The following is a 71,765-nucleotide window of genomic DNA, read 5'->3' as shown; positions in this document are numbered from 1 at the left end:
CCCCTCTGCTGCTCCTCACTAGATTTGTGTTCAAGGCCTTTCACCAGCTTAGTTGCTCTTCTCTGGACATGCTCCAGCACCTCAATGTCTTTCCTGTAGTGAGGGGCCCAAAACTGAACACAGTGTTTGAGGTCTGGCCTCACCAGTGCTGAGCACAGGGGGACAATTGCATCCCTAGACCTGCTGGCCAAGCTGTTCCTGATACAATCCAGGATGCCACTGGCCTGCTTAGCCACCTGAGCACACTGCTGGCTCATGTTCAAGCATATTAACCCTTCCAATTTGAAAGCAAATGTTACTTTGAACTTAAAAACCCAAACCTCATTATGAAAAACTAAGATTAATTGTTTCAGAGGCTTGGAGGGAGGTTTAAATGATGTTTTCTCCAACTAAATAATTTTGCAGAATTGACAAGTATTAACAATATACCTCTTGCCTTTTCTGTCCTTTTAAGGTCTCAGCTAAAATTCTTCACCCATCCCCATGCTTTAAACTTGAAGCTGGTGGTGATAGAAGAGAAAAACAACGTGTAGGTGGGAGAATGTGCCTGTCAAGCAGCCTGAAGACCTGCTGGGAGCAGGGCTATGGGGTGATAGGTACCACTTGCACTTGCCCTTGTGAGCTTAAAATTGTACCAGCATCCAGAAAGCTTCTCTTTGTTGGCATCCACAGAGATGAAACCAAATGTCAGGGTTATGTGTGTTTTTCTGAGTCCCACCATGACACAGCAGATGTTATGAGGACCTATACAGCAGCTCTGAGATGAGAGAGCTTGTGCAAATCATACATAGACAGACCTAAGCCCCAGTTAGCAATCCTGCTGTGTTAATGCCTTCAGCTCATTCCTGCTCATCCTGCTCTGTAAAACCCCCTCAGTGATTTCCCTCTTGTCCTTGGTGTTTACACCCTTCAAATATTTGCAGACAGCTGAATTGCCAAGCCCCTGCTAAGCTGCTGTTAAGCCAAGCTAAACACATTAGCTCAGCAAGTCAGTCTCTCTGACTCCATAATGATATTTTGCTTTGTTCTTCTCTGAATTTCCTCCAGCTTACTGATATTTTCCTGGGATTGTGGCACCTGGCCCTGATGGTGATACAGGAGGTGCCATCTTTGCAGGAAACCAACCAATAGAGAGAAATTCCAGGTGCCTGTGGCATATGAAGCCGTAGGGAGTGTTGGGTTTCATGGGGTCTAAGTGCTTCCTTGCCCTGGTTGAGTTAAGGGCGGTCTGGAGGTAGCCCAATGACCCCTTGGCTGAACCCAGGGATTAGCTAATATGGGAGCACTCTCTGTGGCCTGTCTGGTGGCCCTTCCCTGGCTCATCCCTCCTGTCCTCTCCTTAGTGAAGGCAGAATCTGAGCTATGCTAGGCTCAAGCCTCTCTGCAGACCCGAAGTGCCCAAAGGGTCTTCAGACCTTCTGTCACACAGAATCACAGTCACTGGGAAAGACCTTTAAGATCATGAAGTCCAACCCACCTATGTGTGGGGGGTTCTTTCCCCAGTAGAAAAGGAAAAAAAAAAAAGAAAAAAAAACCCACCACACAAATAAGCTTTATTTGTAGGCATAAAATCAGGGCTTTTGAAGCCCACCCTGGTTCTGCTGCCATCTTCCCAGCCTTCATTATTCCATGCCCCTGCTGCTGTAATCTCTCACTTGAGCTTACTGGCTGAAGCAAGAAGATATCCTTGGCTTGGTGTAGGACTTCCTTTCTTCTGCATCCCTGGATGCTAACAGCAGTCATCAGGAGGGCCTGGGCTATACATGGAGGCCACTCTTGCTGGGAGGAAGAGCCATTCTCCAGTGTTTGCATGGGGTGGAGAACTCAGCAGGGTCCTCATTGCTCATTCTTCCTGGTGAGAGGGTGAGGAAGCCACATCTAAGTGGGGAAGGGATCCACAACAAGCTTCACTCCTATTTACTCAGCTGCAGAAACCACTTGAGTTTGTAAAGAGCACCCATAGAGTCAACACAAACTGCCTGCAGCAGTGTGGTGGGGCAGCATCAAGCTGGACTGAGAGTGCAGGGATGTATGGTTGGTTTAGGAAGCTCATGGCAAAGGCAAAGCCCAGGATCCTCTGCACATCAGGAGGTCATGTAACAAGGAGTGGCTTTCCTCAAACCATTGCAAAGCGCAGGGTTTATACATATCCTTGGAAACACCCAGCCAAGGAATCTGGGGTATTTTAACCTAGCACAGGCTCCTCGTCTTTCACAACTCAAGAGCCTACACAAGTTGGGGCCAGAAAGCCATGTATTGAATCCTCCAGCACAGCCAGACAGGTCCCATATGTCAGTACTGTTGGTTTCTAAAGATGAGCTTCCTCCAAAGGAGTTTGCAAAGGAGGTCCTGTACAGGATAGGATAACTCTCTTATCGTGATGCCTGTAGGTGCAATCTCTGATAGCAACATCTGCAGAATTATGCCCTCATTTTGGTCCTCCACTCACTGCTGTGATCAGGGATAACTGCTCTGAATCATGAAGGGTTGTAATAGTGGGCAACACATGCAAGTGGGATCAGATAAGCAGGAAAGTCTGAATCAACAAGTGCTAGGATGAAGGTATGGCATCCCAAAGTGGAGAGGAAAACATCTTTCAATTTCACTGTTCAGCTGCCTGAGCCACCAGGCCACCAAGCTCAGCCTGAACCACCAAAGGATCTGGGGACAAGGGCTCCCAGTGAGAGCTGGACCTGTTCTTCCCTGGCAGCCTGTGAAAAGCAATCCTTGCAGCCTCTGAGCAAATCACTTGCAGAAACTCTCTGCTCCCTTTGGAAAGCATCTGCGGTAGTCCGTGACCCCAGGTCGTTTGAGGGGCACCTCTGAAGGCCACACTTGGCTCCTAGAATGGGGTCCTTCATGCAGCTTGACCACGAAGAACATTTCCTTCTGGCCTGCCTGGTCCAGACACTATGTTCCCGTTCAGGATTGATCCCAGATGTGAGTTAACATTACAAATAGATCTCAAAACTCTCATTTCCCCCAGCTGCCAGCTCCTCCACCCCCATCCCAGTGCCTCTTCAAGAGGGATGATTAACACATGCTGCAACAAAACTCATCAGTTGCTGCTCTTTCCACTCCTCTTTGCTGCAGGTTCAGGTTCCCACGCACTGTTTTCTGCCTCTCAGTTTGCAGAACTGTTGCAGGCAGAAAAATTACTCCCCACCCCTTGTAGAACCGCACTTCCCACCCCCAAAGTATTTTTGCAGATACCAGCTCAGTCTTTTCGTTTTTGTAACACCCATCTGAGGCTGCATCTTGATTTGGCACCTGGAAAGCTGCAGCACAACAAGGTAAAACCCTTTTCTCCAAGGGCTTTGGACAGATTAATGAAAGCTGCAACTTCAGATTGCACAAATTCCTACCTCCCAACCTTGACTCAGCTTTCTGCTGGGCTTCCATTCTCCTGTGTCCTATTCCATGTGTTTTGTCTCATCTGCCACCCAGGATATACGAGCTTTATGAAGCTAAGAATAAGAAGGGATTACTTAATTGATTCATTTCATGTCATAGAATCATAGAACGGTTTGGGTTGGAAGGAATTGTTAAAGATCATCTAGTCCAACCCCTCTGCAGTAAGCAGGGTCAATTAGAGCAGGTTGCTCAGAGCCCTGTCCAACCTGACCTGGAATGTTTCCAGGGATGGGGCATCTACCACTTCCCTGGGCAATGTGTGCCAGTGTTTCACCACCCTCATTGTGAAAAATTTCTTCCTACTCTCTACTCTGAATCTCCTCTTTTTTAGTTTAAAACCATCACCCCTTGTCCTGTCACAGCAGGCCCTACTAAAAGAATAGTCCCCATCTTAAATTTATAAGCCCCCTTTAAGCATGGAAAGGCCACAACAAGGTCTCTCCAGAGCCTTCTCTTCTCCAGGATGAACAACCCCAACTATCTCAGCCTGTCTTCTCAGCAGAGGTGCTCCAGTCCTCTGATCTATCTCCAAGGTCTCCCTCCAAGGTCTTCTAAAGGATGAAATTTGGCACACTGTCCAGGTGTCCTCATGAACCTTTACATAGCTGTTTAGCATCAAAGTTAATTGGCAGCAAATTTGCTTCAGATAAAAAGCTTAAGGAAAAACTCCTTTACTTTGAGGGTAACAGAGCACTGAAAGAAGCTGCCTGGAGAAGCCGTGGAGTCTCTTTCTGCAAAGACTTTCAAAACCCACCTGGACACGATCCTGTGTAACCTGTCCTGGGTGACCCTTCTTTAGCAGAGGGATTGGGCTAGATGACCTCCAGAGATCTCTTCCAACCTCCACCATTCTGTGATTATGTGATCATGTGAAAATGAGCCCAGCAAAGCACTTGGGATTTAAAACACTCTCCAGCACCAACCAGCCAGTGCAAGGAGAGGGGCACAGGATAGAGCTCCTAAACCCCCTGACATTTGAAGGCACCTTGCAGCATCTTTTTGTCCTCGCTGCCCTTTCCAGGCACTTTGTGATGAAGCAAATGGAGCTTTTGTGTCCTCTCTAATAGCCTGAGAGTCCTGTAGAGTCTGAGCACTTTGCAGGCTGCCTTTGTGGGGAGAGAGTGACTTTATCTTTATGACACTAATGGAAACACAAGACCTAATGACAGCTAATCCTGCTCATTTCACTTACAGGGCTACTTTTGGTGCTGAGTGGTGTTAACGCTGCCAGTTTGGCTTATCCAGTTTTGCCCTGCAGTGCCCTGCTTCTCCAAAGCCCATCCCTGTTAAATTGAATCAGGCATTGCTGTGGAGCAGATCTACCTATTCCCCTTTCTGGAGAAACCCAGGAGCAGAGAATAGATCAGTTTTGGTGCAGGTGTGGACACCTTCATATGCAGGATGTCCAAGATACACCTTTGCTGTCTCCTGAATGTTGTGATTCTTGGCATGTCTGGATGGATTCATCCACCACCCTTTCCACAATGTGACTGAGCAGAAGAGAGATGCACATGGACCAGGCAAAGGACAGAGCAGAGCAACAAAGTCCAGGCATTGTGGGGAAGCAGCACTTTACCCCTTTCTTATAGAATCATAGAATGGTTTTGGCTGGAAAGAAACTTTAAAGATCAAATTCAAACCTTCCATCCACGGACAGGGACATCTACCACTAGACCAGATTGCTCAAAGCCCCATCCAGCCTGGCCTTGAATGATTCCAGGGAGGAAGCATCCACAACTTCTCTGGGCAACCTGTTCCAGTGTTCCACTACCCTCATGGTAAAGAACTTGTTCCTTGTTCTTCGTCATGTTTTCTATTTGCTCTTGTAGAGGAGCCCACACTCCTCTTTTAGAGGACTTGGGGGTTCTTCCCCCAGCCCACGGGATCATGGAGGGATGAGCACTGTGTAGGAAGGAGGACTGGGGTGCCTTGTTTCTCTGGCTGTATCCGTGTGGCGTATGGGCTGAATGTTTCCTTTGTGGTTTGGTCTGTGAAGCCTTGTGTCTAACCCTTTGCTCTCGTGCCAGGGAGTCCCAGCACTTCCATCCTGGAGCTGTCTCGCTGAGACAAAGGACGTCAGTCTGTGCACAACTTCCCTGGCTCTCCCCTTAGCCCCTCTGACAGTTTTGTGTTGGAGTGGAGCACGTTTAAGTGGGTCAACAAAGAGATCATTTTTCCCAGTGCAAAGTACCCTAATAAATTAACCAGTGAGAATTTTAATAATACATGAAAGGAGAGAGATTTGCTGCTTTTGGAAAGGCTTTTCAGCTATTGATGGGGTCAGCAGCTGGGTCTGTGGCTGCTGGGATTCCAGTGGAGGGAGAGGTGGTGGGCATCATCCTCCACTGGTAAGCATATCAGTGCCATTGGGCCAAATCGAGCTACCCCCCTTTCAATCCACTGATTGGTGTTATCAGCTTCCCAGCACACATTAACAGGCAGATGGAGAAGCTGCTGGGGGGGGTAGGATTAGCACCCACCCTCCTGGCCACTCCTCTGAAGCCTGAAGCACATGGGCTTCAAGCTGAGCTTCCAACTGGGTTTCCACAAAGATGAGGCTTGTGTGATCAGTTGGGGGGAACAGCAGACTGCTGCAGTTGTGTCTGCCTGCAACCAATTTTAATGGAATAATTTAAATTTAAGGAGAAAAGGCTAATCCACAGAGGTCACGCTCAGCAGTCCTGGTGATTCAGTAGCTCCTTGGCTGTTGTAAAGTGGTTTTCAGCACCTCAGCTGATTTATTCCTCTTCGGTTTCTTAGATTTTAAAGAACACTTTAAACAAAGCAATCTGTTAGCATGACCCCAGGTTATTTTTCTGCCCTGTTCAGCCAGATTTGTGGGCATTCTTCAGGTCGGAGTCAGAATATTTGATGTTTTCTCTTTGTTGTCAGTCAGGCACGAAACAGGAATGGCCAAAAACCCTGCAACATCCCAAATATACTATGGCAGGGACTTCTGTAGGCTCTGATTTTCAGAAGACAATAGTGAGATGAATATTTATTAGGAGTAGGTTATCTTTGAATAGCTCATCTTCTCATCTAATTGACCTTCTTATCTGTGTTAGCTGAACCACACTACTGCTTATCAAGTGACCTATTATGCACTTGAGTTCCCAAAGCCAAACAAACCATTTGTGCTCAGGAATATCTTCCCCAGGCTTTGCTTGTTGGCAGAAGGCAAAGCTTGAGGCAGAGGTGTGGTTAATAAAGTGCCTCAGCACTATCTTAATTGCTGTTCCTGATGGTCATGATGAACTCTACCAATACACAGTTGTACACTATCACAGTAGCTTTTGAGGTGCTACCTCTGGACAAGGTCTCTTTCTTCCTCCAAGGAAGCCTAAGGCTTTCCTTGCTCTCTCCCACATTCTGTGAGGATAATCTCTGGAGACTACCTCTCCTAAAGCTTTCTGCCTCAACCAGAACTCTCAAAGGCCACTTGCCCTTTTGTTTCAGAAGGGGTCACATCACTGGAGGACAATGGAGAGAAAGTCTGATTTTGAGGAAGAATTGAGCAGAAATTGAGCAGAGCAGGGTACAAAATTCCTGCAGGGAAGCTCATATTAGTCCTGGAAGCAATAGTCTTCTCACCTTTCCACCAAAGTATGGAAAAAGAAAACAACAGCTTTACAGATATGGAAAGAAAGGGACTAGGTTAATCTTGAATAAGAGAATTATTTCCAGTCCAGATGGCAGAAGAAATGTTTGGAGACTCCTTAGGCAGCAAAAGGTTGGTGCCTGGTGTCAGTAGTGGACGAAATGGTGGAGCCCACAGTTCTGTTCATGGCAGGTAGTGAGGGCAGCTCATAGAGCCTCAAGCATGTGGCAAGTGAATTCAAAACTGACAGATCCCAGAAAGATGTCACCCTCAAATGTAGCTTTTCTTCATGCCAGTTCTCAGGGATTAGTACTAGGTCTCAGCATTTCTCTAAGTAAAGCAGATCCGTTGGCTCCTGCAGGGAGAAGCTGCCAGTGGCACAAAGGGTAATGAAACAGTAAATGTTGAAGACAAATTCATCAGACAGGGCAGTCTGGATCACTTGGCAAGCAGAGCCCATTTGAAAAAAGTATGTTAGAAGACAGCCCAATTCAAAACTGTACATCAAAGGAGAAGAAATTAAGATTATTCCTACAGAAAGGGGCAATGAATGACCAAATGCCAGGGTTTCTGGGTTGAGTAGAAAGAAACCACACAAGCAGTTGAGGCTGATGTGAGTTGAGACCATGGCAGAAACAGCTCCAGTGACCTTTGATGTCTAAATGAAGGGGTGGGACATGCATTTATCCTTACATACAGCAGCAGTAAATAGTGTTGGAGTAGTTGGCTACTAACGTCAATGCTAAAGAGGAAGAAAAAGAACATGAAAGTATGGCAGGAATGAGGCTTAGCACAGAAAATCCTTAGGCTGGCAGCTGGTTAGTTTTTTTGAGGAGCAGGGGGGTTGGAGTACACAGGTGACAGGGTTGTTTTCTCCCTGCAAAGGTGCAAAGGATAGAATCTTAGGACTGTTTCTGTTGGAAAAGACCTCTAAGATCATCAAGTCCAACCTAAGGCCACCCTGGCCATTACACCATGTCCCAAAGTGCCATGTCCACGCATTTCTTGAACACCTCCAGAGATGGTGACTCCAGCACCTCCTTGGAAAACGTGTTCCAGTGCCTGACCACTCTTTCAGAGCCCTTTGCAAGATGCCAAAGCCACTAAGTGATAGATCGAACTCCATCTTCTCCTTGCTGTTATGGGTTTAAGAACTGGAATGTCTTAACCATAGAGAAGCCCTCCAAGTACCAGAAAGGTGCAGGGAGGTGGACACTGGAAAATGTAATCTTTGTTATTTCATTCCCATCAGCCTCCGTCTCCCTTCCCTATATAAACTGCCTGCAGAATCAGTTTTTGCCCTTTTTCCTCCCTTTCACTCTGCTTCCAGCCAGACCTTATCTCTTGTGGGGGAGGTTTGCTGCCTGGCTCGGCCTTGGCAGAGCTAATTTCTTCTGTGCAATTCAGGCATGAAGGGGGTAGAGAGGTGTGTGGGGGTGTCACTGAGACCTGGTGCTTTGGCCTGCTTGGGGGGATGTTTTGGAAGATGTTTGCCTACTCAGATTTTAGTAAGCCCAGAATAGAGACCTGGGATGAGGCTGAATATGAATTTTGTGTACTTTGGTATGTTTCTGTATGTAGTTGTGAGTAGTACTTCCATTTACATTTCCAATTCTTTCCAATCCTGTGTGGGGCATTTTTCTTTTATTCCTTTGGAGAGGGGTAAAAGAGTTTCTGTCTGCTCAAACCCAAGACACTTGCTTTTTGTTTATGGAGATGCTGGCTAAATATGAGGACCAATGAGGAGTTACTGGGGTCCATATGGCCACAAATGTGCATTTAATTAAGAACCTGTGGTCTAGAAGAAATCAGTTTGTGATCATAGGTTCATTGAATAATTCAGGTTGGAAAGGACCTCAGGAAACCTGGACTGCTTGAACATGTTTTTTGCACAGGTATATAGAGAACCTGGAGGAAATTTCCTTCCACGGGCACAAGGTTGTAGAGCTGAAAGTGTTGTGAGGGCTCAACATAGACTCCAACCAACAGCTCTCACTGACAGATGTTTTGGCTATTAAGGACATCTGGAGAGATGTATCTCACTACTGGCAGGGTTGAAACAAAAAATCTGCACATTTTAGCTGTCCGCCTTCAACCTAGCTGTGCAAAAAGTGAGATTCAAATCCTAGTGCTGGGCAGATCTGGGGTTGTCCCCTTGTACACCCTGAGTTATTCTCCTCTGCCCTCCAGCCCATGAGCTGAACTACCTGAGCATGGTGCCTGCCAGGAGGGCAGTGGTTGGGGCTGGGAGCTTGACATGGCTGATGGAGAGCCTCAGGGAGTGTCTGGATATGGATGTGCCTTCTGTGAGTGTCTCCTGGAAACCAGCAAATCCCTCAGCAAATTCAGAAGGGCCTGACAACAGGATGAGATAATTAGGGCTCTACGAGTTTCATCTAAAAGGGTGAGCTGGAAGAGGAAAAAAATCCTCTTTTAGATAAGGAAAGGCTTTTGCATGAGCTTACACATTATGAAGCACCAGGGAATCCACTCTTCAGGGTGCCCTTTTTAAGCTGCAGTAATGAACCCCAGATCCCAAACCAAACTCAACTAAGCCATTAGAAACCAGCCCATGGGTGAGTGCCCTTGGTGCTGGTCTCCATGGAGCTGGTCTTCTCACAGGAGCTTTCAACTCCATTTCTCACATTTGCCCACATTCGGGGTGCTTGGCATCACATTTTGGTCATGCCAAAATACCAAGCAGACCCAAAGCCAGGGCAGCATGTGAAGCTGTGATGGTTGGGCTCTGCCACAAGGGCCAGTGTGGACAATGCTACCTCCCTTACTACTTCCAAGCCTGGCACATTTGAACATCTCTAGAGGGTCAGGCCCAAGTCAGTCTAGTGTTGAATGCTGCATGGTGGTCAGTAAGCTCCCTCTTGTCAACAGCTGTCAGTGCAGACTTAGAATAAGAATCATAGAATCATAGAATCCTTTCAGCTGGAAAATACAATGCACTGCCTTCAAAATATCTCACAGGTGAAAGTGAACCTTATCCTCTTCTGAGCATCTTCCTGGATGTCGTGGAGGGCTGGTGAGAGGAGACTCGGAGTGAGAAAGCAGCTGCAGCCTCCAGGAGAAGGCAGAGGGGAGCTGGGCAGTGATGTCTTTTCTCCCATGGAGACCATCACCAGGCATTCAGTGGGGCAAAGCATCCCTGCAATGATGTTTTGGTTGCAGTAATGCTTTGATTGCAACGATTGCATCCCTGCAGTGTTGTATTGCCAGAGGAAGTCTGGGGTAGGATCCATGGTCCCTGCTAGCACAGTGTGGGGTTTTCTGGGGGCAAATCCCTGTTCTTGGAGGAGAAATTTTGCCTAGCCCAGTTAGGGACAAGGGAGGGGAAATCACAGAGAGTGCTGTGGGATTTATTTTGCTTTTGTAGAGGCCAGAAAGCTGGAAAAACTCAGTTATCAAAATGCTGTGCTGGGAGTCATTTGTTCATGCCGCATTCCCATGTCCAGCCCTGCTTGTGTAATGGCCGGGAAAGGGCTTATCAGAGCCTGATACCAAAGTCTCAGGAGGCTGAACGAATCTCTGAGCAGTTTGCTTTTTCTTCCAGAAACCCAAAGTTGAAAAAGCAAAGTAAACTCTGCTCTTTGCTGTTGGCTTGCTTGCTTGGCATGGGCTTATCCCAGCAGGTTGGTTAGGTCTTGACCACCTCTGTGGGGTTAAGTGTAGTCAGTGGTGATGGCTTCAAACAGAGCTGAGAAATGTATAGAGCTATAGGATCAGAGCCACAGAATGGTGGGGTTTAGAAAGGACCTCTGTAGATCCTCTAGTCCAACTTCCCTGCTAAAGCAAAGTCACCTAAAGCAGGTTGCACAGGATTGTGTCCAGGCATGTTTTGAACCTGTCCAGAGAAGGAGGCTCTGCAAACTCTCTGGGCAGCTTGGTCCAGTCCTCCATCACCCTCACAGGAAAGAAGTTTTTCCTCCTGTTCAGATGGAACTTCCTGTGTTGTAGTTCGTGCCTGTTGCCCCTTGCTCTTTTACTCAGCATCACTGAAAAGTGTCTGGCCCCATCCTCTTGCCCCCTGCCCCTCAGATATTGCTCAACATTGCTAAGATCCCCTCTCAGTCTTTTCTTCAGGTCCAACAGCCCCAGGTTTCTTAGCCTTTCCTTGTAAGAGACATGCTCCTGTCCCCTCATCATCTTTGTAGCCTTTGCTGGACTCGCTCCAGTAATTCCCTGCCTCTCTTGAACTGGGAAGCCCAGAAATGAACCCATTACTCCACATGTTGCCTCACTAGAGCAGAATAGAGGGAAAAGGGAACCTCCCTTGATCTGCTGATCACACTCTTCTTAGTGCACTCCAGATAATGTAATAAGATCTGTGATAAATCTAATATCAACTGCTGGAACATCCTGTTTGGTTGTCACGGCCCCTTGTCCATGTCAGCCTTCAAAGGCAGCAAGGTGCAAGCTGCATTGTCAGTAGTGACAGTGGGGGGGACAAGGATAATGTAACTTTTTGCTCAGTTCACAGAATCACAGAGCGTTAGGGGCTGGAAGGGTACTCAAAAGATCATCCAGTCCAACCCCCCTGCCAGACCAGGATCACCTAGAGCAGATCACACAGGAACTCATCCAGGCAGGTCTTGCATATCTCCAGAGAGGGAGGCTCCACAACCCCCCTGGGCAGCCTGTTCCAGTGTTCTGTTACCCTTCCAGTGTTCATCACTCATGTAGCAGAGCCACATGCTTGTACCCAGGAAGGCAATATGGCAGTGCCATCACCCAATGGCTTGCTCCAGCCTCGAGTCAGGATGCATCCACAGCAGATGCAGGGATTGGGAATCACCCTTTGGATCAGCACTGCAGAAAACAAAGCACCTCAAGGCAGAGGATGAGAAAACCATTTAGTGGCCCTGGCTTCTGGATCAGACCCAGACTAAACAGTTGGTTGGAGACTCACTGCAGTCCCCGCGGGGCTCTGGGGGTATCGCCTGCAGCATTGCTTTTGTAGGACATGATCCCTTTGGATGTGTTGTTTTTCTCAGGCTGGATGATGAGGGCTTGAGGCAGAGGTGATGGCAATGTCATCTCATCCCTTTGTGATTGTCCTGCAGGTCCCAGGCGAGTCTCTGCCTCTACCCATCCCCATCAAGGGACATCCTGGCACCTCCTTTGGGTGCTGCTCTGGTCCCCCTGCAAAGGGTGTGCCACAGTGGGATGGGGGGAGACATTTTGACTCAGAATAACAGAGTGGGATCCAGAACAGGGCTGAATAGCAGGAAATACTTCCAGATAACAAATCCATGGCACGGCAGCAGCAGGGACACAGTGGAGGCCCTGCACATGGACCATTTGCAGCCAGCCCTGGGGCAGGAGCTGGACTCCAGCTTGCCCCTTTGCATCCCATGCTTTCCCAGCACCTTCCCACTTGTAAAGCCACCTTGTAGCTTTCAGATGAAGGAGTTGTTCAGGAAATATTGTTTTCCTCAAGGAGAGTTTAAAAATGCCAGTGCTGCTCTTTCTCATGTTAAATCCTGAGGACTGGGCTGAGCCAATCCCACATTGGGCCCCAGAGTCTGAGCAGTCTCATTAGGTCTTCATATGACATGTTCAGCACTCCCCACTGGGAGATGAGTCTAATCTTGGAAAAGTAATTTAAATCCAGAGGTAACTGAGGTGAGAAGGAATTCTCCAGAACAACCTTCTGCTCAGTGAGGTCTTCTTGACATTGTTCCTAACCTTGTTCAGGCAGCTTTAGAGTATCTCCCAAGATGCACATTGTCCTATCTGGGTTTTTTTGGTCCTAGCTCTTATTGTGAAGCCTTTTGCTTACATCTGATGAGACCTTCCCATGCTGTTCCTGTTCATCTCTCAGTAGAGTTTGGCTCCATCCTCTCTACATCATCAGAATTACATAGTCACAGAATATATATATCTGGTTGGAAGAGACCACAAAGGTCATCCAGTCCAGGCCTTGGAATGGCAGGGATTGTAAGGGACCTTTGGAGATCATTTAGTCCAATCTCACAGCTAAAGCAGGGTCAAACATATCAGGTTGCACAAGACTGCATCCAGGCAGGTTCAGAATCTCTTCAGAGAAGGAGACTCCACAACCTCTCTGGGTAGCCTTCTCCGGCTCCTCCAGGCAGGAACACTCCTGGACCACTTCAGGGCTTCCCCTATGTCCTCTTTCCCAGACAGCCACAGCTTGTCTGGTATTTTGTTTTTTCCATCCCATCCTTAATCAAATACCCGAGCATCCCAGCAGAAACACAGCTGGGGAGATGTCTTTATTTTCCTAAGACTGACCATGCAGCACTGAGCCACTCAAATCTTTCCAGCCAGAGAACTCCTGTAAAATAAATAGAGAGGGAAATGTTTTCCACATTGTGTCACTGCTTTGTCACCCGACACGTTCACAGAGCACAGTGGAGGGGAGTGGATTCTGCCCAATGACAGAACAAGGGGAAGTTGAGGCATAGGAAGTACCATGTAAACATGATGAAAAGGGTGATGGAACACTGGAACAGGCTGTCCAGGGGGGTTGTGGAGTCTCCCTCTCTGGAGATATTCAAAACCTGCCTGAATATGTTCCTGTGTGACCTGCTCCGGGTGATCCTGCTCTGGCAGGGAGGTTGGACTAGATATCTTTTGAGTTCCCTTCCAGTCCCTAACATTCTGTGATTCCAGTTCACACCAGCATAGCTTTAGCTCTGAGCCATCTCAGCCAGCCACAAGTGATGCTCGGTGGGGGGAAGTCTCACACCGGCCATGCTGCCCTCGGGTGGGTTTCACGACCCAGGCTGTGCTCTGAAGCCTAATGACACCTTCAACAGCAGGGAAAACAAGGGAGCCAAGGAAGAGCTGCCTTGTGCCCAGCGAGGTTTGCTGTGCCCTGCAAGGTCTCGGTGCTGCAGTGCAGCGTCGTTAGCGCTGCCAATCAAGCCTCCCCCAGAGCGGTGCTGCTAACGAACTCGCCGTGAACTCACCGCAGCGGACGTCTGATTAGCAGGGATCCTGCTCCGGCCCTTTGAAGGCTGAGAGGAGTGGAGTTGGGACCTGTCTTTTCACAGCAGCATGTTGAAAGGGGAGCAGCCAGCGGGCAAGGAGATGGTGCTTGGAGAGCCGTGGGGGCATCTGGAAGGGCAGGAGGGGGCTCAGGAAGCCTCTATTTTACTTTTGGGCTGGGGGACATTGGGGTTTTGGGGGTCAATCAGCCAACAGAAGCATTACCTGAGCAGACAGGAGGGGCTGCCTCGCTGCTTGTTAGTCTTCTCAGCTGCATTTCCTCTGAGTTAGTGCTAACACAGGGAGGGGAGAGGCGTTCCTGCATGAATAATAAAACCAGCAGCCTTCTGTCCATCAGATGAGATAAAAAGCCCCCAGGGACTCAGAGGAAGACAACATTATTATACAGGTCATCAGCAGGTTATTCTGCAATTCTCCTGCATGGGGCTTCACTCCCAGATGCTGATATTACTGTCTGCAATTAGGGAACCATGCACCTTGTGAAGGGATGCAGTGATGGGGCAGCCAGAGCAGGGTCAACCCCAGTGCAAGGTAACACAGTCCAGTGGTTATAGCTGACAGTGTTGTTGGATAGGACAAGAACATTAAGACCACTGAGTGAGCTAAGCCACCCAAAACATGCTCACAACATGTCCCCATCATTTCTATCCCATTTTCCTAGATATGATATTGCCAGGATGACTAAACTGGTGGCAGATGAGAGAGGACAGCAAGTAGACAAGGTGTCTGGGAAGAACAGTGAGTTCTTTCCAGGTGTCACAGTCTTTCTCACATGCTCCTGGAGCATGAGCTCCTCTCTGCCACAGCAGATACACCAGGAGCCAGAGGACAAAGGTGCTTGTGGAGTGCAAAACCACTCTGCACTGCAGAGTCAAAACTAGGGACAGGTGGGGCTTGGGCAGGCTCTGGGCTTTCCATGGGCCTGGTGGCATTCCCACCATGTGCTGGTGGCTGTGGCAGCAATGATAGGAGCCATCCTGCACCCAGGGCTTCTTTGGCTCCGGGCAAATCCAGGGTGCAAGCACCTGCTTGCTCTGCTGTGGGGTTTCCTGCCTGAATCACTCAGTCCCTGGCTTCATCCTGGTGTGAGGAATTTGCCTGATGTCACAGCTAGGTCGCTCATCCTGCCTGCCAGCTCAGATTAGAGCCTGTGATTTGTGTCAGATCAGATTTTGGAAGGTTTGTTTCACACTGGCAGTGTGCTGTGCTTGCAGGGACAAAGGTGGCAGGGGAAAAAGGCACAGAGAATGGAGATTTCCCTCTTCTCTTCTCTTCTCTTCTCTTCTCTTCTCTTCTCTTCTCTTCTCTTCTCTTCTCTTCTCTTCTCTTCTCTTCTCTTCTCTTCTCTTCTCTTCTCTTCTCTTCTCTTCTCTTCTCTTCTCTTCTCTTCTCTTCTCTTCTCTTCTCTTCTCTTCTCTTTTCTCTTCTCTTCTCTTCTTCTCCTCTCTTTACTGGCTTTTCTAACATTGAAATTATTATCCTCACCTCTTTTCTCTGCAGTCATTTGGCAGAGAATGGTAAAGTAGGGGGGGGGGGGTGCTGTCTGAATGTCCCGTCACTATGATCCTAATTAATAAAGCTTCTGTCTGACCTGTCCTGACCTGCACTTGGGTTACTATGCACCTGGAATCCCCACATTCCCCAGCAAGGGACAGTCTGAGCCCCCTGCACTGACACCACCAGCTTTGTCACAGCATTGTGCCATCAGGACAGCCATAGGGCACAGGAGGGACCTCACTCGTGGTGTGGTCAGAAGATTTCTCATGATGGTTGCTCAAGGGCAACCACCTTTTTCCTGGTTCTTCACCCAGCAGAGGGGCTGAGAAAGGTCCCAACCACTGCCTGAGTCTACCTGAGCATCCCTGCTAAGCACACTGAGCCATGAACCCAGCAGCACCACCTTGTCTCTGCCAACCCAACTCTCCAACCCATAAAACAACCAAACCCAGGTAGCACCCAGCTGGAGAAGGGACAGCTTTGTGAACTTTATCTTGCCGTGGCACTGTTGGGGTGGAAACCTCAAACAGTAGTCAGGGTTCTTGAACCCAGGGAGGATTTCCATGGCCCAGGCAGCACGATGGGCATTTCTTTTGAACTAACTAGTCTTTAAAAGAGGCACTTGCCAGGTCTCAAAATATTTCTCAATGGTGTTAAGGTCCTTTAGCAGCTGTAACTTTACTATGAAGCAGCCTGATGCAGGCAAAGGACCACACAGTTGGAAATTCATGCTGCAAGGGCACTGTTTTATGGCTGTTAAGTTGTTGGCCTCTCCACGTTGTAAAGCTGTTAAACAAACACAGCCCTTGGCTCACACCACGTGTTGGTGAGGCACAGGGTTTTGGCAGGAGTGGGCTGACAGCAACAGGGGCTTCAAAGCAGCTGGGAAGAAACATAAATAAGGAGAGAAGGGAAATTCAGGTGGAGGAAGAGGAGATACAGCTTAGTTACCAGAGCCCCATGGTGGGAAAAAGGATCTTGGAAGGAAAGTGTGTTGATTTATATGGAGTTGCATCCTCCTCTGGTTTGGCATGGAATGTGATTGCCATGCACAGTGGATGACGAGGGGACTGGAGCATCTCTGTGAGGAGGAAAGGCTGAGAGACCTGAGGCTGTTTAGCCTGGAGGAAAGAAGACTGAGGGGGGATCTACTCAATGGTGAGTGAAATCTAAAGGGTGGAGGGTGAGTGGATGGGGCCAGACTTTTCAGTGGTGCCCAGTGATAGGACAAGGGGCAATGCGCACAAAGTGGACACAGAAGGTTTCATTTAGGCATAAGGAAAAACTTCTTTCCTTTGAGGATGAAGGAGCACTGGAACAGGCTGCCTGGAGAAGCTGTGGAGTCTCTTTCTCTTAAGGCTTTCAAATCCTGCCTGGACATGATCCTGTGCAGCCTGCTCTGGGCGACCCTGCTTTAGCAGGGAGTTTGAACCACATCATCCCTAGAGCGCCCTTCCAACCCTGCACCATTCTGTGATTCTGTGCATCCTACTGCTGTCTCAGCTGGTGGTTGGTAGATCCTTAAATCACCCTTTTTCAGGAAGGAGGTGTTCTAGGGGAGCCTAAACATGGAAGATCTGGATGATATTGATAGCTTTGAATGTGTGCAGAGAAGGGCAAGGAGGCTGGGGAGAGGCCTCGAACACAAACCCTATGAGGAGAGGCTGAGGGAGCTGGGATTGTTTAGCCTGGAGAAGAGGAGGCTCAGGAGTGACCTCATTGCTGTCTACAACTACCTGAAGGGAGGTTGTAGCCAGGAGGGGGTTGGTCTCTTCTCCCAGGCAATCAGCACCAGAACAATAGGACACAGTCTCAAGCTGCTCCTGGGGAGGTTTAGGCTGGAGGTGAGGAGAAAGTTCTTCACGGAGAGAGTGGTTGGCCATTGGAATGTGCTGCCCAGGGAGGTGGTGGAGTCACCATCCCTGGAGGTGTTCAAGAGGGGATTGGATGTGGCACTTGGTGACATGGTTTAGTGGTCATGAGGTCTTGGGTGACAGGTTGGCCGTGATGATCCTTGAAGTATTTCCAACCTTATTGATTGTGATTCTGTGATTCTGTGAATGGGGAAATAGATGTCTCAAGAGGATGGGCCACATGCTGCAAGCTGTGTATCCTTTGCCACGTATCACTGTCTGTTGAAGTGAGCTCCATTAGTGCCACGAGATGCTCCTGGCAAGCACAAGCTGAGCTCCTTCCTGATGGAGACCTAGCAAATCCACAAGGAAGAACTAAAACACACTCGCTGAGTTCAGTGTTCAAAAATTCAAAGAAATGGGGGAAATCACAAAAATAAGAAGGTTCCTGGCTATTTCTTTATTATTTCCTTCCATTCTCTTCTAATGGTCAGTGCTTATTGCTCTGGCTCAGAGGCTGCTGTTAGCAGGCAGGAACTGCTGGTCCTGCTGTGGGGATGTCCGGTGGGAGATGCATCCAGCTGTGCTGCCTGCAGCTGCCTGCCTAGGACAAACAATCCAGAGGCTGCTGCTGTGAGCTGCTTTTGCAGTGTCAGAAGCTGTTTTCGAAGAACACTGGTGACTCTTTATCATCAGGAAGGCACCAGACAGAGGCAGACAGGGTGGTCATCTGAGGCTGGGGGGGTCTGTTGCTCTGTCCAAAGGTTCGTGATACTCCTGAAGCTTCCCACAAAATTTGGTCCTGGCAGGAGCAGTTCTTTTGCAGCCAGCTTATGGCAGGGCTTGCCAAATACCACCAGACTGCATGTCTTATATGGTTTTCTCTGCCAGATATTGACTGTGTGGGGCTTTCCATTGCTACCAGACAGACCAAGGAGAACTAGAGAAGTTGTGGTGATAAAAAAGGAAGCTGTGGTAGCATCGTTGGCCTTGCTTGCACCATTTCCTCTTTTTTTTTCCATGAAAGCTCTGAAGTCTGGAGACTAGTTTCTAGTTTGTGGGGGGTTTTTAATGCAACTTCTCAGTCACGAAGGGATGCTGCAAGGCTTGACTCCAAACAGTTAGAAATCAAGGAGCCAAGTAGTAAGAACCAGGGTTGGACGTGTCTTCATTCAGGTGGTGGTTTGCGTGGTTGCACAGTTTGATCTTTCAGATCCTCTCACTGGTGTCTGCCCAATGTCTTAGTCCTGCCAAGTGGCTGCAAAGAAATGGCTTAGTGTTAATAGGAGGAAGCTAATGGGACATTTTCCACATAGAGCTAGAAAAAATGTTCCTGAGTTTGTTTCCTGGTGATTTGGGGTGATTTGGGTGATCCATTTTGAGGAGATGGACTAGCAAATTATTGCTGCTGCCTGGTGAAATTGGTTTCTTCCCTCCCTGATGGATCCAGCTCCACTGTGTGCTGGGGTTTTTTTTAATCTAAAAGCAGACATTTTGATGAGAAGTAGGTGAACTTCTCCTGGATGAAACCAAAATCTGCCAGCCTTGCACATCCTCTTGCTAAGCAATTTGCTGCTCCACTGCATTTGGAAGATTACACTCAAGTTGCTTTCCTGGCAGTGGGAGACAGTTTGATAATTAGTGCAAAACTAATTTGGATACAAATCTCAAAGACACCAACAAAAGCTGTTTTCAAGCCTTTGAGAAGTATGGTGTGAATCAGACCATTCCGAGAAACCATCACAGGGGTTTCTTACCCTTATTTCAGCCACCACACTCCCCAAACTGTGGGATCCTGCTGCAGCTGGCTGGATGTGAGCTAGCACATTCCTGTCACCAATATGCAAAGTCTCACAGGACTGTGGTCACTTCCTGGGGAGAATCATCTTCTTCTTTTATCTCTTCTTATCTTCTCCTTCTATTTCCATCTCTGGAGATATTCAAACCCCTCCTGGATGTGGTCCTGTGCAACCTGCTCTAGGTGAACCTGCTTTAGTACTGCGTTTGGACTAGATGACCTCCAGAGGTCCCTTCCAACCCCCCACCATTCTGTGATTCTGTGATCACAGAGATCCCAGCACAATGTTTGTGTGGCTGCCTCTCTTGGGTTACTAAAGAAGTTTGTGGCTGTTGATTCTTCCTTCTTAGGAACATCATGTGCTTCCTCATGACACAACCTCTCATAATCATATGAACCCCAAAACTGGTGATTTTAAGAAAAATCAGGCAGCCTGAACAAACTTAGGTGTTTTAAGGACTATGCTTAGACATTGACCCTGCCTTCCATACACTCTGGGAGAAGAGCCCTCTGCTAGGCATCAGTAGCTGTTCAATGGGAACACCTCAAGGTGGTCCCTCACCCCGAGCGTCTGTCCAGCAGGTGCCAGGGTGCTTGTGCAGAGCCCACCCCCACTAAAACCCTTCCAGCTCATGGGCTGGGGAGTTACACCAGCACCATTCTCTGTATGATACATCCTGTAGCATTTAGCATGATTGTTGTGACCATTTCCTCTCCCATGGGCTTCCAACTGCATTTGGTGTGAGGAGAGCAGAGGGACCACAGCTCCCAGTGCCAGGGCTGATGGCTGACGTTTATCAAGCACCCCCTGAGCCTGTTCCCTGGTGGCTTGGCCAGGGGCTGCTGTCAGCAGTCTTCAGAAGAATCAATGATAACCTTTTCCTTTGGTAAGGAGTTTCCTATGTGCTGGGGAGCAGAAGATGCTGAAAAACAAATGAAGCTTGGATTCTCCATAGGTCTTCATGGCATTATTCCTGATATTTAAAAACCCAAAACAGTTCCCCATTGGTTTTATTAGCCTTTCTATCCTGGCATTTAAATAGAGGTGGGACTGGCTTGGTCAGTATCTGCAGATACACATTGTGATGGTCTCAGGGGTTTCTCTGAAGGGCAGGATACCCAGGGCACTGTGTCCAAAGCACCTGAGCTCCTCCAAGCTGCTGGAAGGTGTTTTGGCACTGTGATTGCTGGTGATGCCACCCCACAGATGATCTTGCATCAAGGAGTGAAGTGTATTTGGAGCTTGGGAGTGCAGCTGGGCTGTAGTGTAGGAGCAAGGCCAAGCCACAAGGCTAGCACTTCTTGGAATCATCTTAACCTACAATGGTATATTGGTACTTAGTTCTCCTGGATGAACAGTGGGATTTGAGTATTGAATGGATGAAGGGATGTCCTGAGCAGCATCCCAGGGCAGAGAGATGTGGTGCCCACCTGTATCCACCTGTTGCATTCCTGTGCAGACTACCCTAGGTGACCCTGCTTTGGCCATGGGGGTTGGACTCAATGATCTCTGAAGGTCCCTTCCAACCCCTAATGTTCTGTGATTCTGTGATTCTGTCATGTTGAGCCTGGCCATGAGGTCCATGCTTTCTGTCTTCTCCTTGTCAGGCATGGAAGAAGCGCTGGTTCGTCCTGCGCAGCGGCCGGATGAGCGGCGACCCCGATGTCCTGGAGTACTACAAAAATGACCACTCCAAGAAACCCTTGCGTGTTATCAACCTCAACTTCTGTGAGCAAGTGGATGCAGGCCTCACCTTCAACAAGAAGGAGCTGCAAGACACCTACATATTTGACATCAAGACCAGTGACAGGACCTTCTACCTGGTGGCTGAGACAGAGGACGACATGAACAAGTGGGTTCGCAGCATCTGCCAGATCTGTGGTTTCAACCAGTCTGAGGAGAACACAGGTACTGTGAGGGCTGTGTCCGTGGCCAAAACCATCTCCTGTCCTGTCCTTCCACTGGGGCCTTGCTCCTCTTTCATATCAGACCTGAGAGAGGGGCGTGCAGCCCATCACAAGGCTGGGAGGGCTGGGGAAATGAATGGGCATGGCTTCTCTACCTTTGACATCTGAAGCAGAACAGGCTTTGCTCCTGTGAGCCATCTAATTAATTTCCCCTCATAACTCTAGACCTTTGACTCAGTTATAAGAAGTTAGTGTGGTCTGAAGACTTTTTCAGCTGCAGCCTTTGTCCTCATTCGTCACTGAAAGTCCCTTTGAGAGTTGTGTGAACCAACAGTGAAAATCTCCCTTATGTAGAAGTTTCAATCCTTTGGTGGAAGGTTGCTGGTACCATGTCCCTCCATGCTGCAGTTGTCCCTGCTGCTGACTACCTCTCATGTGAAGGACAGACAGATCCTCCCCACCTGCATCACTACCTCCTCCTGGGACTCACTGGGAGAGGAAAAAACTGGGTGGTTTTGGCACAGTGATTGGACGTGTTCCACCTGTCATGCTCCACCATCCAAACTGGTTGCACTTTGGCAAGCTTCTCTGGTGACCACTGGTGAGCTGCCTCCACTTTCCCCAGAGCACAGGAGCTCACACAAATCCCACATGAAAAGGGATGGGGTGCAGTGCTGTGGTTTCCTGCTAGACCCCTTAGATCTGGTGGAACCTCTGGGCATAAAATCATAGAGTGGTTTGTGCCAGAAGGAACTTTTAAAAGTCATCTAGTCCAAGCCCCTGCAGTAAGGAGGGTCATTCCCAGCTAGATCAGGTTGCTCAGAGCCCCATCAAACCTGACCTTGAATGTCTCCAGCGATGGGAACTCCATCACTTCTCTGGTCAACCTGCTCCAGTGTTCCATCACCCACATAGTAAAGAGCTTCTTCGTAACATCCAATTTGAATCTACCTTTCTCCAGACTAAATTCATTGCCCCTTGTCCTCTTGCTACATACTTTTGTAAATAGTGCCTGTCCAGCTTTCTTGTAGACCCCTTTCAGGTACTGGAAGGCCTCCATAAAGTCTCCCTGGAGCCTTCTCTTCTCCAGGCTGAACAACCCTAACTCTCTCAGCCTATTTGCTATATCTCATCTATGGTCCAGTCTTATCCAGAAGCCTCCAGTCTCCTGCCCTGTCTGCTTGAAACTCCCCATAAATAATAAGGCCCAGCTTGAATCTGTTTTGCTCCCTGGTGGAGCAGCTGCCATCCGTGGGAGCTGAAACCCTGCCAAGATCTTGTCAGGCAGGACAGCAAACAAAGCACCGCGGCGGCGCGGAGGCAATCTTCACCGACTGACGCAGGGAGCAGGACATCACCTTGGCAATGGGGACACGAGCGGCAGAAAGGATCCTGGAGAACACCACCAGTGTGATCTTCCAGGGAAAGGTCAGGCTAAAACGAGGGATGTCCTGTTCCAATGTCAGCAGCTCGGTCCTCCAGGTTCAGCCAAGTCATGCAGGTCCTGTTCTTGTTTTGGTTTGGTTTGTTTTTTCAGAGCTGTTTTGTTGCAGACTTTTCCATTTTGCCCATGTTCAGCTGGAGGGGTAGGGGACACACATTCACACACACACACACACACACTCGTATACACACACTCACACTCACATACACACACTCACACACATTCACACACACACACTCGTATACACACACTCACACTCACATACACACACTCACACACATTCACACATACACACACTCGTATACACACACTCACACTCACATACACACACACACATTCACACACACACACTCGTATACACACACTCACACTCACATACACACACTCACACACATTCACACACACACTCGTATACTCACACTCACATACACACACACATTCGTATACACACACTCACATACACACACACACATTCACACACACACACTCGTATACACACACACACTCACACACATTCACACACACACACAGATGCACACACACACGCTCATATACACACACTCACACTCACATACACACACACATTCAAAACCAGAGATGCACACTCACAAACACACACTCACACGCACACTCACACACACACTCATATACACACACTCACATACACACACTCACACACATTCACACACACACAGATGCACACACACACACTCACAGACATACACACTCACACACACACTCACACACACATTCACACACACACAGATGCACACTCACACACACACTCACACGCTCACAGACATACACACATTCACACGCATTCACACACACACACACACTCACACACACACACTCACACACACGCACACTCACACACACACATATACACACACTCACATACACACACTCACACACATTCACACACACAGATGCACACACACACACTCACAGACATACACACTCACACACACACTCACACACACATTCACACACACACAGAGATGCATACTCACACACACACTCACACACTCACACACACATTCACACTCACACACACACTCACACGCTCACAGACATACACACATTCACACGCATTCACACACACACTCACACACACTCACACACACTCACACACACACACACACACTCACACACACACTCACACACACACACACACACTCACACACACACACACTCACTCACATTCACACACACACACTCACACACTCACACACATACTCACACACACACTCACACACACTCACACACACTTACACACATGCACACACACTCACACACACACACACACACTTACACACACACTCACACACACTTACACACACGCACACACACACACACACTCACACTCACACACACTTACACACACACACTCACACACACACTCACACTCTCACACACACTCACACGCACACTCTCACACACAGAGTGGTTTTCTTCCCACTTAGTAAAATGAGCTTTCAGCCCAGCGGCAGCAGGATCGATAGTGGACTTCAGTGAAATATAAATCTGGGCAGCAAAAGGAAAAACAATCTCCTGCTTGCAAGTACATCTGTCCCAAAGGGCATGCTGGGCTCGTCAGGCTGCAGAGATCCGAGCGCTATTCCTTGCAGGATCACGGAGTGACATCAGCAGAGGAGGAAGAAAAATCCTTATTTGTAATGAAATCACGGCTCGTTAATGCTGTAGGGAAAGTACCCACTTGAAACTGCACCCAGCTGCCAAAGCATGATTTTCTGAGTCAGTCAAGGAAAAGCCTGCAATGGCAAATGCAGCAGATGTGTCCAGCTGCTGCAGAAAAGAGGGACCATGAATTATTCAGGGCTGGTGCTTCGCTTTGGCGCTCGCTGAGGCAGTGACCCCACGCTCACCTTTCCTTCACCATCCTTGCTAAGTAATGGCAAATAAATCATCGATTTCCCAAAGCAGATCATGTTTGGTTAGAGGGCCCAGAGCCTGAGGCTGGGCAGAGAGGTTGAGAGATCACTGCAATGCTATGGATGTTGGGAGTTTTGTCCCTCTTGATGTACGTAAACCCATCACCCATCCTTCATGGTGGATCAGCTGGAGAGAGAAACAAACCAGTCATAGCAATATTTGTAACTCCTGTGCTTTCTCCTCATCATCTCCTTGAAGGGTTGATGGATAGGAGAGGATGAGGAGTCTGCATGAGATTAAAACAGTTCCGGGGTAGAGTCATAGAATGGTAGGGGTTGGAAGGGACCTCCAGAGATCATCAAGTTTTACCCTCCCACCGATGCAGGATCACTTAGGATAGATCACACAGGAACATGTTCAGATGGCTTTTAATAGCCTCAAGAGAAGGAGACTCCACAACCTCTCTGGGCAGCCTGTTCCTGTGTTCTGTCACCCTCATAGAGTTCCTTCTCACACTGAGAAGTAGGTCTTGGGACCTGTGGTGTTTCTTCCTTAGACCCTCATCCCTCATCCTCAAGCCTCTCTGTGCCTTGTTGTGGCCTCTGTCTTGGAGAATGAATGAGTCAGTAACTGGATACACCAAAAAGGGAAGGAAAAAGTAATCATCATGGGCAGGAAGAGCTCCATGCTAATTGTAACAATTAATTAACTAAACCTCCCTCTCCCAGCAGACAGGCAGTGTGGTGGAACCAGAGCAGAAACTGCCAGGGAAGCCACTGTGCACATTTTTCTGGTTGTACTTGTTCCCAGGTACATGACAGCTTTATACTGACTTGAAAGCCTTGCTGGGTCCAACCCCAAAGCCAGGCTCTTCCCAGCTGGGTTACATTCACATCCTGGCTAGGGAAATGCTCCCTCACTAGCTGCCATCACATGCTGAGTTACAGAATCACAGAATGATAGGGGTTGGAAGGAACTTCTGAAGATCATCTAGTGCAAATCCCCTACCAGAGCAGTTTCACCTAGGGCAGGTTGCATAGGATGGCACCTTTTGAATAATTCCAGAGATGGAGACTCCACCACCTCTCTAGGCAGCCTGTCCAGTGCTCTACCACCCTTTAAGTAAAGAAGTTTCTCCTCATGTTCAGATGGAACTTCCTATGTTCAGGTTTGTGCCCACTCCCCCTTGTCCTGTCACTTGGCCCCATCCTCCTGACACCCACCCTTTAAATATTGATAAGTACTGATAAGATCCTCCCTCAGTCTTCCATTCTCTAGGTTAAAAAGCCCTAAGTCCCTCAGCCTTTCTTCACAAGAGATGTTCTGGTCCCTTCATCATCTTCCTAGCCCTGATTGAAGAGGGACCCCACATCAGCTTTTACTTTTAACCCTCTTGTGGTGGAGGTAAAACTCATTAGCTTTTGGGGCAGTTTAGGTAAAAGTCTACTTCACCAGCTCCACACAAGGGTAGGAAAAAAATGCTGCTTTTTTTTTGGCATGATTTAGTGAGCAAAAGTGATGCAAACCGGCTGCAGATTTTCTGCACTGGTGTGGGACCATGCTTGGGTGCTCCCAGAAGGCAAAACAACTAAAAGGCCAAATGAATTTATAGTTTTTGATGTGCCTTGCTGTTTGCAGCTCAATGGGAGAGTGTAAATCTTCTGTTGCTTGGGTTTCACATTAGTCCTTCATGTCCTGTCTAGACCAGGGGACTCTCAGGATTAGGAAATAGATGGAGTTTGGGAAGGTTTGACATCGTGCTGCAGGTAGCTGCTGGTTAAGCTGATCACCAGCTGCTTGGCACATCTGGCTCATCAAAAGGAACCTTGTTTCAGCCTGAGGGACCTAAATGTCAGAGCAGTGGGAGGGAGGTACTGCTGGTTGCCCTGGCTCCAAGGAGGAGGAGCAGCCTCTCCACAAAGCTGTCGTGGTGGCTTCCTTCCCTGCTCCAACCTGAAAATAATTGCAGTGCAGTGTGATTACATCTGCTGGGAGAAGGGAAATTAAATTGACTCTAAGGTGTTTCCCCAGACTGCAGCAAAGCTTTTTGTTTCTGTTAACACCTATTTACTTTGAGAGCTAATTACTATTTTTCAACAAGCAGAGCCTTGCAGGATCCTGGCTCCTCCACGGGGTCCAGGGAAGCCAACGGTGCTCGAGGAAAGCAGATTTGCTCCTGGCTCAGTGCTGCTTTTACACTGCCATTTGCACTGCTGCCACCTTGGCTGGCTCCTGTCAGATGCAGGGAGACCTGATGGGGACCCTGAGCCACAGGCTGTGGGAGGAACACAGGAGTGTAGGTCTTCCAAACCATCTGCATTTTCCATGCCCTAGTGGGCAGGCAGCCAGGGCTCAGCTGTCAATTGGATTTTCTCTCATGCTTTGTTTGTTGGAGTTTTAAAAAAAGATCACCAAATCTCACTAAACATACCTTGTGTGCTATTAACCCTTTCTGGGTTCAGCTAAGATCTGGCTTCAGCCAAGATCCCACTTTGTCCTGTTCCCAGTACCACAGAATCACATAACATTAGGGGTTGGAAGGGACCTCGAAAGATCATCTAGTCTAACCCTCCTGCCAGAGCAGGATCACCTAGAGCAGGTCACACAGGAACATATCCAGGCAGGTTTGGAATATCGTCAGAGAAGGAGACTCCACAACCTCTCTGGGCAGCCCATTCCAATGTTTTGTCACTCTCACAGTGAAAAAAAATTCTTTATGTTCACATGGAACCTTCTGTGCTCCCCTGGCCCCTTGTCCTGTCACTGGGCACCTTTGAGAACAGCCTGGCTCTGTCCTCCTGACACTTGCCCTTCATATATTCACAAACATGAGTGAGGTCACCTCTCAGTCTCCTCCTCTGCAAGCTAAAGAGCCCCAGCTCCCTCAGCCTTTCCTCAGCAGGGAAATGTTCCACTGCCTTCAGCATCTTTGTGGCTCTGCTCTGAACTCTTTCAAAAAGTTCCCTGAGGTCCTTCTTGAACTGAGGGGCCCAGAACTGGACACAATATTCCAGATGTGGCCTCACTAGGGCAAAGTAGAGGCGGAGGAGAACTTCTCTTCTACTAACCACACCCCTTCTAATACACCCCAGATGCCATCTGCCTTCTTGGCCACTAGGGCACATTGCTGGCTCATGGTCATCCTTCCATCCATCACAACCCCCAGGTCTCTCTCCTCTGCACTGCTCCCCAACAGGTCAGTCCCAACCAATATGACAGAGATGCAACTCCAGCAACATATAATTTAATTTCTTGTGAACCAACATGTGTCCTTGCAGTGAGTGTGTCCTTGAGGGGTCCTGTGCAAAGGTTAGTTCTTCTGGAGAGGTTGATACCTTTATTAATTCCATCCCAATTTACTTTGTCACCCCCAGCACCTTCCTGGAGCATCCCTGTACTCAGCAGTGCTGCACCTTGAGGTTGAGGCTGCACCTTGAATACTGAGTTCATTTTTGGGCTACTCTCAAGAAGGACATTGAGGTGCATGTCCAGAGAAGGGCAACAAAGGGTCCAGAGCACAAACCTTGTGAGGAGTGGCTGAGGGAACTGGGATTGTGTACTCTGGAGAAGAGGAGGCTGAGGAGAGACTTCATTGCTCTCTACAAGTCCCTGAAAAAGGAGGTTGGAGTGAGGTAGGGGTCAGTCCCTTCTTCCTAGTATCAGGTGATAGGACAAGAGGAAATGGCCTGAAATTGTGCCAGGGGAGGTTTGGGTTGGATATTAGGGAAAATGTCTTTATTGACAGAGTGGTCAGGCATTGAGACAGGCTGCCCAGGGAGGTGGTGGAGTCACCATTGCTGGGAGGAAAAACCCTGTGGACATGACACTTTGGGGCATGGTTTAATGTCTATGATGTTGTTGGGTCAAGAGTTGGACTCAGGGATCTTAGAGGTCTTTTCAACCAAAAGAATCCCATGATTCTATCTCTTCCATGGAGCAGGCGCTATATCAGGGGCTTGGATTCATTTATGAGCCTACTCATGCACCACATTAATGCCTCTGTGCTAGAAGCTTAACCCAGCTACAGAAGCAGGGCAGGGAATATTTATGGGTGAGTAAATGTCCTTGCTCTCAGTCAGAGGTTCCCATCACTCAGAAAGGATGAGTGGGGCATGGGAAAAGGATGGTGGTAGGCTGCTGCCCTGATGGGTTGTGTCTGGCAGTGGTGGCCTCTCTGACCCAGATGACAAACATGTCATCTGGTGTATTTTTACACTCAGGATTTTTATTTATTTCTCTTCGTTCTGCCAGGAGATTGTGCCAGGGTGGCCCCAGGCCCTCTCTCACTCCTTGCCCCATCTCCAAGGCTCAACTCAGATGTTTTGGATCACGGCTGGGATCAATCCCCAGCAAACTCAGGCCTTTTACTGTCTCACTGAATGCAGGTTAGGGCTGAGCACGTTTAATGGAGAACTGAGTGTCTCTCCTTTCTCCTTCAACTCAGCCATGCTCACTCCAGCAATTCACTTGAATGAGCCCCCAGATACCAGTGACTTTCTGCTCACATCAGTGAGATCTCAAGTTTTGGGCTCCCCAGTTCAAGAGGGACAAGGATCTGCTGGAGAGAATCCAAGGGAGGGATACCATGGTGATTAAGGGACTGGAGCATGTGCCCTATGGGGAGAGGCTGAGAGACCTGGGGCTGTTTAGTCTGGAGAAGAGAAGACTGAGAGGGGATTTAATAAATGTTTATAAATATCTGAGGGCTGGGTGTTAGGAGGGAGGGGACAGAATCTTCTCCATTGCACCCTGTGATAGGACAAGGAGCAATGGATATAAACTACAGCACAGGAGCTTCCACCTCAACATGAGGAGGAACTTCTGTACTGCGAGGGTCACAGAGCACTGGAACAGGCTCCCCAGAGAGGTTGTGGAGACTCCTTCTCTGGAGACTTTCAAGACCCATCTGGATGTGTTCCTGTGCAACCTGTGCTAGGTTCTTTGGTCCTGCTCCGGCAGGGGGGTTGGACTTGATCTCCAAGGTCCCTTCCAACCCCTAACATCCTGTGGTCCTATGATGATCCAATGATCTCCTACATCCTCCAAGAACAACCTCCACTCTAGGTGTCTTTGGCTTAATGCTGCCCCAGAATCTCCACTGGTTACCCCCCTCCAGCCCACAAGAGCAAATTTCGTTTTACTGACCACCTGATTTTCTTGGGCTGAGGGTCCCATATAGTTGCTGGCAGGCTGCTCCCCACCCTGCTTCCTGCTTATGTGGGCTACCTGCAAGGCAGTGCTATGAGCCCATATGGCTGCTCTTGCTCCCACCCTGCTTCTCCCCACAAAACATGATGGTTCCAGCACGTCTGCTTACAGCCAGGTTTGCACAGATGTTTGCTAAGCAAAGGGAGCTCAAGGTGGGCTGGAGAAAAAGCAGTACAAACCTACCCCTGAAGACCTGTTGGCTGAGCTGCCCAAAAGCTCAGCAAAGAGGCTGCAGGTAATGAGATTCAAATAAAACCTTATGTTTGCACCTCCCCCAGGCGCCCCCAAACCACTGGTGTTCACCATCCCTGCATGCAGGAACAGGGCACTGGGGAGCCCAGGCAAGGTGGTGACCCCAGAGCAGCCCCCACACTCCCACTGCTGCTACCTCTCCATGGCCAGGCATAACCAAAGCAGAGGGGAAACACTAATGACTGCCAAAGACCAGGTACTTCCTTGCTATTGTGTCCAGCACATGCCTCCTTCCTTCCCTGCTTGTGCTCTGGAGTAGTTACAAGCCCAGCAGCATGCTGGGGAGCATGCTGGGGCCCGAGGAATAGAGATTGATAAATGGGAGCAAAGAGGGAGATGTGGGGGTGTCCTTGTGTCCCTGAAAGCACTTGGGGCCCTGATACACTTTGGCTTGGTATCTTCAGGCAGCCCCTTGCAGAACCTTGCAGAATCTAAGGTCATCTGAGCAGGCAACCCCTTGCAGAACCTTGTGCGCTCAAGCTGGGCCAGGACTTGGCAATTCGGCTTCTGTCAACACAAGTCAGTTGGTCTTGACTTCATCCTTTAGCTCTGGCATGGTTTATACTCAGGCATCAGCTCACTTGGAGACCAACCTGTGCCCTGGCAGACAGTAAGACACTCCATGGCAGGCAATGGGCAAGGTTATGAATGAGTTGATCTTGACCCATTGGGGGTGTGGGGCAGATATGATTGGGTTTTCTCCACATATCCCACCCTCCAATATGTCATTCAGCTACCCAAAGATCTGATGTTCCCTACCCCATATGGGACTTGAAGGTGGCCTGTACTGGGACAAAAACGTGGAGTCCTTGAGTCTTGAGCCCTATTCTCTCACCCAGCTTCCTACCATCTACATAGACATAGCCTTTTCCGCAGTGTTCCCATCAGTACTTTCCACACTCAGTATCATGGACCCTTGAGCTCCTTGTTTTAAAACTTTTTTTAAAACTAGTTGTAAAACTAGACCCACTGGTTGCACATTTCATGGGCATTTGGGTCAGTCCCATCCATCCTTCTTTACCATGTTCTGAATTTTCCTAACCACAGAAACAGCCATGGCTACAGATTCATTCTGGATGGACAGATGCAGATGTCACATCTTAGCCCTAGGCTTGACCCAGTCTTACTGCAGTGGATGGGGGGGACCAAATGACCTCAGCTCACTTTGCACCAGACTCATGGCTGAACTGCTGCATGCAAAACTCTCTTTGTCTGAGTTCCAGTTTATCCTTTAGTCATCCTGCCTCTTTAAATGAGTCCCAAACTTCCCTGACCTTGGTTTTCCTGCTCCACAAACAGCAAGTTATTTTAAGATCTGACACTGTTCAGCTTTTATTTCAGTATAAACAATGCTGGGGATGGAGTGGTCTTGGCACAAAGGAGCAGCTTGAGAGCAGTTAAGTGCCTGCTAACTTCCCCCCACCTTTCGTTTCCCTCTTTCCCTTTGCAGATGATCTAGTTCAGGTATTAATGAGTCTGCTGAGGAGCAGAGAGCTGATAACACCTGGAATTTGCTTCCTAGGTGGCAGGAACAGAGAGAGATCATTGATGTTCTCTACCAACTGATTAAGGTTACTTGCTCTGATCCCTCTGGTGTTTTGGAGAGGGAGCCAACGATGATGAGGGAACCAATGCCTGCTTGGTCTGATTCCTCTGATGGTTTGGAGAGGAAACCAATACTGTTGAGAGTGAGCCACATGCTGATGGTTATAATGTGTTGGCTTTCAGGGAGAAGATGAAAAAACATGCCTAAAATGAGATGAAACATTTGCACCCTCAAAGTGCCCATTTCTTCCCTCTTGGCTCTCTAGAGAATCAGGGCTGATGAGCTACAGTGAATGCATCCATCTCAGGATTGCTGTCAAGACCTTTGAGATATCTGGATCTTCAACTGGTGTCATTTGTCATCATTTGATTTACACCAGGTGAAGATCAACCCCTAATATTCTTCCATACCTTATTCTCCTTGATGTACCCAACTCTTCATCATGCTATGTTACCATAAGCACTGCAGAACCCGAGTCAACACTGCACTGCTGTCATGGTCACTGTCAATACCAAAACCCAATTTCTAGCCAGTCTGGATGCCAAGAAAAAGAATGAAGCAGAGATTCAGTAAGCTTTAGAAACCAGAAAGCAAGAGAAAAGGTCTCAAGGTGTCTACACGATTAGAAAGCCAACCTTCTAGCTGGTTAGTTGAGCTCCCTTTAACCACACCCAGCACTGAAGGGAACAGGCAGAAGATGCAGCTGTTTGTGGGAGCCCCAGGTTTGTAGGCAAGGAATGCTCTTGTCTCATCACAAATAATAAAGCCATCAACCAGCAAAAGAAAATTTATGCTCAGCTTTCATAAAAGACCAACAGCCAAATGCTCCAGTTCTTTGTGACTGCTTCCCAGCAGGCACCCAGCACAAAGGTATCCAACAAGCCTCTTTGGAAGATAAATATGGAACTGGAGGATTAAGGCCTTTGGGGAAAACCCTGCCCTTTCCTGGCCAAAGGCACACTGGGTTTGCTGAGCTGGGGCTGGGATTTGAGCAGGGAGGGAAAGAAGAAATGTAAGGTTCAAGAGGTTTGGGACTTTTTTTTTAGAGCAAAAATCATTGCCCAGACTTTCCAGCATAGATTTCCCAGCAGAGATTGGCAAGCTGCATTCATAGCTCTCAGTGCTGCCTAAGGCTGTCTCCTGGGCCAGGTACCCAGAATCAGCAACCTATTTAGAATAACTCTTGGGTTTATAGTTGGCTTTTGTGGCTAGGAGCCCTGTGCATGTCAGGTCAGCCCCATTAGTTTAATGGGCACTGAGGAATTTTTAGGATGGCTTACTGACCGTGGAAGAATGAGCACGGCAGACACTATCAGCCTCACATCAACAAGCAGAACCATGCAAAGCCTTTGGAAACAAAAACAGCTGATGGGCTTGGAGTGAAGCAGCCACTGAAGCAAAACCCAGGGAAGGAGAGAGGAATTTTGGGTGTCAGCCAGCTGGGAGGAAACTTGCTGTCAAATTTGCCTGCGTTTGTGTTTCCCAGAGGGATCCTGGAACTGGTGTGACCTGTGTGCCCCAACTGTAGCATGCTGGGGTTTCATGGAGCTCTACCCCATGTCTGCAAAGCTGCTTGGGTGTCGGGATGGGATGTGGATCTGCAGGAGATGCCCAACAAAGCTGTTTGGGTGTTGGGATGGGATGTGGATCTGTAAGAGATGCCCATCAATGCTGTTTGGGTGTTGGGATGGGATGCAGATCTTGCAGGAGATGGCAAGCAAAGCTGTGTGGATGTTGGGATGGGATGCAGATCTGCAGGAGATGGCAGGAAAAGCTGTTTGGATGTTGGGATGGGATGCAGATATGCAGGAGATGCCTATCAAAGCTGTTTGGGTATTGGGATGGGATGTGGATCTGCAGGAGATGCCCGGTGCCAGGCTGGGAAATGGAATGGATGCAGGACCCCAAAATGTGTGTGTGAGCAAGTTGAAGGCAAGGGAGAAAATCACAGTGACCTTCACAACAAATAATTTCAGGTGTTTTTTCCCTCTCAAGCCAACATATTCCCCCCGTTTCCTTCTCTCCCTATATTTCACATTATTCCCTCCAAACCTTTGTGTGCCCTGAGCACTGTTTTGTAAAACCTGGTAAAAGCCAGGACAGGTTGAGACTCTCATTTCCCAGACTCCAATGCCTGTTTGTTTGCTGGTTTATATTGCTTTCTATTTCCAATTAAACCCAAGTAAAGGGAAAGCTTCCCAAAGCCCTTCAAGCCTGTGAGTGAAGGCAAACGGAGCAGGAAGGAGCCACGAAGCTGTCAGTTGTCGTGAACTTTCCATGACTCCTCTCAGGGTTTCTTTCCAGACTGATTTTTATTTATGAATGCAGGAGCATTTATTACTGATTTTATCTGTAAAGATAACACTCCTTCCCTACGTGGCTTCTGTGCCTCAGTTATAATTAGTGCCTGCTCCTCAAACATACTTCTGCATTATTTAGTGTGGTACAATCTCAGAGCTGTAATGTTGGTGATTTATTACTTGGGCTGTGGGGTTACACCTGAGGTGGGTGTTGGTCTCTTCTCCCAAGTAAATAGTGATAGACCAAGAAGGAATGGCCTCAGGCTGCACCAGGGGAGGGTTAGGCTGGACATGAGGAAACATTTTTTTTGCTGAAAGGATAGTCAGGCATTGGAACAGACTGCCCAGGGAGGTGGTTGAGTCACCATCCCTAGATGTGTTTAAAAGCGGTGTAGATGTGCTGCTTTTGGATTTGGCTTGGTGGTGACCTTAATAGAGCAGGGTTAATGTTTGGACTCATTGGTCTGGAAGGTCTTTTCCAATCTAAATGATTCTATGATTCTCAGCTCACAGGATCTGAGGTTGCCCATGTCCCTGTGTGTGCCCTGGCCACATCCTGGCTTCCTGCAGGAAATCTGAGAACAGCTCTCAGGCTCCATCACAGTGTGGATGTAGCCAAGAAACTGATCTCCTGCTATGCAAGGTGCTGCACAAGCATTGTGCATGAAGGCAGTCTCTACTCAGAGGGATCCATCCTTAAGACACAGAACAGACATGGTGGTGCACCTTTTCTTCTGCCTGGAGCTATGTGCTGCCAGGGGCAGCTCAGTGATAGTACCTTCTCCTTCCAAGCAAGGAATGGTCTTAAAAGGGACACTTGACCACAGTTCCTGAAAAACTTGATGAAAAATGAGACTGTCCAGGAAAATGAGATGCCATTTATCTCTCCTATTCTCCCCCACCTACTCTCAGCCTGCTTCTTCTCTCTCTGGGAGTCAAACCTAGAAGGGGGGTTATAGTTTCCACCAGGCATTCAAGTAGCAGGTTAACCATGATCACTTTAAGCTGCAGAGGGTGAAGTAAATGCTTATAGTTAAGCATGAAAAAACACCCCAGCTTGAGTCTTCATCCTGGGAGATACACAAAACCCAACTGGACACAGTTCTGAGCTGCTGTAGGTGCTTGTTTTGAGCAGGGAATTGGATTGGACCATCTCCAAAGGCTCTTTCCAACCCAAATATGCTGTGATTTTTATGAAATTACACTTCAGAGAAATACCAGGCTTCAGAATATGGTGAGGAGCTGAGACACCTCAGCAATCCCAGCAGATAAAACTGGTAGTGTTCCTTGTTAGCATCACCAAGAGAGTGAGAGGGCAGAGCACAAGATGAGACACTACCTCATCTGAGTCCATGTCACAGTGTATTGTCTGATATCCCTTGGCTCTGAGTAAGTCCAGACTCATGTTTTCTTACTCTTTTTGCTCTGTGTGAAGTCTCTCATAGTTCTCCAGTTGCTCCATGGTGAGTGGTGAAGTCCTGGCACAGAATCAGAGAATCACAGAAGTAACCAGGTTAGAAAAGACCTTTGAGATCATCAAGTCCAACCTATCACCATCTAATCAACTAAACCATAACACTAAGTGCCTCATCCAGGCTTTTTTTAAACACCTCCAGGGATGATGACTCCACCACCTCCTGGGCAGCCCATTCCAATGGCCAATCTCTCTTTCTGTGAAGAATTTCTTCCTAACATCCAGCCTAAACCTCCCCTGGCTCAGCTTGAGACTGTGTCCTCTCCTGTCACAGGTTGCCTGAGAGGAGAAACCAACCCCCACCCGGCTACAACCTCCTTTCAGATAAGCAATAAGGTTTCCCCTGAGCCTCTTCTTCTCCAGGCTAAACACCCCAGGTCCCTCAGCCTCTCCTCATAGGGCTTGTGCTCCAGACCCCTCACCAACCTTGTGCCCTTCTCTGGCACATCCCATACCTTGCCAGGATTCAGCTTCTTTTCATACTTCCTGGGTCATTGTCACATGCCCAGGACTGTGTCTGACTGGCTTGCACTTTTGATTGATTGAGTGCCACCCTTTTTATCTGTTTATTAGGATGGAAAATAACATTGCACCTCCAAAATTTCATCATGTGTTCTTTCAGCTCCACATGACCAATTCCCATCCTGGCCAACACAGATGCTCCTTGCCAGTTTTTGGTACGATTGCCTTCCATCATTTTACTGCCAAATATATAAACTGCCCCTGTTCTTGTCTGCTGTTGCTTTTGAAAGTAAGCTGGAGTTGAGTGACTCATTGCACTTGGCTATTTTTGTTTCATAACTGACAATGAAACCCCTTTTTGAAGCCTTGGGCAGACATTTGGGCTCTGGGGCACTTGCAAATACTTTTACCACATGTAAAAATGTAGTGAACAGTTACTACACTGCCAGTGGCTCCATCCTCACCTTTATCTCACAGCAGATCACCTGCCCTACCAAGTGCCACCTTGTTTGACATTGCTATCTGTGCAAACCATTCCCTCCAGCCTGCATATACTTTGCAGGGCTCAACCTTGATATAAAGCCTTTATGATGGTAATTATTTTGCTGGCTCACCATAATGGTTCACATTGCCCTCAAGTGAGTCATGATGAAGTCTTTCAAATACCCACTTGAAATCCATAAATTCTGTGATGAGTCTTTTTGCTAGGGGATGGTTGCTTTGATGATTAGTATTCGGGTCAAAACCTGGTCAACACATGATGTTCCAGGTGAATCTTCCAGGGAATCTCCTCCTGAGATCTGGCTGAAAAAAAAAAAAGATTCCTGATACTTTGTCTTTCCTGGAGAGCGCTGTGGTGTCTCTTCAGTGTGCGGTTTTGGGAGGCTTTTTAAGTATCTCAAGCCCAGTTTCTTGATTCCCATGGCTTTTTCTCATCCTGAAACTTCATTCCACACGTCTAAGACTTGTTCATCATTTTCACTTGAAGCTCATTCATGCTTTTACAGCTTTATTACAGATTGCAACAGTTGTACCAAGAGGATGGAGCCAGGCTCTGCTCAGTGATGCCCAATGACAGGGCAAGGGGCAATGGGTGAAAGTTCAGGCATAGGAAATTCCATGGAAACATGAGGGAAAATTTTTTCACTGTGAGGGTGACAGAGCACTGGAACAGGCTGCCCAGGGGGGTTTTGGAGTCTCCCTCTCTGGAGATACTCAAAATCTGCCTGGATGTGTTCCTGTGTGATCTGGTACAGGTGATTCTGCTCTGGCAGGGGGGTTGGACTGGATGATCTTTCAAGGTCCCTTCCAGCCCTTAACATTCTGTGATTCTTTGGCATCAGCATAACTCCCTCTGGGGTTCTGAGCTCCTGCTGTCTTTCCTGTGATGCTTCAGGAAACTCCTTCCACTGTTTCTGCTACCTTTAGAAGAACTCAGAGCAGACTTGTAAATGCTTTGGATTTCTTTGGCACGTAACTGGAAGAACCACCCTCTTCTCTGCCTGCCAGTAATATTTTTATGCAGATAAGTTGGTCCGTGATGTCCCAGCCTGGACAAACAGTGCTTCTTGCAGTAAAAAATACACGGACATAAATAAGGAGAAGAGCACTACTGTCTGGTGTCTCCTGGTGCAGTTTGAAGGGAAGATCAACCCTGTGTTCCTGGACCCATATGGCACAGAGTGGTTTGTCCTACAGATAAAGTGGCTTAAGAATTAATTCTGCCATGTCTGACAAAAGGAAATGGCCTCAGGTTGTGCCAGGGGAGGTTTAAGTTGGGCATGAGGAACAATTTCTTCACCAAACGAGTTGTCAAGGCCTGGCTGCCCAGGGAAGTGTGGAGTCACCATCCCTCGAGGTAAAGATGTGTAGACTTCATGCTGAGGGATGTGGTTTAGTGGTGGACTTGGCAGTGCTGGGTTAACTGTTGGACTTGATGACCCAAATATCTCTTACAACCAAAATGATTCTTTGAGCCTATGAGCGCAAGAATGCCCTTGGTTGTATGAGATAAGTTAAAATATTTACTTTAATAATGTTTATAAATGACTAAGTGAAGCACAAGTCAGTTCTCCCTGTGGGTACATTGCTGCATGACTGATCCCTGTGAAGTTCTCTGCTGTCTCTGAAGCAAGCGGAGATGGAAAGCTGAAGCAGGCTGGCTTCTGATCTGGTCTGGTCCTGGTAATTCCTGCATTCCTGTGGTCAGACCCAAAATCCATTATATCATGGTTTGTGCCTCCCAGTGTCTGCAAGAGGGCAACGGATCCAATCCACTGCGTATTTGTCACCAAACCACTTTTCACCCCACAGGTGGAAGAACTCTGTGATAGTGATAAGAGGGCCACCAAGTGTTGGATCCCATCCAGATCTGTTTCAGCAGCCAAATTCAGACATGGGTCAGCTAGGCAATTAAAAAAAAAATTCAATCTCATTCCTGTGAAGGGAGAAGAGTTCTCAGAAGTGTTACATATGGAGTTTCAGCAAGCTGATGCTGAGGGAATGCAGAGAGGAGAGCAGGTGACAAGCCCATCACTAACTCCACTTCAGAGGTGGTAAAAATTCAGCATGTTCATTTTTTGCTCTCAGTGGAATTCTTTTTTATCTGCTTTCTGCCTCGATTTTATTTCACACCTTTTCATTCTGAATTTGAATGAATTTCAGGGGAAAAAAAAAAAGATAAAAAAATCAAGAGTTTTACTCAGAATTCTGCTTTAACATCTAAAAGGCAGATGATGAGGAGGATGATCTTCAGTTGAAGGAGGGCCATCCACCTCCAAAAAAACAATCCACTCTGATGGCAGTAAATTGAAGCACCTTGACCTTCTCCCCTTTTTTACTTAACAGTCACTTTTATCCTCTAAAGGTTTCTTGTAATTTCTGGCTGCGAGTGATCCCCTGGCAAGCTCCTATTTTGATTAAATGGCATTTTCCAGCTGGAGGATGTCAGAACATTTTCAGCTGGCCCTGAGCCAAGCACAAAACACAGGAGATGCACTGGGCAGGATGTGGGTTTTGGTCTGGGTGCTGGTACCCTCTGTGGTGTGTGCAAGGATGGTCACAGCCACAAAGGTGACAGTGTAACCTGGCTCTTTGGGGCTTTAAGGTTGGGCTCACCACATTTTGATAGGAAGCACTTTGCATTTGCACCTGATCTAGTGCGAGGTGTCCCTGCCCATGGCAGGGGGGTTGGGACTAGATGATCCTTGAGGCCCCTTCCAACCCTAACAATTCTATGATTCTATGATTTTGCAAGCCACATTTGAGGAGAGTGAGGAGCTGCAGAATAAAGACATGGGATGGTTGACAGCCTATGAGAGAGAGAGAGCATTGGGGCAGAGAGGGTTTGCTCCAGTCTTCAGATGCTGCAGGCTGTTTTGTTCCTAAGCCAGGGGATGAAGAATGCCAAAATCCAAAAATACTGCCCTCAAGGAGATTGTGATAAATCTGCCTTGCCTGAATCTCTGAGGCCCAAGCTCTACATCATGCTCCACTGGCCTACTAAACCCAGCTTTGCTGCTGCTGTGTGTTTAAAATAACCACAAACCCAGCCCATGCTTTAGTGCACAAGGTTCAAACAGCAACCATCCATGCTGGGAGCTTGTCATGCTGCTCAGTGCAGAAATATCCAGTGGGGAGAGATTTACTTGTCCACAACCAGACATGACAAGGAGATGGAGAGGGTCCAGGTGGAAATGGTCATGCACAGAGATAAGAAATGCAAGAGCATAATGTGGAGCTGAACTGATGGCAACCCAAGTCCAATGGGATGTCAAACCCAGCAGGATTCAGGATTCCAGCCAACCCTGCATCTCCTTTAACCACCATCAGCTCTCCCTTGGGGTGGTCTCAGAGGGCTATGAGCCGTGACGGATGGGGGTTGTGGTGCTGGGGACAGGGCTGGGGCTGACCCTAACCCAAGAGCGCTTTCAGGAGAAGCTGCCAGCCCCACGTTTCTGAGCACAAATACCACACTAACGTATTGCTGCACTGCTTTCAACCCACGCCAGTTCTTGCCTCTGGCAGAAGCCACACTCCCCAGTCCCTGCCAAACCAGTACAGATGTTTTAACACCCACCGGAGCCCAGATAATTACAAACAGGACTGGGAGACTGGTCGGAGCTGTTTGCTTTTCATTGCCTGAACTCTCAGCCGGTTTCAAGTGAGACACCTCCTGCTTTCTGACATTGCTTTCAAAGACATTTTTGTGGGCCACAGTGATAACACTCATTTTATTATTATTAGGGGAACACCAAGAAACCCCAACTAGGATGAGGATCTCACCATGCTCGCTGACGTAATGGTGACCGCAGAGTGAAACAAGTGCAGGGAAGGCAAAGGGAGCAGCTGGGAAAAGATTTTCTTGGGAAATTAAAGCTGGTTTCTAAGCTGTAGCTTTCCAGCCATGGCACTACAAAGCTGAGGTAATTTTCAGATGGGTATAGCAAGTGTTTTCAACGGGATGAAACCATGCAATCAGCTGGTGGGCACTGGCCAGAGGATGTTGCAGGTCCTTCCCATCCTAGACCCTCCTGGGAGACAGTCCCCATTGTGGCAAGAACATGAACAGAGCAGGTGACATAAAGGAAGAAGCAGCAGTCCATCCTAGCCCTGGAGACAGTCCCATGTGCAGAATAACAGAGCAGGAAGAAGAGCACCCTGTTAAAGGGAAGTAGCAAATTCCTTCTTCCTGGTCTGTGCTTGTCTAACCCTAAGGTATGGGAGTCTGGCCCATGCTCAGCAGCTATGTTTCCTCAGACCATCTGCAAATAAGTCTGATGAGAACTGATTCAAGGTGAATGAAACCAGTTGTCATATGCATCTGCCCTGGGGCTACTTAGATCTTCAGGAAGGAGGACCAAGAAAGCCTACTCAGGCTTTGTATCTACACAAACCTCATGTCTACTCACTCCTTTTCCATCAGGATGCTTTGAGGTCCTCCTGGACACACAGATTCATTTTATCCTTGTGCTTGTTACCACAGTTGATAACTGGTTGGGTGGAAGATGACTGGCACAAGCCCACCAAACCTGGTGCCCTCAGGCCATCATCACAGCTCTCCCCTCAGTCCTTGCTGTAAAATTCTTCCTTTGCCATGCCCAGCAATGGAGATTTTCATTCAACATTATGCCAGTTGGTTTCTGGTTGCTGTGGAGACCAATTTAAATGAAACTCTAGTATTTTGAAAGAGAATATGATTTTAAGTCATTTACTATGCAAGGTCCCATGCTAATAGCATTAGCATATTATTTGATTATGGTGATGTGTGGAGAATTAATTCCAAGTGCTTTTGCCTTCATTGCATCTTAAAAGAAGAGGAGAAAAACCTCCAGGTTTGAGCTGGTTCTGAAGACCTTTACTGGAGGTGAACTCATGATTTCTGAATGCCTAAAGCTTTGGGGGTCACAAGGCATTTTTAATCTCATGGCAAAGAGAATAGCTCCCTGGAAGGGACCTTTTCTTTCTCTGCTTCCACTGGGCACTGTAATAGAGTGCCTAATGGGCAGGACTCAGGTTTCTAATGATAAGTAGAGAGATCCAGGATGGCTTTTTGAGCCATTTGCATTTTTGCTGAAGCAATGGCATGGCACAGCCCAGCTCTGCAAGGTGTAATCCTCCCATTGCTTGCAGAGGTTTTCCTTTTGCATTTTATTCTCAACATCTTAGCATTGGCTTTGTCTTCAGAACTTCTTTAGATGCTTCTAGTATGTAGGTCGGGTATGGCCATATCCCTAAATGAAAAAGAAACTGCATGGAAAACCTTAAGCAGAGAAGCTTGTTTTGAGAGTAAAGGCTGCAGAGATGGGAAAGGGAGACCTGAACTTCCAGAAACCAAGCCAAATGATTTTTGAGTCCTCTTCCCCAAAGGCGTGTTTTCTGTGGATGATCTGACCCTTGTTCACACTGCCCCCCAGGCCACTTTGCTCACTAGTTCAGGGACACAGTATTGCAACCATGAGGGTTACTGACTTCTTTTGTCTCCTCTTTCAGCTTGTGCAGTTGATGTGGCTTATACTAACTCCTCTGAGCATGCTGGGCTCACCTGAAGCCATAGAAACTCTGCCACCATCTCCTGTCTCCTTCTTCACCCTTAATCCCTGCACAGCACCCACCTCCCTTTCCTTCTAACCCAACAGTTAAAATACCACCCAGGAAAAAAAAAAAAAAAAATCAATCCCAGATAGAGGAGAGAAAACCAGGGTCAGACTCCTGCAGTTTGGCCCCATGCATGGGTGCAAATGCACCCATGAAGAATGGACTTCTGAGAGAAGAAATCTGGGGATACTCTTCCTTTCCCCATCTCTGCCTTGCTGTGTGGTGGTGGCTGAGCAGACTCTCACAGCTCTGCTGGTTTATTGACTCCCCAGCAAAGCAGGAGTTTTAATGTTTCTCCCCCAAGGAGAGCTAGAAATAAATTACTTTTGTAAAGAGCCAGGAATGGCAGTTCTTCTATAATACAAAGTGCAAATATTTGGGCCTTTTGCATGCTCCCTTGAATAGAAATGGTACTAAATCATGCATAAATAACATGGGTTCACATTTTCTGCTAGCAAAAGTTTTCCTTTGCTCTCCTGGAGCATTAAAGACCTATTCTCCCGTTGCCATAAAAAGAACTATAAATTTTAAAGCAAGAAGCCCTGGCTGGAAATAGGTTGGGATTCACCCTTTCTCCTTCTCCAGCCCTGCTAAGAAAGGAATGCTCCCATGTTTGCTCAGGCAAGGAAAGACATCCATCTGCTGCTTGCAGTGAGCAGTAAGAAGGTTGGGAAGATATTCATTGGAGACTTCAAAGCAAGTTTTACATAGGCTGGGGGATGCAAAGCCAATAGTGCACCAGCTTCTGGGCTTTCACCCTGCTTGGTGTCATGTTGGACACTGATGGACCACAACACTGTTAGACCACATGGTATCAACTGAAGGGTGGGTGCCAGGAAGATGGGGCCAGTCTTTTTTCAGTGATACCCAGCGACAGGACAAGAGGTAACAAGGCACAAACTTGAACACAGGAAGTTCCATCTAAGTATGAGGAGAAATTTCTTTACTTTGAGGGTAGTAGAGCACTGGAACAGGCTGCCCAGAGAGGTGGAGGAGTCTCCATCTCTGGAGACATTCAAAACCTGTCTGGATGCCATCCTGTGCAACCTGCTCTAGGTGAACCTGCCCTGGCAGAGAGTTTGAACTAGATGATCTCCAGAGGTCCTTTCCAGCCCCTCTCATTCTGTGATTCTGTGACTGGACAAGACTTTATTGACATGATATCCAAGGGAAAGCAAAGTTAGGAAACACCCAAATCGCTCATTATCATCATCATCATCATCATCATAACAGCATTCAGTGGTAATTGCCAATAGTAATAATCCATGCAATCCTCCAAAACAGGATGCCAGACCTTCATTTCACACAGTCAGAAAGCTGTTTCGATGTTGGACCATCATAAGGCTGCTTCTGGCAGGGGGAAATAACCTTTTCTCCTATTAAAGTGTCATATCTTTCAACAGCTTTGAGGGTTTAACAGCTTCAGGCCTGTCCTGCAGCACTGGGCAGCACAGACTGCTTGTAACTCCACACAGATTTGCTAAGGCTGCCCCTGGCATCTCAGGAATTGCATATGCCACCCACAGACAGCAGCTAGTTCTGCACATCTCCATTGCCTTGGTTTTTGCTACCTTATCTCTGCTCTGAAGAAGGCAAAACATCCCCCCCTGAGACCAATTATGTTACAGTCTACCATTTTTGCCCTTTCCCACTGCTCCAGCCTTTTCTTTCTGGTGTTGTTTTTTTTTTTTCTTTCCCCACTGAATTCTTCATCAGTTTGGTTTTGCAATGTCAGAAATAATGATTCATGAAGCAGAGGGTTGGAGATGAGGTTAGTTCTGTGGAGCAAATGAAGCCTGTCCCAGCCCACACTGTCTCTCTGGGATTGTCCTTTCTCTCCAGGTAGAGGTCATTGTCTCACTCCAAGGATCTCAGATAAGGATTTCCCAGGTGGAATCCTCAAGGCCATGCATAAGCCAGGGCTGCAAGCCTCCAGATTCATCTGCTTTTATCTCCAGCACTGAAGGCCTCATAACAAAAATAAATAGGTACAAGGCAGGCATCCCTGCCTGGCCAAATGTTAGACCTCCAAATATTGACACGAAGGGTTGAGCTCCTCTATCAAGCAGCAGATTTGCTCTTTAAAGGGTAGCCATCATGTGTGGGGCACACTGATATGATACAGAGCTGGGTGACTGCCACCAAGGGGTGTTTCCCAGGGTAGAAATGAGATCTGGGGCAAGGCTTCATCTCACAGAAGCAAACCTGTGTTCTCCAGGCAGGAGCATTGCATGGTTTCTATTGCAGCCTCTCTCCTTTCTGCCCCTTTGCCCTTCAAAGAATTGATTGCTGTTAAAATAACTCAGATACATAATGCTTGGAGGTCAGGATGATCTGACTTGGCTCCTTTCCCTCTCTTCTCTCTCACTCACTGTCCAGTGCTGTGATATCCACACACACACCCCACCCCCAGTTCCCATGCTTCTCCAAGGCAAGTGCTCCCATGTTACCACTGGTTTTCAGTGGTTTCACACGAATTCAAGCAGAATGCTGACACTAATGGGCAGAAACGATGCTGTTTATTGCCACTCCTCTTTGTCTCACTGTCTCTCCCATCAACTCTCAGGTAATTCTCCCCATCCTGTGTTAGATGCTTTAATAATTGGAGAATTTCACTCTTGTCAGCAGAAGAAATCTAAGGGGACCAGCTCAAGCTAAGAATAATTTAGATGGATAAAAATGGGTCAGAGAAACACTGCCCTTAGCCCTCTGCACAACATATCCCCAGCTGTAAAGCAGTGATGCTCCTCAAAGCACATGAAAATAAGCAGCAGAAAGTGGGAAGGAAAAGCTCCCCATCCTTCAGTTCCTGCAAACTCTGGGACGGGCTGCCCAGGGAGGTGGTGAAGTCTCCATCTCTGGAGGCATTCAAAACCTGCCTGGAAGTGTTTCTGTGTGACCTTCATTAGGTGAACCTGCCTTGTCAGGGGGATTGGACTGGATGATCTCTAGAGGTCCTTTTTCTCATTCTGCTTGATTCCTCTGCCATGGAAGATGTGGCTGTGCCCCACCCTTGCTTTTGGGGAGCTCCACTCCCCCTTCTTCACACCCAACTTTTGGGCAGCTCCGAAAATTTGGGTAGCTGTGTCGGGCCCTGCATGCAGCTTCTCACCCTGGTGGGAACCAGAGAGCAAAAACCATCCAGATCAGATGCCCTTTCCCACTAATCTGCTGGAGGAAACCAAAGCATCCTCAGACTGACAACAGCTTTTCCAAATGCCATCCAACTCGGAGGCGATAGGGAAAGCTCAGTAAATAAACCTTCCTCGGGTGCCATGCTCAGCCTTGGGGCATCCCAGGGCCTCCTGGCAGAGTGGTGGCACACTGACTCAGCCACAGGACATGTTGTTTTTTTCTCCTCCCTCCCCAGGAGAAGCATGTGCAAGGCTTGTTTTGGTCGGGTTGTTTATCTTCTTTTTTTTTTTAATGCTGCTCAAGGAGTGAGCTGGCAGCAAGAGTGGAGGGACAGGCAGATTCCCACAGGGGACAGGCAGATTCCCACAGGAGAAGTCCCCCTTTTTTTTTATATAATAAATGATGCATCTGCTCCAAAGAGTAGGGAAGATGATAGGGCATAAGTACATCCTCTTAGGAATTATTTCTAGCAGATTCCATGGGCTGAGGCCATTGGTATGAGGTTCAGCAAGGCCAAGTGCTGGATCCTGCACTTGGGTTACAATGACCCTATACAATGCTACAGGCCTGGGCAAGAATGGGTGGAAAGCTGGCTGGTGGAAAAGGACCTAGGGGTGCTGGTTGAAAGGTAGCTGAATGTGAGCTAGTGTGTGCCTGGGTGGTCAAGAAACCCAGCACCCTGGCCTGTATCAGGAATAGTGTGGCCAGCAGGAGTGGGGAAGTGTTTGTTCCCCTGTACTCATCACTGGTGAGGCCACACCTCAGTTGCTGGATTCAGTTTTGGGCTCCTCACTATAAGAAAGACATTGAAATGCTGGAACATGACCAAAGAAGGGCAATGAAGCTGGTGAAGAGCTTAGAGCACAATGCTTCTGAGGAGCTCCTGATGGAACTGGGGTTATTTAGCCTGGAGAAAAGGAGGCTGAGGGGAGACCTTCTCTCTACAAGTGCATAAGTGGAGGTTGTAGCAAGGTGGGGGTCAGCCTCTTCTGCCAAGTAACAAGTGGTAAGACAAGAAGAAATGGCCTCAAATTGTGCCAGGGGAGGTTTGACTGGATGTTAGGAAAGACTTCCTCACTGAAAGGGTTCCAGATCAAGCCCTGGAACTGGCTGCCCAGGGGAGTGATGGAGTCGCCATCCGTGAAGGGATTTAAAAGATGTGTAGGACATAGTTTAGTGGTGACCTGGCAGTGCTGGGATAATGGTTGAGCTTGATGATCTGAAAGACCTCTTCCAACCAAAATGATTCTGTGACCCTAGTCTTTCCTCATGAAAAAGAAATCAGCAGCACAGTCCAAGGCATTTGGTGTCTTTGTTTGCTGGGGCAGATCTGAGGAGCCCTTGGACATGCTTCTGGGACCAGCTAGATCTAACCAGCATGAAGAGTGTCATGCCACTCAGGAATGCCAGGCAAACCTGTCACTTTTGCAGTGAACATCAACAGGAGAGCAGACATATAGTTACACCCCAAAACTGCCACCATCTCAGGGGCATCATTCCAAGTCCATGGGATAGAGGGAGTTGTATTCCCATCCTCTGCCTTCAGGAAGGGAAGGCTGACATCACAGCTCTGCTGAACAAGTCCATTCTGAGCTTCCAAAGGAGGCTGAGTAATTATTCTACTCTGAGAAGCCCAGGAACATTGTGTGAAGCTGCGTGCACACAGCAATAGTGGAGAACTCTGAGCAGGGGAATTCAGAGCTGTCAGCAAGGAGGGAAATGCAGCCTGGGGGGATTGAGAACATTCATAAAAAATTCCTGGCTCCCAGCCTAGTCCATTCTGTTGTCGGTCATGCTCCCAGTTGTGCATTTTTGCTTGAGGGATGGAGTCCCAAGGAGGTCTTTTCCCCCCCACTTTGCTACAACACAGCCAGAACAGCACATCTTAACCTGGATTGGTGAACGTTGATCACCCAGCATCATGGGGCTTTGCAGGTTATGCTGGTTCATCCCCACCAAATCTCTGGCTCATTCTCTCATAGAGACCAACATAACAGCTGTAGCACAAACCTAGCAAGATGTATGGCTACAGGTCTGTGGTGGGTTGGAAATTCCTGTCCCACTCCCCCGACCCCACCCCCCCAGCATTAACTTTACCATTAACTTTACTGCTGACATCAAGTTTTAAGTTGTGGATGTCCATCACTGCCTTTTCACAGGATCACAGGATCACAGGGTGTTAGGAGTTAGAAGGCACCTCTGGAGATCATTGAGTCCAGCCCCCCTGCCAGAGCAGGACCATAGAATCTGGCACAGGTCACACAGGAATGCTGGGTCTTCAAAGTCTCCAGAGAAGGAGACCCCACAACCTCCCTGGGGAGCCTGTTCCAGCACTCCGTGACTGTTGCAGTACAGAAGTTCCTCCTCGTGCTGAGATGGAACTTCCTGTGCTGTAGTTTATATTCATTGCTCCTTGTCCTATCACAGGGTGCAACTGAGAAGAGCCTGTCCCCTCCCTCTTGACACCCAGCCCTCAGATATTTATAAACATTTATTAAATCCCATGACAATCCCCTCTCAGTCTTCTCTTCTCCAGACTAAAAAGCCCCGGATCATGAGAGTCCAATTCCCTGAACTCAGAGGAGAACAGGCCAGGATACATGGGGTTAAGACGACACTTCCCACATGGTCCCCTACATAACCTTGATTCTGCCCCCCTGGGAATGGCAATAGGAACTGGAACAGGATCTTTTTCCTCCTTGGCTCTATGTGTAACATTCCCTCAATATAAACTCCAGATCTCAACACAAAGCCAAGGGATTTGAAGTCTCCACTGTTAAATAAAGGAGAGACACAGATTTATTCATGGCCCTGAGGCAGATGGCCATGAAGGATGGAATCATAGAATCACTTAGGTTGGAAAAGAACTTTAAGATCATCAAATCCAACTGTTAACCAAGCACACCCAAGCCCGACACTAAACCATGTCCCCAAATGCCACATCTACAAGTCTTTAAAATACCTTCAGGGGTGGTGACCCCACCATTTCCATGCTGGAAAACCATTTCAGGGAAGAAATTTTTCCTAATGTCCAACCTAACCCTCCCCTTTTCTCTCGTGGTCAGCCTGAGTTGAGTATCTTTGCAAAGTCCAGAATCATAAAGTTGTTTCAGTTGGAAAAGACTTCTAAGATCATTGAGTCCGATTGTCAACTTAAGGCCACCATGCCTACTAAACCATGTGGTGAACTGCCATGTCCACGTGTTCTTTTACACACTTCTAGGGGCAGTGACTCCACCACCTCCCTGGGCAGCCTGTTCCAATGCCTGACCACTCTTGCAGTAAAGAAATGATGTAAAGTCATGATGTGGGTGGGGACAATCCTCAGAGGTTTCTGGATGGAACTTCCTGGAGGTTATTCACTAAGGGCCCCTCATGGAACGCAGAATTGTCAGGGTCAGAAGGAACCCCAAAGATCATCTAGTTCCAAACCCCTGCCATGGGCAGGGACACCTCACACTAGATTAGGTTGCTCAGAGCCACATCCAGCCTGGCCTTAAAAATATCCAGGGATGAGGCTTCTACCACCTCCCTGGGCAACCAGTGTCTCACCACCCTCATGGGGAAGGAACTTCTTCCTGATGTCTAATCTAAATCTTCCCTCCTCTAGTTTTGCTCCATTCCCCCTAGTCCTATCACTACCTGACATCCTAAAGCCTCCCCAGCTTTCTTGTAGCCCTCTTCAGATACTGGAAGGCCACCATAAGGTCTCCTTGGAGCCTTCTCTTCTCCAAACCAAACAACCCCAACTATCTCAGCCTGTCCTTATAGGAGAGTTGCTCCAGCCTTCTAATCATCCTTGTGGTCCTTCTCTAGACATGTTCCAGAACCTCCAGATCTTTCTTGTAATAAGGAAAGGAGTCTTATTGTTCACAACTTGAAAGCCCAATGTTGCAGCAGGGTGAGCTGAAATGGCTTTGGGACCTCTGGCTCCTGATTCACCCTGCACATACCTTACCCTCACCAGGATTTCTCTCCACTTCAGGCCAATACAAGTGCACAAATGTCTTGACTTTTCCCTTTAGCATGTACAACTCATCAAATACTATTTTTCTGCCTCAATTTGCTTTCTTGCCTCCTTTTCTGCCCCCCAGCAGAACCTATCATCAATGCATGACCCAGACCCTTTTTTCTAGTGCAATAAAAACCCCTCTCACAACATAAAAACTACAGAGCAATCTCGTCAGTCCCCTTCTGCAGCCACAGGATTTATCTTCCCAGCCCTTGGAATCCCCTCCCAGCCCTGTGAAGCAATCCATCTCTCACCTGCTATTACAGAGTTCATCTCACAGACCTAATGGAGTTCCTGAGTCCTGAATTGGCTCCCACTAATGCTCTGGGCGGAGGGGTCTCCGCGAGAAGTGAGCTGGGAATTAATTGTGACAATCAATGCAGACGCCGATGGAGCAGCTTCCCCCAGGGAAGGGACATGATTTTAGCAGGCATTGCCTCCTGCTCCCCTTGGAGCCATGTTTCATGTGGTGGGAGTATCCATGGAGTAGTTCCTCCTGCTTTCAACGAGTGTGTCTTTTGTGCTGGGCTCCACGGTTTTCCCTGAAGCGAACTGATTTTTTGGGAGAACATTAGGAGCTCAGAATCACAGAATCACAGAATCAACCAGGTTGGAAAAGTCCTCCAAGATCATCAAGTCCAACCCATCACCCAACACCATCCAATCAACTAAACCATAACACTAAGTGCCTCACCCAGTCTTTTCTTGAACATCTCCAGGGACGCTGACCCCACCACCTTCCTGGGCAGCACATCCCAATGGCCAATCTCTCTTTCTGGGAAGAATTTCTTCCTCACACCCAGCCTAAACCTCCCCTGGCACAGCTTGAGACTGTGTCATCTCATTCTGTCACTGGCTGCCTGGGAGAAGAGGCCAACCTCCACCTGGCTACAACCTCCCTTCAGGTAGTTGTAGACAGCAATGAGGTCTCCCCTGAGCCTCCTCTTCTCCAGGCTAAACACCCCCAGCTCCCTCAGCCTCTCCTCACAGGGCTGTGCTCCAGACCCCTCACCAGCTTTGCTGCCCTTCTCTGGACACGTTCGAGCAACTCAACATCTTTCCTGAACTGAGGAGCCCAGAACTGGACACAGTACTCAAGGTGTGGCCTAACCAGTGCTGAGTACAGGGCAGAATGAATTCCTTAGTTCTTGAACAGTTCTTCAAAGTGTTTGAGTCATCCTGCAGGCTTTGATAAGTCAGCTTATGCTCTGGACCCCTCACCAGCTTTGTTGCCCTTCTCTGGACACGTTCCACCAACTCAACTCCTGGCATTGTGGGGTGACACACCAGAAGGTTGTGTTGTCGTTCAGCAAGACCTGGACAGAGGTTGGGCAGAGGGGAACCTCATGAAGTTCAACAAGGACAAGTGTAGAGTCCTGAACCTGGGCAAGAATAACCCCCCTGCACCAGTACAGGTTAGGAGTTGACCTTCTGGAAAGAAGCTCTGCAGAGAAGGACCTGGGAGTGCTGATGAACAACAAGTTCACAAAAAGCCAGCAATGTGCCCTCATGGCCAAGAAGGTCAATGGTCTCCTGGGGTGCATTAAGAAGAGTGTGATCAGCAGGTTGAGGGAGGTTCCCCTCCCCTAGTACTCTGCCCTAGTGAGGCCACATCTGGAGCATTGTATCCAGTTCTGGGCTCCCCAGAACTGGGAACAGTCCGACAGGGGACTGTAAAGATGCTGAAGGGACAGGAGCATCTCTCTGATGAGGAAAGGCTGAGAGACCTGGGGCTGTTTAGCCTGGAGAAGACTGAGATGGGATCTTCTCAATGCTTATCAATATCTAGAGGGCAAGTGTCAAGAGGATGTCACCACTCTTTCCAGTGGTGCCCAGTAACAGGGCATGGGGCAACAGGCACAAACTGAAACACAGGATATTCCACCTAATGGAAAAACATCTTCACTTTGAGGGTGACAGAGCCCAGGAACTGGCTGCCCAGAGAGGTTATGGAGACTGCTCTGGAGACTTTCAAAACCCATCTGGACACAATCCTGTGGAACCTGATTTAGGTGAACCTGCTTTAGCAGGGGCATTGGACTAGATGATCTGCAGAGGTCCCTTCCGACCCCTTGCATTCTGTGGGATTCACTGGGCTCCTCAAGCTGTCATGGTTTGGATTTACTGTGCCCTGAGGTGGTACTGGGGACTTTCTCCTCTGTGCAGTCCCACCTCTACCCTTAGGCTGTGTTGGCACAAACAGATTAATGTAATTTCTAAGAGCTGGATGTACTTTGGCTTGCCATGGCTTTTCCACACAATGGCAAGTGCAAAGCCTGCAGAGATACTGTTAGAGGACTGCTCAGGTCAGAGAGACCCCAAGCCAGAGCAGTTCACAGAGTTGGCCCCCCAGAGGTGATCTTCATGATGGGATGGGGACACAACACTAAGCTGCCATCTTCACACCACCCTTGGAAGAGTCATGTTCAAAGCCCAATGTCATGAGCAGTTCCTGACTGTGATTCAGGAGGTAGTAAGACTGGGGGGGATGTCTTTGAGAGACATTTTGGGTGCAGCTCCTCTGTTTTTGATAGTAACAGGAATATGGGGTCTATCACATTGGTTAACCTCAAAGTACCTGATTTGGGACTAGCACCTGGGATTCACAGAGCCCCCAGTACTCCTTTTCCAATGAGTATCAGTCTGCACTGCTACAGGGTAAGTAGCATCATAGAATCATTAAGGTTGCAAAAGACCTTTCAGATCATCAGGTCCAACTGTCAAACCAACTCTACCATGAGCACTAAATCATGTCCTGAAGTACCATGTCTACATGGTTTTATTGACACCTCCAGCATGGTGACTCCACCACGTCCCTGGGCAGCCTGTTGCAATGCTTGACCACTCTTGCAGTAGAGAATTTTTTCTTAATATCCAATCTAAACCTCTCTTGATGCCATTTCCTCTTGTCCTGTCACTTGTTACTTGAGAAAAGAGACCAAGCCCCACCTCATTCCACCTTCCTTTCAGATAGGTATAAATAGCAATGAGGTCTCCCTTCAGCCTCCTTTTCTCCAGACTATCACAGTATATCAGAGGTTGGAAGGGTCCTCAAGAGATCGTCAGGTCCAACCCCCCTGCCAGAGCAGGATCACTTAGGGTAGACTAAACAATCCCAGCTCCCTCAGCCACTCCTCATGAGACTTGTTTAATATTTAATATTTAATAAGCATGGGGCACTCTTCAGTCCAAAGACACCAAGACAGCCATTTAGTCCCATGAAAAGCACCCAGGGATCTTTAATGCCCATGCAAAGAAGACGGGAATCGGAATTTCAAGCTCTCATTCCCTGCCATTAATGTCAATGCTAAATATTGATCCTTTCTGTGTTTAGCACAAACCAAACAACAGAACCTAGCCACGCTCTTTGGCTTTTATTAATGCACTTCTTTTTCCCTGCATCTGGGTGAAGTTTGCAGTAATGCCAGGGAAAAAAAATGTAGCAGCAGTGAACGAGCAGCAGACAGATCGATTTTGTATCTTGACACGATTCAGGAGTCAGTGAAAAATCATCTCTTTGTCCCAGCCACAACAGCCATTTTGCAGAGGACTCATCCCCCTGCACTGTAACACATCCTGCCTGAACTTCTGGTAGGGTCTGGGATTTGAGGAAAAGAATGGGGAAAAAAATGTTGGAAATCTGTAAAATCCCTCTCAGAGCTGGGTTAGAGCAGTTTCCCTTATTGGTGTCTGAAGTGAAACTTTAAAAGCAGGTGGGCACCTAGGAGCAATCCTTATGGACATCATGTTGGGGGGAAACGTGGGAGTAATCCCTATGGACATCACATTTAGGGGGAAAACTGGGAGCAATCTATATGGACATCATGTTGGGGGGAAACCTGGGAGCAATCCCTACATGTATCATGTTGGGGGGAATCCTGGGAGCAATCCCTATGGATATCACATTTAGGGGGAAAACTGGGAGCAATCCCGACGGACATCATGTTGGGGGAAACCTGGGAGCAATCCCTATGGACATCATGTTGGGGGAAACCTGGGAGCAATCCCTATGGATATCATGTTGGGGGAAACCTGGGAGCAATCCCTATGAACATCAATGTGCCCTCGTGGCCAAGAGGGCCAACAGCATCATGGGATGCATTAAGAAAAGTGTGTCCAGCAGGTCTAGGGAGGTTCTGCTCCCCTTCTACTCTGCCCTGGTGAGACCACACCTGCAATACTGTGTCCAGTTTTGAGCTCCCCAGTTCAAGAGAGGCAGAAAACTGCTGGGGAGAGACCCACAAAGAGCTACAGGGATGACTGTGGGACTTGAACATCTCTCCTATGAAGAGAGACTGAGAGACCTGGGGCTGTTTAGTCTTGAGAAGAGAAGGCTGAGAGGGAATCTGGTCAACATCTATAAATATCTGAGGGGTGGGTTGTCAAGATGAAGGTGCCAGGCTCTTTTGGGTGGTGCCCAGTGATGGGACAAGGGACACCAGGTACAAGCTAGAACACAGAAGGTTCCACCTCAACAAGGAGACACTTCTTTATGGTGAGGGTGATGGAGCACTGGAACAGGTTGCCCAGAGAGTTTGTGGAGTCTCCTTCTCTGGAGACTTTCGAAACCCACCTGGATGCATTCCTGTGTGGCCTGCCCTAGGTAATCCTGCTTTGGCAGGGGGGGCTGAACTCAATGATCTCTGGAGGTCCCTTCCAACCTCTAACATTCTGTGATTGTGTGGTGCTGTGATTCTGTGATCACGCTGGGAGAAATGTGGGAGCAGTCCCTAAATCAGTGGTGACCAAAGAAATGGGTGGATTTATGCAGGGAAAGATCACAGAATCATAGAATCACCTGGTTGGAAAAGACCTTCAGATCATCAAGTCCAGCCATAGCCTAACATCTCCCTGTACACACCTGTTAGACCAAAGATGGTCTTTTTGTTCAAGTTTGTGGGCTTTTTACAATTTGTATCAGCTCCAAATGAATACAAGTCACAGTTATTATAAAGTATGACTTTGGTGAACCACAAGAAGTGGTTTTCACTTGACAGGAGTGCAGGCATGGCAGGGAGACCACACATGTAGACATGGCACTGCATGGCCATGCTGGTGTTAGGTTAGTGGTTGGACTCAAGGTCTTTTCCCACCAATTCTATGGTCTTCTGCAGCCAGAAGTGGATCAGCTTTCCCAAAATATCCTGCAGCTCGTGGGTTTTCTGGGGATTGGGGTTGGGTTTTTTGTAATGAGGGTTTACAGCTTGGCTGTAAAAATTAATCTCTGGTTCAGATTTGTTGACCGCACTGGGTGATTGTTCCTGACCTCTGGGTTATTCTCTGTTGAGATTAATTTCATATTTTAAAGTGTTATTTCTCCTTGAGCAAGGGGAGTGGAAGCTAGGAGTCACACCTCGGGTCTGCATCCCATTTTACAAGCAGAAAACAGCAGGAAATCTTTGGAGGTGACACAATTCATAGAGAATTAAGGAATGTGGGAATATTTTTCATCTCTGCTGTCATTATCTCCATCCATATTCCCACCTCATGCCTCAATTTACCCATCTGTAAAAGGATACTGGTGATGCCCTTACACAGGGATGTGGAGATAACTTAAATCTCAGCTTTAAAGCCATCTGCAAAAGGTCTCTAAGAAAGGACAGGAGCAGAAACTGTGGTGTGAAAGCTCTTCTCTTCCTTTTCCTTTTTAACCTGATTTTAACAACCAACCTATTTCCCCATGAACTGGGCTGACATCTCCCAGACACCCCCACAAGCCACTCAGCATGTGATAAAATATGATAAAATTGTAAAATGTGATCGAATATTTATTTCCCTATGTGGCAGCTATAGCTGATGTGCTGCAAGCAAAGGAGCACCACTTACAGACATAAGCAGACCCCACCAACCTCCATAAATCCAGAGCATTTAAGGAAGGAAAATCCTGGGAACAAGGAATTGTAAAGTCATAGACTCAAAGAACGGTTTGAGTTGGAAGGGACCTTAAAGGTCATCTAATTCCAACCCCACTGCCATGGGCATGGACACCTCCCACTAGACCAGGCTGCTCACATGTGGGGTCGCTGTGTCTGGCCACTCATGAGTGTGTTTTCTCCCTTCACAGACGCCCTGAGGAGCATGGCCTCCATGAACCACGCTCCGCGGTCCTCCCCAGCGGAGCTCAGCGGTGCCAGCCACCACCTGCTACGAGAGCGCAAGTCCTCAGCGCCGTCCCACTCCAGCCAGCCCACCCTCTTCACCTTTGACTCACCTTCCAGCCACCTTCAGAGCACCCTCTCTGCCAGTGCCCCTCAAGACTACCTTTTCCTTCACCAGTGTATGAGCAGAAAGTCAGAAAACGCAAGGTATTGTAGCCCACCTGGAAGCACACCCTGGGAACAGTTGAGGGAGGGCTGTGGGTGAGTGTGGTGGGTTGAAAATTCCCCCCCCAGTATTAAATTTGCCAGACCAGCTCAACTGGAAGCAAATGACAGCTGTATTTACAAGCAAAACTACAATGGAATGCAATGAATATGTACAAAATATAGAGGATTTACAATATTTACAGGTATTTACAATTAATAAACACCACAAGGACGCCCCTCAGCCAAAGATCAGGGGAAGCTAATAGCTTCTCCCTCCCCGCCCTCCCTTACCCCCTTTGTACACAAAAGGGACAAGAGAAAGGAGCAGAGAGAGATTTTGTTAGAATTAGCCAAAGCAATGCAGCCAAGGTCAAGCAGAAGAAAGTGAATCTCTCCCAGGGCAAAGAAACAAGAAGAGAGAGAAATTGTTTTGCACACTAAATCTAATGGTAGATACTTCTCCAATGGGATTGTTTAGAACTACCATTCTTTTCCCTTTTACACCCAATAGTGATTTATTTACATTTTATCACTTTCTGTTTGAGATCTGTAAAAAATGTCTGAAGGCATAGCCTAAAATTACCACAGTGAGTCACTCAACCCACCTTTGTCCTTGGAGGTCTGCAAAAGCCAGCCACAGAAAGTCCTGACTGATGGTCTCACCTCATTGCAGTTGAAGGAGGAGGTTACAATGGTGGGCTCCCAGCTTTCCTGGCTCTCTGGGATTGTATTAAACACTGGTTAAATGGCTGGGCCCAGAGGATGGTGGTCAGTGGCATAAAGTCTACTTGGAGGCTAGTCACTAGCAGTATCCCAGGGGTCAATACTGGGTCCAGTCGTGTTGAGCATCTTGATTAATGTTCTGGATGATGGAGCTGAGTGTACCCTCAGCCAGTTCGCTGGTGACACAAAGCTAGGAGGAGTGGCTGATGTCGAATCATAGAATGCATTGGGTTGGAAGGAGCCTTTGAAGGTCAGCTAGTCCAACCCCTCTGCACTAAGCAGGAACAGCTTTAACTAGATCAGTTTGCTGAACCCCATCAAGCCTGACCTTGAATGTCTCCAGGTGTGGGGCCTCCACCAACTCCCTAAATATATAGCAGAGGGTGATGCTGATACACCAGAGGGGGCTCAACAGGCTGGAGAAATGGGCCAGCAGCAACCTCATGAAGTTCATCATGGAGAATTCTAAAGTGTTGCACCTACAAGGGAACAACCCCAAGCACCAATATAGCTCTGGTGTCCACCTAGATGGAAAGCATCTTGGCAGAGGGGGTCCTGGTGGACAAGAATGGGTCCTTTCAACCACAAAAGCAAATGGTATTAGGCCAAGTATTGCCAGCAGGTCAAGGCAGGTGATCCTTACCTTCTGCTCAGCACTGGTGAAGCCACATCTTGGAGTGCCATGTTCACTTCCAGCTCCTTTGTAGGAGAGACATGGACAGCTTGGAGAGCAAAGGGCCACAAAGATGCTAAATGGACTGGAGCATGTCTCCTCTGAAGAAAGGTTGACATAACTGGGACTGTTCATCCTGAAGAAGAAGTTCAAGAGGATCTCATCAATGTATATAAATACCTACAGGGAGGGTGCAAAGCAGACAGAGTCAAGCTCCTATCAGTGGTGCTCAGTGTCAGAATAGAGGCCAAGAGCACAAAATGAAACACAGAAGGGTCCCCCTGGACATTAGGAAACTTCTCACTTTGAGGGTGACCACTGGCACAGGTTGCCTAGAGAGATTGTAGAGTGTCCATCCTTGGAGACATTCCAAAGCCATCTGGATGCAGTCCTGGGCAACCAGCTCTAGGTTGCCCTGCTTGAACAGGGGAGTTAGACCAGGTGACTCCTAGAGGTCACTTCCAACCTCAACCACTTTAACCAGAAAATTCACAACCATTCTGGTTCTGAGCAAGCAATGGTTCTCTGCCTCCAGACTCACATGGTTGCGTTAAACAGTGAGGAGTCTTTTTGACCTGAACAGTTTTGGCTCTCAGGAGCAGCAAGAAAGGAGGGAGGGGAGGGAGAGGTGATCAGAGCTCAGCTGGTGTGAGGTGAGAGCAGTGCCGGGCTGCAGCCACTGCTGGACTTTCCAGCTGCATCTGCCTTACCCTACCTGAAAAAAACAATAGAAGGCATCTCAGAAAAATTAATTTCAGATTAAGTTAATGGAACAGTGTTTTTAAAAAGGCTCTCTGATGATCCTGCTGTGGGGACAGAATCATGGATGGCTGAAGTTGGAAGGGACCTTAAAGATCATCTATTTCCAACCTCCCAGCCATAGGCAGGGACAACTCCCACTAGATCAGGTTGCTCAAAGCCTCATCCAGCCTGGTCTTAAACACTTCCAGGGATGAGGCATCCACAGCTTTTCTGGACAACCTGTCACAGTGTTCCTTTAGAACTTCTTCCTAATGTCCAGCCTAAATCTATCCTGTTCTGGATTCAAAACATTGCCCCTTGTCCTGTCACCATAGGCCTATATAAATAGTCCCTTCCCACCTTTCCTGAAGCCCCCTTAGGTACTGGAAGGCCTTCTCTTCTCCAGGCTGAACAGACCCTACTGCCTCCTGACCTAAAAGCCACCCTCTGAGAGCCTGAATGTCTGGAAACAAGAGGAGGAGGAGGGAGCAAGCACTGATACTTTGGTGGGCAGACACAAGCCAGCCAGCAGCAGCTTCTGCAGCTGGGCCAGAAATAATCATCCCAATCAATGCCCAGTGCACAGGGCCAGGCTGCAGCACTGCTGGGAATCCCTCCCCTTCCAGCTCCAGAGCTCTTACTTTATTCATCCATAAAATGAGGGTAATAGTAGCTAATTGGTGAGCAATGCTGACTAGTTAACCCATGAGATGCTGCAAGTCCTCAGCCGAAACGACCCTGCCAGAGCCCAAACAATCTCCTGGGTGGACTGAGCTCCACAGAGGGCAGGGATTCGTTTGTCATCTCGCAGCAGCATTCTGTGATTTGTTTTCTCCCCAAACACGCCCGAATTCTGAGCGCCATCTCCTGCTGGCTCCAGGAAACAGAGTCCCTCTTGTCTCTGTAGAGCATCAGCCAGCATCTCCCAGCACTTCCCATACAGCTGGCACTTCCCCAGTGATTTGCTGCAGCTGGAATCTCCCCTCATAGCCATTTCACGTTTTCCCAGCGTGGTGGTGGATACACAGCAGGACACTCTTCCACGGGGAGAGGTTTAAATGAGAGCATGGCTTAAATGAGGTTTAAATGAGAGACTGAGAGCATGGTCCCCAAAAGCCTGATCCACTCGTGATTCCATTTATACTTCTGTGAGCAAAAAGACACAGGCCAAGGCTACTTCTCACCCTCTCCTGGTGCATCTGCATTAGCTCTTCGTGGATGGGGAATCTTGTTCTAGAGCTTTGCTGCATTTTCTTCTTCCATGCTTCCATGCCTCCATACTTCCAACTTGAAGGAAGGCATTGTCATTATCTACATTTGACTCTACTGCATCTCACTCTCCTGTCCTAGTGCTTCCCCAGCAAAGCTCATGTTTCCCCAAGTCATGCAGGGTAAGGAGTTGCTTCATGGTGACAGAGGTTGAGCATGGAGGAGAGGAAAGTTCTACATGGCCACTTCAAGCATCCCCTGACTGGAGAAAATGTCATCTGCTGGAGTTATGGGTGCAGAAAGCCAAGCCTGTGGGGCTCATCCTCTTCTGCAACATTGGAGCATTGAAAGAGGAAGCAGTAGGAGGGATAAAACAGGAGATGAAACACCTTGGAGGGAATCTGCAGAGGAGCAGTGGCTAATGAGCAGTCATTAAAGGACAGAGCTCTCCCCATTGCTCACCCTCCATCCTGGCTGGCATCTTCAGGCATGACTGCAATACAAATCATGGAATCATTAGCAAGGCACAGACCTAACGACCATGCTGCCTTGCTCACCCTGAGGAACTCAAGGGCTTTTATAAACCCGAATTCAGCCATGAGGTTCATCCCTTCTCCTCTCAGGGTTGCAAACTCCAAATCCCAGCTGGGGGCTGTCCTTACCTCCCCAGAACTTGTCCTGCAAGAGGGCAAGGTGGTGGCATGTCTGCAGGCTTTGAAATAATCCCCATCAGGAAGTTTTCCAGTCCTTCTCAAGCACGCTTGCAAGGCAGAGGTGAGAGCAAGCTTCCCTCCTGCACTGCAGAGGGGCAGCCAACATGTGATTGATGATGATGATGATGATGATGATGATGATGATGATGATGATGATGATGATGATGATGATGTGGTGGCTCTTTGCAGCCATGTCTTGGGTTGCTCTCAGCTGCTGTGAAAATTGCCCATTCGGAACAATTTGTGTAGGAATTATTCCTGTCTGTAGCTCCACCATGGGTCAGGATACACATACCTCCTACCCCACGATGAGGTCATTTTGAAGGTGTTTCAGGGCAAAACGGATGGTGAGCACATTTGGAGGGGTCTAAGATGCTTCCATCAGCACAGGTTTGGGCATTATGAGTTGGAAAGGTGGGGGGGAGCAAAGTTTGGTGTGCCCTGGGACTGTCTCTCCCTCCATCTCAACCCTCTTTTCACAGGAATCACAGAATCAGAGACATTCAGGTTGGAAAAGACCCTCAGGATCACCAAGTCCAACCCAGAACCCTAAGCTACAAGGTTCACCCCTAAAACATATCCCCAAGCACCACATCCAAATGACCTTTAAACACATCCAGCGTTGGTGACTGAACCACTTCCCTGGGCAGCCCACTCTGATGCCTGACCACTCTTTCTGTCAAAATTTTTTTCCTAACATCCAGTCTAAACCTACCCTTCACCTTCCTCTTCAGGAGCGCCAGCTTCTCCCAGGCCACGAGGTCTGCCTTCTTCATGCGGAGCGACTCGGCGGTGCAGAAGCTCTCACAGGGCAATGGGCACTGTGTGAACGGGGTTGCTGGGCAGCTCCACGGCTTTTACAGCCTGCCGAAACCCAGCCGCCACAACTCGGAGTTCAGGGACAGTGCCTACGACCTGCCGCGCGCCTTCGGTTCCTACAGCCACCCCAAGTCCAGCCTCACCAGCTCCGAAACGGATAATGAGGAGGTCTACACCTACAAGACTCCCAACAACACCCTGTGTAAGGAGTTTGGGGAGCTCTCCACAGACTCCTACGACGTCCCCGCCACCCCGCACTCCATCTACCAGATCCCCAGGACATTTACACTGGACAAGAACCACAATGCTCTGGCTGTGGCTGCCAGCGACTCACCGACTGCACCACCCCCGCGGCCCCCAAAGCCTGGGCAGACGGAGCCGCGGTGGGGCAGCCCACCCCAGAGACCCCAGCCTGGTGAAAGCTTAGGGCTGGGCCCCATGGCAGCCACCATTCCCCGGAGAAACACACTGCCGGCAGTGGAGAACAGCAGGCTGCACCGAGGTGAATATGGGAATGGGGAGCAGGGAGAGTCTTTGTCCTACCTACAGCCTCTGATGGGGTGGTACTGTTGGGTTGTGGTAGGACTGTGGTAGCTGTTGGCATCAACCAGAAGGTTGAACACAAAGAAGGTCTCCCTGGTGAGGATATGACCCTGCTTTCTGTATGCAGTGGGCATGGAGAGGCATCTTCAGGTCTCTATCCACCCATGCTGCTCAGCTGGCTCTTGGCTGTGTTGTGCCTTCAGCCAAATCCCCAAACCTACTGTGAAGCTCTTCACCAGAGCTTGCTTTTATTTCAATTCATCACCAGGGTTATCAGAGCTCACTTCATCCTGGAGCTACCTTGGTCTTACACATCAGACAGGGACATAATTTTTTACGTCTCCAAGACCAACTGTGCCAAGTGCAGCAGATCTGTCCTTCCCATTGGCCATGGATGGGCCATGAATAAACTCAACCTTTGGAAATCTTGTGCCTAGGATGAAATAGTTGCAAAGCAACTTGAAAGACGTGGTTGGAGAGAAAACATCAGGTAGATGATGCACACAGCCCCCTGAAATGCTTCTTCTGTCTTCTCCTACCTAAATATCAATATTTAGGCTGGGATCAGACCCATGTTCAGCAGCAGATAGACCAGTCTAAGAGTTTAGCACCTCGTTCTCACCCTATCCTCCCCTTACTTGGAGGGTGCCAGGCCTTGCATCTGTCAAGTGAGCTGTAACAACTCTCCCTTAACCCAATTTTGTCACCATGATCTACTTTATCTGATGTCTTCCTCCTGGGATTTTGCAGCACCTTGACAGAACCAGGTTAACTCCATGTGGCACTCGCGCTTGTGTTGACACATCAGAGAGATGCATGACAGAGAGTCTGTGACAGGTTAAAACCCATGTCTTCCCACCAACATCTCAACCATCAAGAGTAGATACCACCTTCCCAGCACCTGGATTTTGTTTTCAGGGCCCCCTTTTGCTAGCAGCTGCAGAGGGACAAGTTGTGCATTTGTGGTTGTGTTGCAGCTTCTTCTTGCGAGACGTACGAATACCCCCAGCATGGAGGAGGCAGCAGCGCTGTGCAGTCAGTCGAGTCCATGAACGATGGGTACAACTCCTACCTGGTGAGTTGGCCTTGGTCTTGGCAATATTTGCACCTTATAGATTCAGAGACAAGTCAGGTCCAGTTCCAGGTGGGACCTCACTGCCCAGTCATGCAGAGCTAAGTTAAGAAATTAAAAGTTCTATTACTGGTTTTCATTAAAAACTTGGTGTCCTCCAAGGGTGGAGATGGAGGGGCAACCACCTAACCCAGCACCACAAGCAGAGCTTTGATTTGGTCCATCCATACAGTGTGTGGGCCTGGAGCTTTGACTCAAAAAAAGTGCCCAGTAGTTTGATTTCTCCAAAGCCTGGGATGCTGCTGAGCTGAATTTTGACACGATGCCAGAACGGCCTCTTTTGTGCACTTTCTGAGATTTCCTGAACTGGAAATGACATTAAGGTAGCCTTTCATAACGCATTTTAGTCAAGGCTAGAGCCCAGCAAAAAAATGGCTTTCCAAGTTGAGCATGCTTCTGCAGGTCATTCAAATCATGAGAAGAAGCTCAAGTCCAGGCAGTTAAGACTTTTCCCTGAATTCAGGGTGTTACAATGTCTTGGACACAGTGGAGGTAGGCCCTCTTAGTGCAAACTGATGGCCACGGAGGGGATAGACATCCCTTCCCTCTGTGCTGAGATTTTAGATCTGGTCCCACCTTAGGTGTGTGTGATGAGATGAAGAGATTTACAGCGGGATGGGGTTGAGCAATGTCTGATGCTCACAGCACATTCTTCTGCTTGTCCCCCAGCAAGCCAAGGCAGTGGTCGCCCGCTCCCACAGCACCGACTCTGAGGACAACTACGTCCCCATGAACCCTGGTTCCTCCCCCCTGATCCACACTGAGAAAGCCAACGACAATGCCCAAAATCTCTACATCCCTATGAGCCCTGGGCCGCATCACTTTGACCTGGTGGGGCTGTCCTCAGCTACTCTCCCTGTGCACAAAGGAGGAGCCATGGCACAGTGCCACAGACGGCTGAGTGAAATCCAGCCCCCACCAGTCAACCGCAACCTCAAACCTGACCGGAAAGGTAAGAACGGTTGCTCGTGGACAAATCTTTCCAGGAATCCTCCCATTCTGGTAGTACTTCGGACTACGTTTGTCATCTCATGACAATGTACATCTCATGAACACTAAAGAGAGTCCAGTATGGGGTGTGTCTCACTGCTGCCAGTAGTCACAGGATCACAGGATGTTAGGGGTTGGAAGGGACCTCTAGAGGTCATCAAGTCCAACCCCCCCTGCCAGAGCAGGACCACAGAATCTAGCACAGGTCACACAAGAAAAAATCCAGATGGGTCTTGAAAATCTCCAGAGAAGGAGACTCCACAACCTCTCTGGGGAGCCTGTTCCAGTGCTCTGTGACCCTCACAGTGAAGAAGTTCCTCCTCCTGTTGAGGTGGAAGCTCCTGCGCTGTAATTTATATCCATTACCCCTTGTCCTATAATTGGGTGCAACAGAGAAGAGCCTGTCCCCTCCTTCTTGACCCCCAGCCCTCAGATATTTATTAAATTTATTAAATCCCCTCTCAGTCTTCTCTTCTCCAGACTAAACAGCCCCAGGTCTCTCAGCCTCTCCTCCTCAGGCAGTGTCACAGTCCCTTAATCACCCTGGTAGCCCCACTTTGGACTCTCAAGTAGATCCCTGTCCCTCTTGAACTGGGGAGCCCAAAACTGGGTAAAATATTCCAGGTGAGGTCTCACTAGAGCAGAGTAGAGGGGGAGGAGGACCTCCCTGGATCTGCTGGACACACTCCTCTTAATGCACCCTGGTTAGACCTTCCTCTCTCAGGAGGACTATGGTGCAAACAGAGCTTTCGTGGTGCTTGAACAGCCCATCTCAAAGCCTTCCTGAACTTCATAGGAAATACATGTCACAGGCAGGATCTCATCCCCCTTACCTTCACTTCTCTCTATGCTCCACTCCAAAATCTCCATGTTGTATCCAGATGACCCTGATTTCTCCTACTGTTTCCTACTGGACAAATATAGACAGCTTTTCCTTTAGGGCTTTGCCTGCATTCTCCAAATCTCTCCCCAGACCATCATTTGGAAGGTCACCAAAGAGATGCTGAACCCTGCTGATCACTAGGACATCAGCACCTAAGCCCATCAACATGCTCAGGGAGGGCTGAAGCTGGAGCACAGCAGTTTTGCCTTCCACCTAATGAACTACCCATCATGATAAGAGCTTTCATGTTACCTTGCCAAATTTCTTTCCCATTCTTTGTGGGGAAATTCCCTGGCTGGAGGTAGCTTAGGACTGGCAAAGACTGGTCCCCAGCTAATGGGTGATCACAACTCCTTAATGAATGGGTTAATCATACTCTCCATTCCCTGGGATGTACATACCTCTTTTGGGGCCACCCATCCACTGTGAGCCAGAGGGAAGATTTGCTGGGTTTCCCAAGTCCTGGCATAAATGAGTGCAGGGATTTTGGTTGAGGGGGTTTTTCATCAGCAAGGAGGACTGGGAAGCGAGCTGATTAACAGAATGGGAACAAAACAACAGTTTGTTGGGGACCCTGTCATGCCAGTCAGGGATGCTGAATTGTAGGAATGTGCTGCCTCTGAATAAAGGCTTTTCTCCTTCCCAGCAAAGCCATCGCCGCTGGACCTGAGGAACAACACTGTCATCGATGAGCTTCCCTTCAAATCACCAGTCACAAAATCCTGGTCCAGGCCAACGTGAGTAATGGTTGGAGTATGAATTCCTGCTCTGCACTGACAGCAGGCCTCTGGTCTTGCACTCACTAGTGTCTATATGCAGCCCTGCTGCCACCTCTGCCATGGGTTAAACATCTCTGGCTGAGTGTAAGGAGATGTTGGCTGCCTTTCTGCTGCTGTTCACTGCAGAGGTCTAGGCTGGATATTAGGAGAAAGTTCTTCACAGAGAGAGAGATTGCCCATTGGAATGGGCTGCCCAGGGAGATAGTGGAGTCACTGTCTCTGGAGATATTCAAGACAAGACTGGCTGAGGCACTTGGTGTCATGGTCTAGTTGATTGGATAGGGCTGGGTGATAGGTTGGACTGGATGATATTGGAGGTCTCTTCCAACCTGGTTGATTCTATGGTTCTATGATTCTAGCCCACCATTTTGCTTTGTTGAAGAGGCACATTTCTTGTGGGCCACCTTGAATCAAACTAGAAGAGAGCCCAGACCCTGGAATGCAGACCCAAATCTCCTCAAAAGCTGGATGATGCCTTCTGCCCTCATTGTGCTCTTTGTCAAGTTTAGAAGCAGGAGTTGCAGAGGTGGGTCATGCCATGCAAACATCTGCATTGGGATGAAAATGCACCTTACCCAACACCCTACCCCATCAGGGACCAACAGGAGCTATCTGAGAAAAGAGTAGTTTACAGAGTAATTCTTTCTCAAAATACACCATGGCAACTGGGGGCTCAGGGATTTCCTTGGTCATATTATGGCCAGACTTGGAATCATATCATAGATCATAAAATCATAGAATGGGTTTGGATTAGAAGGCACCCTTAAAGGTCATTTAGTCCAATTCCCTTGCAGTAAGCAGGGACATATTTGACTCAATCAGGTTGCTCAGAGCCCTGAAATGTTTCCAGGGATGGGACTTCTACCACCTCTCTGGACAACCCAAGCCACTTTCATTGTAAAAACTTCCTTCCTAGTCTAAATCTCCCTCTTCTATCTTAAAACTGTCACCCCTTGTCCTATCAAAGCAGGTCTTGCTAAAAAGATTGTCCCCATCCTGCTTTTAGGTCCCCCCTGTAAGTACTGAAAGACCACAATAAGGTCACAGAATCACAGAAACACAGAATCACAGAATTAACCAGGTTGGAGATCATCATAACCTCAGAGATCATCAAGTCCAATCTATCACCCAACACCATCTAATCAACTAAACTATGGCATAAGTTCCTCATCAAGTCTTATTTTAAACACTTCCAGGGACAGTGACTCTACCACCCCCTGGGGTCTCCCTAGAGCCTTCTCTTCTCAAGGCTGAACAACCCCAACTCTCTCAGCCTGTCCTCACAGCAGAGGTGTTCCAGCCCTCAAATCATTTTTGTGGCCTCCTTTGGACCTGCTCCAACAGGTCCATGTCTTTCCTCTGCTGTGGACTCCAGATGGGTTAGTTGCTGTCAAAACAGAGGAGTTTTTCTCTTGGACCCCTTACTAGCTTAGTCAAGTGTTTTAAGAGACAGAGTCATATTCCCCACATTAGAGGTGCTGGTAGGGAAATAAATTCATATAGATGCAAGATCTGAAAGCCCAGCATGTGGCTGAGCAGCTAATTAAGATCTCTTGAAGACATTTCCTATTTCTGGAATCTGACTACTCCTGAAGAGATGTCTCTGTACAAGACATGTGGCCCACCACAACTCCTGACCCAGCCAAGCCACCCCAACACAGCCATTCTGTGGGCACAGGACATGGTTTCACATCCAATTCTACCCCCCAAAAGACCCCACTATAGTCTCAAAGCACAGGGTGACACTGGCAGGGTCTGCCTGAGCTGTGTTTTGATTGCCTTGAAAGCAAAACCTAGCCTGAAGGAAGCCTGCAAAACGAAACCAAAGCACTTCAGAGCAAAGTCTGCCAGCCAAAAATAACAGGATTCACACAATTCCCATTCTGCTGCTAATTCGTGGTCTGATGCTATCCAATGAAAGGCAGAAGCAAAGCTTGGCTGCTGTGACTCCTCTAATAAATTGGATTGTGTGGAGACTGACTGCAGGGCATGAGGGCTGTGTGCTGAAATCACTGCACCAGGCAACAGCAAGCAGGGTTTGACTGACGTGATGTCCAGCCCTGGAGAAGCTAATGGATTTTTCCCTTATCACCTAATCATATGACCCAGCCTTTACTGCAGGGCTTTTTAATAGCTTTTTAAGATGCAAGCTTTCATGCCAGAGGCTGATTGCATTATGTGTTATTCTGTAGAATTAGATTTGGCCAACTGGAAGCAAGGGGATGCCTCAGAGGTTTTGTTTTCCAGCAAAACATTTGAATAGAGCCCTGCACAGAAAACAAATCCTGGAGCTGCAGTGAGGTTGGAGGTGAGAAGCTCCACCAAGTCTGGCACTGTGTGCTCCAGAGTTAAATACTTCCTGTGAGATAAAAGAATTAGAATCATAGAATCATTTAGATTGGAAAAGACTTTTTCAGAGGGCTGGAGCACTTTTGTGGAAACAGACTGAGAGAGTTGGGGCTGTTCAGTCTGGAGAAGAGAAGACTCCAAGGAGACCTTATTGTGGCCTTCCAGCAACTGAAGGGGGCCTACAAAAAAGCTGGAGAGGGACTTTTTAGGGTGTCAGGTAGTGATAGGACTAGGAGGAATGGAAAACAAAATGGAAATGGGTAGATTCAGGTTGGATGTTAGGAAGAAGTTTTTCACCATGACGGTGGTGAGACACTGGAACAGGTTGCCCAGGGAGGTGGTGGAAGCCTCATCCCTGGAGGTGTTTGCAGCCAGGCTGAATGAGGCTCTGGCCAGCCTGATGTAGTGTGAGGTGTCCCTGCCCATGGCAGGGGGGTTGGAACTTGATGATCCTTGAGGTCCCTTCCAACCCTGACAATTCTATGATTCTATGATCGTGAAGTCCAACCATTAACCCTACTCTACCAAGTCCACCACTAAGCCATATCTCCAAGCACCATATTTACATGGCTTTTAAACACATCCAGAAATAGTCACTCAGCCACTTCCCTGGGCAGCCTGTTCCAATGCCTGATAACCCTGTCAGTGAAAAAATGATTCCTAATGTTCATCCTAAACCTCCCCTGGTGCAGCTTGAATCCATTCCCTCTTGTGCTATCACTATTTTAGCCGAGAGAAGAAGCCAACAGTACCTCACAACAACCCCCCTTCAGGTCATGGAGCCTGGTAGCTGATAGCAAGAGAGTTACGGGTACATAGCAAGGAAGGTGTTATCAAAATGTCCTAGAAAGGCAAAAATGAGAAGACTCAGACAGTGATTTCTGAACCACAGCAAGGTCAGGTTAGCAGAACCTGAACGCCACCTCCTCTCCTTGGTGCTCAGTGTCCAGATCTGAACATGGGTATGATTAGAGGCACCACATGCTGCCTTCTCCCATGCCTCCTTGGCAATGGACAAGCAGCACCTGCAACCATCACGAACACTCTGACCCTTGTCCTTGCAGCCAGACCTTCAACGCCGGCTCTCTGCAGTACTGTCGCCCTGTCTCCTCCCAGAGCATCACCAGCACTGACTCAGGAGACAGCGAGGAGAACTACGTGGCGATGGTAAGGGCCTCACAGCTAAGATATATGGTCCTGGCAGGACGTATACATTCCCCAGCCCTGCAAACACATTCCTAGCTCCTGACATGGAAGTGCTGAGATAGCTCCGAGATGAATGGGGTGCACACCCTGCCGCACATCCCCACATGCGTGCACGAAGCAGTGATGCCTCCCATCGGGGTTTTAGCTGTATGTGAGAGCAGGGACATCTATTGCCTGCCTTGCCAGGATGTAAGAGGGGATAAAAATGTCTCTGGGATGTCACAGTCTCTTTTCCTAATTCAAATTGCTTTTTTTTTGCATGGTTTTTATTCCCCCTCAACAGCTGCTGACATCATGTTTGTGTGAAGGGCAGGGGCTATCGGAGCAGCAGCAGGGAGTGGCACTGCTCACAGGGAGGGGATTTTGGGTCTCTTTGCAAAACTGATGACTTGAAGCATATTTTTCAGGCTGTGTAATTAAAGGGGTAGAGGAAATCTGTGCTCTGTGTAACGTGGCTGTGATTAGTGAAGATCCCAGAGCTGGTCTGGCCTTGCTGAGGTGTGGTTCCTTGGAAATGCTAAAGCCCTTTGCTGATGTCAGGCTTCTGAATAAAAACAGCACAAAGGCAGCAAAACTGGTCCAAAAGATAAAAACAAGAAGATTAGCTTGAAAAAGTCATTAGCACAATATATAATCATTGTCATTATAACCATAGAACTGTTTGGGTTGGAAGAGACCTTAAAGATCACCAAGTTCCAACCCCCCTGCCATGGACAGGGACACTTCCCACTAGAATGGGCTGCTCAAGGCTTCATCCAACCTGGCCTTGAACAATTCCAGGGAGGAGGCATCCACAGCTTCCCAGGGTGTTCTATAATATGATGTATAGATGAAACATAATGTCTATATAAAGTATATAGATCTAGATATATATTCCCTCATTACTTCTGCACACCCTGGTCCCAGAGTGAGCAGATGCCCAAACTGCAACCTCTTTTAAAAGTACCACTGGCATCCTGTTGCCAGAATTGTGTTAATTCCTTTTTTTTTTTTTTCTTTTTGCTTCTTCCCATTTTAATCCTCATTATCTCTCCTGTCTTTTCCCTGCATTAGCAAAACCCCATTTCTGCTTCTCCTGTTCCTAGTGGCACCAACAGCCCAGCACCTAAAAAGAGTTCGGGGAGTGTGGATTATCTGGCCCTGGATTTCCAGCCAAGCTCACCAGGGCCACACAGAAAGGTATGGGACAGGCTTTGACAAACTCCTGGTTAAAAGTGATGCATATTCAAAGGGGGTTTATGCACACAGGCAGCAGCATGGTCCAAAGCCCTGGGCAGGGTTGTTGAATGGTCACTTCACAGGCATGATTTTTCCTGCAGATCTGCTGCTAAGTTTATTTCTAGGTCAAACTCAGTTTCTGTTGCATGTCTGCAGCCTTGTTGGAAGTGTCACCAGAAGCATGGATGTGCAGAGATGCTGCCAAGATCAGAAATTCCACTGGAGATTGTAAATTGTGTGCTGGAACAGGAATTCTGCTAGAGATTTGTATATTCTAAAGCTTTCAGGAGGTATCCCAAGATGTATCAGAATTTTTTTTTTCTTCCTTCAGAGCAATAGGTCCTCCAAAGCCAGATTTGGGGGTTCCACCTGTGATGCTTTCAGGAGCTCATTTATAAAATGCTGGGCACTTGTCCCCTGCCAGTCAGGTACTTTTAAATGGTGCTATTCAGGCAGGAAAAGTACAAACTGCTTTCAAAAAGTGAAACTGATGTTTAAAATCTGGATTATTTTGAGCTGACCAAGACATTGCCCAGTAAGAATGAGCTGTGGGGTGAGGATGGATTGGGAATGGGATGCCTGTGTCAAGTGTTCTGTGGAAAGGTGGAAGGGGAAGCTCCTAAAGACCCAGATGTTGGTGACTTTTCTCCAGGCTCATACACAGGGGAAACAAAGTGAATCACAGGCAAATCAGGCAAGGGAGGACCTCAGGGCATCCCCACATCAAGATCTCTCCTGAAGTAACAGATGAGGCTTTAAAAGTCTCATGTTGATGGAGATTTCACAAGCTCCCCAACAAGAATCAGAAAATTGTTAAGCTTGGAAAAGACATTTCAGATCATCAAGTCCAACCTTCTCCCCAACACCTCCACATGTCCCAGGGCCACATACCAAGATGAAGAAGACACCCAGGAGTGACAGAGTGGACTGGGGTGGGGACCAAAGGCAGGTCCTTCTGAGCAAACTGGTAGGGAGAAGGAAAGCCTGGCTCAAGAAAACAGCACCTGAGCAAGGGGACAGTGAAGGACAAGGCATCATATAAACCTTTTGGGAACCACCTGTAAGTTGACCTCAACTTTCTCAAATACCACATTTTTTGCTAGGCAAAGCAACCCACTGGTTAAGGTCCTTTTATTATTTGACAGCTGTCACTTGATTGTTTCTTCCTGCCCAACAATATTTCCATAGGTATCACCCATTTAAATTGTGCTCCAAGATGGGAAGGTGAGTTTAGACCATCAAAAAACATCATCTGGCTCCACTTGCAAGCAGCTAAGGGTCCTCTGAAACCCTTGTAGAGAATGTTCTGGGACTTGAGAAATGATGGAAAAAAGTTTTCTTCTTCCTCAACAGGTTTCCTGGATGAACTTGCAAACATGTATGCTGGCTTGGGGATGAGAATAATCTAGTGTCCTAGGTGTGTAGGGTCACCACAGCTAAGAGGGATGGAGCTGGGGGAACTTGTGTGTATCTATAAGAATTCTTTACAAGAAAATGAGCAAGATAGAATGGTGAATTTCAAGTATCAACATTTAGATAACACAACTGCAACCAAACCTTCCTGTCCCAAGAGTTGTTGGGACAGTAGAGACCTAGATGGTCACAGAATCACAGGATGTTAGGGGTTGGAAGGGACCTCTGGAGATCATCAAGTCCAACCCCCCTGCCAGAGCACAGGGCCATAGAATCTAGCGCAGGTCACACAAGAACAAATTCAGATGGGTCTTGAAAGTCTCCAGAGAAGGAGACTCCACAACCTCTCTGGGGAGCCTGTCCCAGTGCTCTGTGACCCTGACAGTGAAGAAGTTCCTCCTAATGTGAGGTGGAAGCTCCTGTGCTGTAGCTTATATCCACTGCCCCTCGTCCTACCAGAGGATACACTGAGATAGTATTTCTACACTCTCTCTGCACCCCAGTCTCATGCAAGTAAGATGCAAAGCAGATTGAAATCTCTCATCCAAGGCCCTTTGGGAGGATGGAGGGAGGGTGAGAAGTCTGTAACATAGCAGGGAAGGTGCTGTTAGACTTTCAGCACCCACAGTGCTGCTGCAGGAAGGAGCAAGAGGAGCTGATGAGTGAGCAGGCAGTGACCAGGTTTCTGCTCCCCACAGCCCTCCACCTCCTCGGTCGCCTCGGATGAGAAGGTTGATTACGTGCAGGTGGACAAGGAGAAGACGCAGGCGCTGCAGAGCACCATGCAGGAGTGGACTGACGTGCGGCAGTCCTCGGAGCCCACCAAGAGCACAAAGCAGTAACGCCTGGAGTGGGCAGAGGAACAGGCAAAGGTCCTGGTGGGTTTCCCCCCACCAGGCTGCCAGCTCCAGCTGGGCTGGGTTTCTAAGACTTGTCTGTGGAGGGGAGGGGGGTCTTCATTATGTTTTTTAATTTCAAGACAACAAAAGAAACTTACTTTCAGGGGAAGACTTGGCAGATACTGTTTGCCAGTGATAAAGACCAACTACGTTCAGTGGCTAGGTTTGGGCTTTAGCTGCTGGATGCACTATCCAGGAACTTTGACTTAGCAATACCAGGTTTCACCCTACACACCTTTTGCTTACAGCTATTAAAGCCACCTTGTATGTGCTGACGCTGTATCATCTCT

At 48.2% G+C, this 71,765-nt stretch overlaps 1 protein-coding gene across 1 annotated transcript; it reads left to right on the top strand.

The window, feature by feature from the left end:
- The first annotated feature begins 20,779 nt into the window (after positions 1–20,779).
- GAB2 (GRB2 associated binding protein 2) lies at positions 20,780–71,418 on the top strand. The gene is made up of 9 exons (XM_054387057.1): positions 20,780–21,056; positions 54,945–55,185; positions 59,979–60,565; positions 61,584–61,681; positions 62,408–62,690; positions 64,258–64,348; positions 67,804–67,906; positions 68,999–69,124; positions 71,275–71,418. Exons 1-9 carry the CDS (start codon positions 20,795–20,797, stop codon positions 71,416–71,418), a joined length of 1,935 nt encoding a protein of 644 aa, XP_054243032.1. The 5' UTR covers positions 20,780–20,794.
- Positions 71,419–71,765: the final 347 nt, after the last annotated feature.

The sequence above is a fragment of the Indicator indicator genome, chromosome 1, assembly GCF_027791375.1.
Source record: "Indicator indicator isolate 239-I01 chromosome 1, UM_Iind_1.1, whole genome shotgun sequence".
Taxonomy (NCBI): Eukaryota; Metazoa; Chordata; class Aves; order Piciformes; family Indicatoridae; genus Indicator; species Indicator indicator.
The sequence above is the reverse complement of the archived record's forward strand: the minus strand, read 5'-3'. Positions and strand labels throughout refer to the sequence as shown.

Bases quoted from the DNA above. Each gene is read 5' to 3' on its own strand.
- GAB2 (XM_054387057.1), top strand. From the start codon at position 20,795: ATGAGCGGCGACCCCGATGTCCTGGAGTACTACAAAAATGACCACTCC. The intron at 60,566-61,583 runs GTGAATATGGGA...GTTGTGTTGCAG, and splicing joins GAACAGCAGGCTGCACCGAG to CTTCTTCTTGCGAGACGTAC. The intron at 61,682-62,407 runs GTGAGTTGGCCT...CTTGTCCCCCAG, and splicing joins ATGGGTACAACTCCTACCTG to CAAGCCAAGGCAGTGGTCGC.